This window comes from Pipistrellus kuhlii, unplaced genomic scaffold, assembly GCF_014108245.1.
Source record: "Pipistrellus kuhlii isolate mPipKuh1 unplaced genomic scaffold, mPipKuh1.p scaffold_m20_p_4, whole genome shotgun sequence".
NCBI lineage: Eukaryota > Metazoa > Chordata > Mammalia > Chiroptera > Vespertilionidae > Pipistrellus > Pipistrellus kuhlii.
Window position 1 is genome coordinate 7744327 of NW_023425540.1, and position 71837 is coordinate 7816163.

The window sequence follows — 71837 nt, forward strand, 5'->3', positions numbered from 1 at the left end:
GGGAGGAGAATTCCGAGGAGGAGGAACTATCCCCGAACGACCTTCTCCCGCTCGGGTCTGCATCCCATCCGGGGCCAGGGTCCCCTCCCATCCATCCACCCCCCCCCCAGCGCCCCGGGCGGGCTCCACCCCCACCCGGGCGGGCTCCACCCACCCCCGGGCGGGCTACACCCCCCCCTCGGGCGGGCTCCACCCCCCCCGGCGGGCTCCACCCCCCCCTCCCCGGGCGGGCTCCACCCCCCCCCCCCCCCGGGCGGGCTCCACCCACCCCCGGGCGGGCTCCACCCACCCCCGGGCGGGCTCCACCCCCCCCCCGGGCGGGCTCCACCCACCCCCGGGAGGGCTCCACCCACCCCTCCCCGGGCGGGCTCCACCCACCCCTCCCCGGGCGGGCTCCACCACCCCCTCCCCGGGCGGGCTCCAGCCCCCCCCCCCCCCCCCCTGGGCGGGCTCCACCACCCCCTCCCCGGGCGGGCTCCAGCCCCCCCCCCCCCCCCCCGGGCGGACTCCACCCACCCCCGGGCGGGCTCCACCCACCCCCCGGGCGGGCTCCACCCCCCCCTCGGGCGGGCTCCACACCCCCCCCCCCCCCCGGCGGGCTCCACCCACCCCCGGGCGGGCTCCACACCCCCCCCCCGGCGGGCTCCACCCACCCCCCGGGCGGGCTCCGCCCCCGCGCCGCGCCGGCGCCGGGGTCACGTGACCGCTGCCGGCGCAGTCACGTGCCGGGCGCGCCCGCCTGTGGTGGCCATGGCGGCCGCGGGCTCCGGTGTGGCCAGGCGGGTGGAGGAGTTGGGGGACCTCGCTCAGGCCCACATCCAGCAGCTCAGCGAGGCCGCCGGCGAGGACGGTGAGGGGCGGCGGAGGGGAGGCGGGCGGGTGGGCAGCGCAGAGCGGGCTGCGGCCGTGGGCGCGGGGGCTGCGGCCTGCGGGCGGCGGGCGGCGGGCGCGGGCAGCGTCCGTCCCGCGGGCAGCGTCCGTCCCGCAGGACGCGCCTCGCCGTGGGCTAAGGCGTTGGCGTCGGGGCTGCGTGTTTGCATCCCGGTCAGATCGGGGCTGCTGGCCTGGCATTGGCTCGGGGCCCGGGGACCTGGGCAGGGTCCGAGCACGGTGCCCAGGACGGTGTACCTGCCCAGGCCGGTGTCAGCACCCAGGCCCTGCGGTGCGCGCCGGAGGGAGCGAGGCCAGTGTCACCGACGCTTTTATTGCCTCGTTTTCAGTGTCTGTCTCCTTTGGGATTCCAAGCTCAGCCGTTAACAATCTCCACGGAAGGGCATTGCATTGGTACCGTTCACACGACTCTTTCACAAGCATCACCTCTGTTCCCACCAGCGCCCTGTCAAGATTGGAACACTTATTTGTTAAGGGAAATTATGCTCCCAATTTGTTTTTTATTTTTATTTTTTTAAAATATATTTTATTGACTTTTTACAGAGGAAGGGAGAGGGATAGAAACTCAGAAACATCGATGAGAGAGAAACATCAATCAGCTGCCTTCCGCACATTCCCCACTGGGGATGTGCCCGCAACCAAGGTACACGCCCTTGATCGGAATCGAACCCGGGACCCTTCAGTTCACAGGCCGATGCTCTATGCACTGAGTTAAGCTGGTTTGGGCAGGATTAGAACACTTTAAACAACAGCTATTTCCTTAAGAAAAAAAGAAAAAGAGAATTGCCTCGACTTCTCATAGTAAGTCTAGTTCTTTTTCATGGCTTCTCAGCTGAGTCCTGAGCCTTTATTACAATACAGACTGCTTTTAAATTCCTGTGGACTCACTGTCGTCGCACTCAGGAAATAGTGGGACATTGACCCCAGTGATTGAATAACTAGTTGGTAAATCTGTTGACTAGGGTCTATGATGAGATAGCTCTAGTTCTAGTGAGTGGAATTATTTTTTTTCTTAGCGGTGTGTTCTTCAAAATCCATAGAATACCCAGAAGCCAACTTCTTAGAATTTCGGTGTGGTAAGTCAATTCCAGGATGCACATGAGTAGTTAGTTGATGGACAGTAGTGGCTTTTAACCTGCAACTATACCTAAGTTACTTCTAAATAAGCTATTTAGGAAGTTTTCAGTCTAGCTTTCCAGAATAAATTTCCATGATAAATTAGTTTATTTAGGATTAGGTATTATGTTATATTTGTTTTACATAAAATATTATTGCTATCATGCTCTTCTCCAAATGCCAAACATAATTTTATTTAATCATTTAAGATCCATAATTTTTTTTTTGTTTAATAAGTAATCAACATGTTTTTATCTCTTACAGATCACTTTTTAATTCGGGCCTCTGCAGCTCTAGAAAAATTGAAACTCTTGTGTGGAGAAGAAAAAAAATGTTCAAATCCATCAAATCTATTAGAACTATACACACAGGTACTAAGACATGTGGTTTCTGACATGTTATGGGGCAAATTGCTTAATTAGAGGATCAATTCCAATGTTCTAATAAAATCAGAATTCTCTATTTCAAGTGTTTGATTTTGTTCAAAAGCTGTATGTACAAAGAATACAGACTTGAAACTTTGAGGCAATATGCAATGAAGTAAAGATTTGGTAGATGTGTATTGATAAGAAAAGTAAGGAATAAAGTCTTGCAGGTAACAGAATTGCTTCCCTTTATAGGTAAGTAAGCAAAACAGGACCTTGTCCAGTTTCAAAGGTTTTAAAGGTTATTCAGAAGAAATGGAGGATTCTAAAGAGCCCTAGTTATTTTCCCCCCCTGAATTCTCCTTTCCTTGGGATTCTGAACATGACTCCCCCCTTTGTTATCATGCAAGTCTGTAAGATTGTTCTGTTGCCCCCTTTCCCTTTTTTTCTTTTGCTTTACTTTCAAATTCAGGCATCTGTATGGAGATAAGATCTGTTTTCTTGGTTTTCTCAAACACTGCTGAGGAAAGTTGATATTAAACATTATTTCATTGCTAGAGGCCTGAAGCACGAAATTCCTGCAAGAATAGGCCTTCCTTCCCCCGGCTGCTGGCACTGGCTTCCCTCTAGAGTCTAGCACATGGGAGTTGGGCTTTCCTCACAGCCCCGGCTTTGTCTGGAAGGACGTCCGGTCTAATTAGCACAGTACGCTTTTATTATTATAGATAGTAACTAACATTACTGCAACATCTTATAGCTTATAATAGAGTGATTCATATGCCCTTATTTGATCCTCAGGGATAATAGCGGTGAGTGTTTATAGAAAGTAAAGTAATTGGTGGCTATAAAAATAGTGGCGGGGAAGTAAGTATAGCATGGGAAATATAGTCAACAATATTGTGATGACCATGTATGGTGCCGGTTGGGGCACTGGAAATATGTAAAGTTTATGGTTAATAACTAAGCTGTACACCCCAAACCCTTGGTCTGCAAACTGCGGCTCTTTGGCCCCTTGAGTGTGGCTCTTCCACCAAATACCACGGCCTGGGCGAGTCTATTTTGAAGAAGTGGCATTAGAAGAAGTTTAAGTTTAAAAAATTTGGCTCTCAAAAGAAATTTCAATCATTGTACTGTTAATATTTGGCTCTGTGAACTAATGAGTTTGCCATCACTGCTCTAACAAACTGAGCTATCTGGCCAGGGCCTCAAATTTAAATAGTGCTCTCGGAAAATAAATGTCTAATAAAACATCTGTACTTATGTAAAGTTAAACTGTAAGAGTTATTCAGGTTGAAATCATTTACAGCTGTTATTTTCTCTTGTACATCATCAGGCTATTTTGGACATGACATATTTTGAGGAGAACAAGCTAGTAGATGAAGATTTCCCGGAAGACTCTTCACAGAAAGTAAAAGAGTTGATCACTTTTCTTTCAGAACCAGAAATTTTAGTTAAAGAAAATAATACGTACCCCAACGTAAGTTTTACACTTGTGAATGATGGTGAAGCTGCTAATTCTCACTGTATGGACTGCTGTTTAGAGTCTGTATTTTTTTTTAATATGTCTGTGTTTTAAATTAAGATTGAAGGAGGGATTATGAGAATTTAACTCTTCAGACCAATGTCACACCTAAAGTACTGTATTTTACTAAATATGTTTCAGAATATTTTCCTGATGTACTTGTAATTACAAGTACCTGATCATTTTCTAAGCAGATATTTGCTATTTCTGCTCCCTTTACTTTCACAGATACTGCATTTTCTTGAGGGTCCCGTAATTACATTACCACATCCCATGTCCTTTTACCGTCTTGTTCTTCTCCAACCTCTCCCCTTCCTCCCATCCTGGATACAGGCACCTAAGGATACCGCCTTAATCCCCTGACAGTCTCTATTCTTGCTTTACAGCCTGTTGTGTGCTTGTTACAGCATCTCTATTTAGGTGATTCCAAGATTTTTATCTTCAGCCATGGCTACTTTTTCAAGGAAATAATTTCTTATCTTTAACTGCTTGCTGCTTATCTCCCCTTAGATATCTTTCATGCTGTATGTGTTTATGAGGGGATGCTATTATAGAAACAAATACTCCCAAATTTTAAATGACACAACACAGTAAAGGTTAGATTGAAATTGCTTTTGTGTATATCTTTCTATTATTTTACTCTAGCAATGATAGAAATAGGTAACGACTTGCTTTAAGAAACATGTAGTTCTAAAAGCTATCTTTTATCAGATTATTGAATATTTATATTTTATATACATTTGAATTTGCTACTAAAATATTTAAATCATTTTCTAAAAATGTAAGTAGAGTACTTACTTTAATTTTCATGAAGCATTAAATATTTGTATTTCTGATTGATTTAAAGTAAGGCATTCCTGGGTAAATAACTTAATGAAGAGCAAGTATTGTGAAATGAGTGTTTTTAATTTCTCAGTATTTTGAAATTTAACTTTGATTTTTTGCAGACATCAAATTTCTCTTCTTAGCTATCTCTGTTGTGTTTCAGCACTGCGATTTACTTGGGGACGAACTCTTGGAATGTCTCTCTTGGCGACGAGGAGCCCTGCTTTATATGTATTGTCATTCTCTGACCAAAAGGAGAGAGTGGCTCACGAGAAAATCTGCTTTGCTTAAAGAGGTAAAAAGGCATTCCTCCTTTCTGATTGTTGACATTTATAGTTTCCTAAAAGCTGTCTTTGATGTGGTGTAAAGACTATTGGAATCGAGTGGTCTTCATTCCACGTCTTTTGCTTACTAGCTGTGTTATTGTAAACAAGTTGGACTTACTGTGGAGATTAAATAAGATAACACGTGAAAGCTCTTTGCTTACTGGAAAGTTCTATAAGTTCATGATTTGTTGTTGTTTTTTAAATATAAGGTAGTTAACATATATTAAATTTTAAGCATAGTTTTTGGCCTGAAGAAAACAAATGTGGTTATGAGCTGCTCTGTCAGCAGGTTGCTCTTGGAGAACCCACGTGATCCTGCTGCTAGAAAACTGACTGATTTGGTTTGACTCTCAGACCAAATCAATAAATCTCAAGACGGTCTTAGTATTGTGTCACTAGGGAGTCCAACTGGGATTGATTGTACATATGGTTCCTGGCAGCCTGGAAATGAGAGGTCACCCTTTTAGGTGTAAAAGTTTGAGCACTCCATTTCTAAATTATAGTAAGTTCATACATATTTTTAATAAATTGTTGAATACACCATTTTTAAAAAATATATTTATTTTTATTTCAAAGAGGAAGGGGGAAGAGAGAGAGAGAAACGTCAATGATGAGTAGGAATCCATTGGCTGCCTCCTGCATGCTCCCTACTAGGGATTGAGCCCCGCAGGCTGGGCATGTGCCCATGACTGGAATTGAACCTTAGATCCTTCAGTCCGCAGGCCAACGCTTTATCCACTGAGCCAAACCAGTTAGGTCTGTTGAACACATCTTTATCCTTTTCTTCCTCTGAGAACATTTTTGACAAGTATGTTACTGAATGGTGTGTTCTTGGTTAATGATTTTTTTTTTCTTCCATACTCATCACTGGAGCATTTTGAGGTGACACTTTAGAATATATATTATAAAAGTTTGAGGTAATGGATCCTTAGACTATTGAAATGTATTAGCAATAAGACCTAGCTATTATTAGCCCATTTCTCTTGAGTAAAGAAGGGAAAAAATTAACATTTGAAGTTTCTATAGCTATGTATATAATACTTTCAATTCTTTGGCTTTGACTTTCATTTAGTACCTTGTTGATGGAATCAGTTACTTGCTACAGATGCTAAATTATCGGTGTCCTACCCAATTAGATGAAGGAGTTTCTTTCCAAGACCTAGACACAGCTAAGTTACTGAGTGAAGGTAATGTGATCTCTTTTTGAAGTTTTTGTCTTTAAAGGTTTTTAAAAATTTAAGTTTATCATATTTTACTCTGATTTAAGTAAATTTCAAGTTACATCATAGACAAAAATAATAAAATGGCTTCTAAAAATTCAGAGATCTTCTCATGTAGTATAGAAAAATATTGCTAACCTCTCTGTTTTGTCATTTTGGGAGCGTTATAAATCATGTTACATTTTACATCCCGCCATAGCCCTGATCAACAACTAGGTTTCACCACTTGTAACAGAAATTGGAAGTAACTTTGAAACAAGATAGAACTGGACTGCTCTTGCACATAAAAAAGACCCAGAGCTGGTTATGTTGGCTTCCTGGTGTCATCAGGTTCCTGCGTTTTTCCTTCATCATCTTGAAAATCAGAGTTCTTCAGCTTCAGAGAGAGGCACTGTATATAGAATACAGTGTGGGCGGGACTTCCCAGTGCCGTGCAGCATGCGTCCCTGTGAGGATACTGCTGGCGTCCTGTGTGTCCCAGCATGCTCCTTGAGTGCCTCCATCTCACCTGTTTCAGTCTACAGGGGTGGCAAAAGGTGTTTCTTTCACCCAGGTCCACTCCTTTGGAGCATCACTTTTCCCTGCATTTCACTGGCCAGAGTTGAATCACACGGATTCATGTAACTACAAGGGATCCTACAAAGTATAGTCCTTTTCTGGTCTATTGCCATCCCAAATAAAATTAAGTCTCTTTACTAAGAAAGAAAGAAAGAATGAATGAATGAATATTGGGTGGCAACTATTAGTTTCTGCCACGAGCATTTATGCACCAAAAAATGTGAAGAATTGGATATAGAGGATCATCTCGGTTTTAGACTGAGGTCCAGGAGGAAGAAGCACTTATTTTTACCATCTCTTTACAAATGGAGGAACTGTAGCCCTGATAAACCAGATAGTATACCTGCTCATAGTCATGTAGCTGGCAAGTGATGTTGTATAAGTCACATGGCTGGCAAGTGTAAATGTTCTTTTATACTTGATCTGAAATTTTGATGGGGAAAAGGAAACTTCTTAGAGAATATTCTATATTTTCATTATATATATATATATATATATATATATATATATATATAATTTTAATTCTACTTTGATAGTTGCTGTAGGCTTTTTCTATTAAAAAAATTGCATAGAAAAAACATGATATAAGTGTCATTAATAATATAATGGGCTTGTGGTATCCAAAAACTTTTAATTTCAGTTAATTCAGGCAAATAACCTGTCCTGGAGAAGCTTTATTATGAATACAAAGTGCTCCTTCAGTAGACATTTTGACAGACATGGGGTGTTTTGATTTACTTATGGAAAGTACTTATTCCAGATAACTAGTGAACCGATTAGCTGCACTCAAAATGGCTTTTTTAAAATCTCTTTATGGTCCATTCGCATGGATTAATTTAAAAGAAAAGGTAGGGTTGGTCACTAAAGCCTATTTAGAACCAAAGAAAGTGGCACAAGCCATCTATTTCCCTGCTCCCATTTGTAGCCACAAGATAAAATACTCTCGTGGCCTGAAACTTTCTCTTCAAAGCGCATCTGATACTGGTGTCTGCTCTTATTTTTAAAAACTTAATTTATAGGGGACACTGGTTAAGATTATATGGGTTTCAGGTGCATAATTGTACAACACATCATCTGTAACCCTGTGTGTGTGTTCATCACCTCAAGTCAAGTTCTGGTGTCTTCTCTTAGATCAGTGGTTCTCAACCTTTCTAATGCAGCTCCTTTAATACAGCTCCTCATGTTGTGGTGGCCCCCAACCATAAAATTATTTTCATTGCTACTTCATCACTGTAATTTTGCCAATCTGCCACCTTTTTAATGTGACCGCCTCCTTTTGCCCTCACTCACTCACTCACTCACTCACTCTCCCTCTCTCCCTCTCCGCTCTGTATTCCCGCTATCACGTATGCATCCTAGACTGTGCCGGCAAGTGAAGTAGTTTATCTAGAAACAATAGACTGATTACAAAGCACTGGATTCCTTGGGGCAGTAGAGAGGTAGAACGTGCCAAAATTCACATTGTTCCATCCTTCTCATGCAGGGTATTTTAATGCAGCAGTTTAGCATAGTCCACGGCATCAGCATCATCCTAGACCAGTGTTTTTCAACCTTTTTTGGGCAAAGGCACACTTGTTTCATGAAAAAAAATCACGAGGCACACCACCATTAGAAAATGTTAAAAAATTTAACTGTGCCTATATTGACTATATATAAAGTAATTCTCTTGAATAGGAATCAAATAAACACAAAGAAAGTATTTTATAATTACTTTATTATGAAATATTAAGTAAACAAAATAGTGAAAAATTATAAAATTCTTGTCTTGTCTGCACCTACGGCACACCAGGCAACATCTCGCGGCACACTAGTGTGCCACGGAACAGCCGTTGAAAAACACTGCCCTAGATCCTAGGCTTTGTTAAAAATGCAAATTCATAGTCCCAGCTCCCTCCCTGAATCTGATATTCTGGAAGTGGAGGCCCAGTAGTCAGCATTTTAGCACATCTCAGGAATTCTAAAGCAGGCTAAAGTTTAAGGACCTCTCTTTGTTTTATAGCCATTCATTTGGTCCCTGGTAAAATCTTCCAGTAGGATATCTGTGTCCCATATTCAGCAGTCACTCCTTGTTAATATAAAGAATGAGGTTCCGCCGAGACCGGTTTGGCTCAATGGATAGAGCATCGGCTTGGGGACTGAGAGGACCCGGGTTCGATTCCGGTCAAGGGCATGTACCTTGGTTACGGGCATATCCCCAGTAGGGGGTGTGCAAGAGGCAGCTGATCAATGACTCTCTCTCAGCGATGTTTCTGGCTCTCTATCTCTCTCCCTTCCTCTCTGTACAAAATCAGTAAAATATATTAAAAAAAAGAAAAAAAAGAAAAAGAAGAATGAGGTTCCCTTGGAGTTGGGCACAAATGGGATCCCAGTTCTCACCCTATCCAAGTGGCTTCACTTCCTGGGATATACTTCAGCTCCTACTCCCCAACCTGCAGCCTGCTTTATGTTCAGCCTTCCCTCCATTTCGATTTCTACCTCCTTTCTCTCCTCCACCAATTTTTTTAAAGCCTTTTTTATACCACTGAGGACCAACCCATTAATTTTAGGAATAATTAAGTAAAGTGTAGGATTACAGAAATAAAAAGGCTATGCATTCAGTGAAATGCTGAATCTAATACAAAATATAATTCTGAATAACATCTAATGCTGCTGCAGCTTTTTCTCTGAGGTTTATGGTATTTTTAGCATGAAGGAATAAAGTGAAAAGAAATGATTATATGTAATATGTATTGTACTTATTAAGTGAATATTGGTTTATACACAAAGTGTAACATAGTGTTGTCTATCATATTTTCATGAATGCAAGCCTCAGATTCTGCTCTTAAATGATCATTTCTTTTATTGATAATAACAGTTTAATGAGTCAGATCTTCAGCTCAATCGTTCCTTCTCTTGCTACTGTTTATAAGCAGGATTTGAGGGGAAGTGAAAAGAATAGTTGTAGGGACAAATTCTCAGACTATGAAAGCTTGCAATGGAGTCAAGATGATAGGAACTGTAACAGTTTGGAAAGTTGAATTTTTCTTCTATTTTTTGTGTCTTTAGTACCATCATAATCCTTTCTGATGAGTTATATTAATTAGGTGAACAACTGAGATTATGATCCTCATTTATTTGAAGTAGACTTTTCTCACACAAGTACCTGTACATTAGAATAAAATGTATTTTTAGTGCCTTTAAGAAGTTAATTAGTCATAGTTTATACTGTAGTCAGTTATTTATTCATATTTTTTATTCCAAGTGTATTCCTCTTTCTACCAGATTAATATACTTTGTGTGCCACAAATATTTAATTGTATAATTGCCTTATTTCATAATAAGATTGCTTTAATTTTTGATGGAAATCCTGCATGTATTTCCTTTTCCTGAGGACATAAAACATCTTAGATATAATTTAGCATCTTTGATAATTTAGAATCAAATGGCCTCTCGGGCTCATGTTTCTTCAAAATACATTTTTTTATTTCTATATTTTTATTGATTTCAGAGAGGAAGGGAGAAGGAGAGAGAGATTGAAACATCAATGATGCGAGAGAATCACTTATCAGCTCTCTTCTGCATGTTCCCTATTGGGGATCAAACCTACAACCTGGGTATGTGCCCTTGACCAGAATTGAACCTGGGACCCTTCAGTCTGCAGGCTGACGCTCTATCCACTGAGCCAAACCAGCTAGGGCTAAATACATTTTTATTGATTTCAGAGAGGAAGGGAGAGGGATAGAAAGATAGAAACATCGATGAGAGAAAATCATTGATTAGCTGCCTCCTGCATGCCCCCCACTAGGGATGGAGCCCGCAATCCAGACATGTACCCCAACCAGGAATCAAATCGTGACCTCATGGTTCATAGCTTGACGCTCAACCACTGAGCCATGATGGCTGGGCTCAGGGTCATGTTTATGCATGGTAACTTCTATAGACCTGTAGAAATGTAGGAGTTGTAGTGTACTTGACTGGAACTGTAATATTGATTCTAGAGTACATTCTAGTTGTTTTCATGGTGGCCTTCAGGGAGACTCTGAATACTCTGCAGTTGTGTGTAGAATTTTGGGCATATGTTCTAGGAGAGGTTCCATTGATTAGATTCTCAAAAAGGTCTTAAAGAGGATTCCAAAAAGGTTAAGAACACACTGACCTAAGTGATCTGTTTTTAAAAATTTTCTGACAGTACTCTTACCCCCTCCCCCGTGGGGGTGGGGGATGGGTTTTCCTATTTATAGATAAAATTAAAATAGAGTGCCATTTAAATGAAGATCGCATTAGTGATATTTGGCTTTTCTAAATGAGAAGGAAAAATGATGATATAAAAGGAATTTATTATAGTTTTATTAATCAGTTTCTTTTTTGAAGTTTTAAATTCTAATCTCTCAACCTGAATGACTTTTCTAGGAATATTCAGTGACATTCACTTGCTGGCTATGATGTACAGTGGAGAAATGTGTTACTGGGGATTGAAGCATTGTGCAGATCAGCCAGAAAACCAGGGTGTGGACACTGGTGTTACTGGAGCAAGCTACACTACACACAGAGAGCCCTTGGATTTCCGAGAAGTAGGAGAAAAAATTTTGAATAAGTATGTATTTGTGTGCGAAGGACCCCTGAAAGAGCAAGAATGGAACACAGCAAATGCAAAGCAAATTTTAAACTTCTTCCAGCATCGCGCTAATTCATAAGTTTAGTCCTTTTCAAACAGAAAAGCAGAAAGACCCATGAAATGGAAACGTTCCAAAAAAGAAGACATTGACACTAAGAATGTCACACTACATAAAGATGCCCAGCGTGGTTCCCTTTTTAAAATGCCATCACCATAGTCCATTATATATTCTTAACTCTGTGAAGGAACAGTTCTCTCATTTCTAAAATGGCATGTATGTTAACCTAACTCAGCCTGAACTACAGATATCCTGTAACTAATATTAAGGAAGAATCTAATTTCGCTGTACAAAGATTTTTTTCTGTTACTTCAGATTATTATTATTTATTATTATTACTTTATATATAGAGAGAAATGTCAATAATGAGAGAAAAGCTATTGGTTGCCCCCAACCGGAGAGCAAGCCTGAACCTGGCTGGGTATATGCCCTGGCTGGGAATTGAACTCTCCACCTTTTGGTGTACAGGATGACATGCCAACCGAGCTTCAGATTCCTTTTTTTATTGAGGTAAATTGTAACATAAAATTGACCATTTTAACTATATTTAGGTCTTTATCTTAAAATTTGCTGTGCTTCAAAAGTTGAAGTCAAGTCAACTTTTTAAAAAATATATATTTTATTGATTTTTTTACAGAGAGGAACGGAGAGAGATAGAGAGTTAGAAACATGGATAAGAGAGAATCATCGATCAGCTGCCTCTTGCACACCCCCCACTGGGATGTGCCCGCAACCAAGGTACATGCCCTTGACCAGAATCGAACCCAGGACCCTTCAGTCCTCAGGCTGACGCTCTATCAACTGAGCCAAACCGGTTTTGGCTCATCTCATTATTTTGGATGTATGTATGCTATGCATATAGAAATTGGCAAAATTACGATGAATATTCAGATTCCATTGCCAGAATAAGATAAATAATGAAAGACTTCACAAAAGAACTGTTGTTTAATTATTTTACCGTGTACTACAAATAGCACTTAACTGTTTTATCCCTCCCATTAGACATTTTGTAAAAGGTTAAGATGATTTTCTTTTCTTGTTTAAAGATTATGCAAGATTTACCAGACGAGTGATAAGGATGAAAACCAAGTTAGGTTACTGTTAGCTCACATGCCTTTAGGACACATCTTTTCCTATGGATTGGCATTTCTGTCCGTTTTTTGTCTTTAATAGTGATAAAGGGTGAGTGATAAAGGCAGAGAGCCTATCTGCCGTCTTGCTAAGTCTGTCTACCTCTACACCAGGACTTCATCACATTCCCCAGCTTACTCCATGGCCACACCTGAATGTCACCATCCCGAGTTTCTCTTTCTGAAATCTTAAATGTTAGTAATTGATGATAATTCTCATCTGCCTAGCTTTTCCACCTCTTAGTTTATTGACTTTTTTCTCCTTTACTTACTTCACAGCCTCCCCCTCTTGACTGCCTTTTCTCCTAAACTATCAGCCCCTTTCAGATGTTCTCCCTTCCTTATCCAGCCTGCCTTGGGGGAACCGAATGATGTGCTCACTACAGTCCCTTCACATCCGTGTTCCCCTTGGCCTTTAGCCTCATCTTTCTGTAAGCCCTCAACATTGAATCCTGTCGTTCACCTTTTCTGGGTGCTGAGTTCCATGCAAAGTACATGCAGCCCTTCAAACTGGAACTACTTTAAGTGTCTCAGCCTCGGCTTCAGAGGAGCCCTCAGTGTGAGCCTTGTGTCTGTGACCAGTGTGGCCCTCTCCCTGTCCCACTGAGGCTGGTCCAAACCACCACGTTTCCTCTGTCCCCTCCCCTAACACATGGCTAGGTCCTGTCTTACAGAAAAAAGACTATTAACCAGCGTTGCCCGACTCATTTCCACCCCTCCTTTTAGAGGAAAAGAGGAGACCAATCTCCACCTGCCTGCCATCTTCCCTGTTTCCCCTGCCGCTCCTCTCTGGGCCTATTCTTGCAGTGTTGGTCTTCACTAGAGCTCAGCATCTTTCTCTTCCCCCTTCTCTCCCCTTTCCTTTCTGTCTTCCTCCTCCTCTTACTGATTCTCCACACTCTTCTTACGTGATGCCCTTCAGAGCCTGGCTTTTGTTGCTCCTGGAATCTCGCCGTCCCATGTGATCACAGGAATCCACTGCTTAACTGTTGCTTTCCTTCTGATGGATGAACTTTGTGTTTTAAGCATTTATCTTTATACCTAATACTTAACACATCTTAGGCCATTGGTAAAGTGCTTTGAATTAATAAGAGGCGTGTGTCTAAGGGCCGAGCTCTGCACAAAAGGGTGGCTGCTAGGATTCCACACTGCCATGCCTGCCACCTACACCAGTGGTGACAAGGCAAATCGCTCCTCAGAGGAGTCAAGTGTTACAGAGTTAGAGCCCGAGAAAACCAGAGAACTTTCTCCTTAAAAGCTGGGAGCTTCCATTTTGCCTTCATAACCTTGTGGACCACGTTATGCTTTTGCAGTTATGAGGTGCTCTAGGGTGCTTTTTACTGAGTCTACCCCACACGCAATTGGAGGATAATTTTCCATTCCCCACACAACTGGAGTTAATAACAGTTAATAACACTTTTTACTCTAGTGTATTACAAAAAATCGCATTTTTGTATGTTAAAGCCTGCTGAGTAAATTCTGTTTCATTTAGAATGAAGTCACTTCAAGATACCAAATATTCCACATTAGGAAAGTATGTAATTTACTCATCAACAGTTTTTATGTGCCTTCCACATGCCATGTTTTGTCTGGCACTGAGGAGATAGAGCTTCGTAAAACACTCTCTTTCAAAGTTTGTATTCCTGTGAAGGAAGTTGACACTTCTTAAGAAATACATGGGTAGCATGTTAGGTGATGAGTGCTGTGAAGAGGAAAGCAGGGTCAGGGGCTGGTGTGACTCGGAGAGGAGTGCTGTTTGTAGGGGGTTGGGAGGGTACCACCAAGCACCTATTTAGCATTTGTGTCTTCAATTTCCACACCTTTGGTTAAATGCCTCGTACATTCAGGACATTTATCAAGCTTTTCTTTCTGACGGAAGTTCTGATACTGCAATAAGAAGGAGGTCACTGCGTGAGACCTTGTCATTTTATTACATCTAGAAGCCCGTTGCACGAAGATACGTGCAATAGGCCTGCCTTCCCCTGGCTGCTGGCCCTGGTTTTCCTCTGGCACCTGGGACCCAGGCCTTCGCCAGCAGAGAAACCAAGCCTCTTCAGTCATCACTCTTCACCTACATGTACAAATTAACCTGCCATATTTGTTGGGTTAATTTGCATACTCACTGCTGATTGGCTGGTGGATATCGCAGAGGTATGGCCAATTTGCATATTTCTCTTTTATTAGTGTAGATAGGTTGCTTTCCAGTGTGGGCTTGACTGATGGGTGAGGGATAACGTGAAGGCCTGGTGCATTTTTTACACTTAGGGTTTTTCCTTTGGGTTTTCTGAGATTTACTAAACTCTGAATAGATTTTTCATAATCCTTATATTTCTGTAGTTCTTTCCCTATATGAATTTTCATATGTCAACTAGGCTTTGAAATTTAAAGGCCTGTCCACCTTGCTGCATTTATAGGGTTTCTGGCTACTGTGAACTGTTCCATGCTGATTAAGGTGCAAATCATGACTAAAGACTTTCCCTTATTCCTTTGTATACCATAGAGTGAGGTGGGAGCCATGGCTAAAACCCGACAATAACATTCCTTATTTTACAATCCACTGTGAATCCTGTGGTGTTTCTTAAAGTGGGAGATGTGTCTGAAGCATCCTCAGATTAATTTTAATGGCATTTTAAAAATGCATAGCTGGTTGACATGTGAGTTTTAGTTTGCTTATCACTTCTCTCTCTACCTTTCAGGGTTCCTTTTTCTGGCTCACATAAGGATACCCCATCTGCCACAGAATCCAGGATTCTGTAGTTCTCTAGTATCACTTGTACTATTACTTTTTGAAGATCTAATTGGCTTTATTAACAGATACATGAACTGGGGAATATTCCATCTAGGAACTATTATAGAAGGGTGCTCCCTTTTTTTGGTATTATTTTTTTTAGCATAATATAAGATATATTATAAAAGTATTACATTAGAATAATTTTAATGTATCTACAATTAAAGTAAGTGTTGTATATTCATGCTGGTGTTCTTTGTTGTTATTGTTTGTTTCCTACTTCTAGTTAAAACTTCCAAGTAAAATGTTTTAGAGCATATGAATTTTTAAGAAAAAATTAAACCATGTTCCCCCATTTGTATCTTGTTCTTTGTTTTCTTCTATATCTGGGTGTTGTATGAAAATGAAACTTGTACCATCTCAGTTTACTATTGAGGTCTGAATATTATTTTTTCAGGTCCTAATAACATTCAAACAGGGATATAAGTTCTGGTGCCAGAGGCCTGAGGTTGAGTCCCAGCCCTGCCATTTCTTAGCTGTGTGACTACATAAATTAGTTGGCCTTTCTATGCCTTAATATCTTATTTAACACCAGAATAATAATAGAACCCCACAGGTTACTGAAGATTAATGCTCAGTGTCTAGCACATGGCAAGGGACAACGGTTAGTTATTACTATTACTGTTTTCCGTCATGTCTAGGTCAGTGTATCAGCATACTCTTCATTGTGCTGAAAACAATGGTGCTCGTCAGCCCAAATAATTGAGTGACAAACACTCTGGCCAGGGAGCAGTCCCTCATAGCCATGTTCCCAGTTTGAATGGTACTAGCCATTCCAAATGGGATGTTGTAAGCAATTACTGGTTGACAGGGAGTTGGCACCAGATTATGTAGAGCTCTATAACTATTACGTCCATTCCTAATGGAATCTGAAAACTATTGCACTATTGCCCAGCTGCTGTGGCTCTGATTGAGCATTGACTTATGAACCAGGTCACGGTTTTATTCCTGTTCAGGACACTTGCCCAGGTTGTGGGCTTGATCCCCAGTGTGAGGTATGCAGGAGTCAGCCAATCGATATTTCTCCCACTCCTCAAATCAATAAAAATGAAAAAATTAATAAAATAAAATAATGGGCTATTTTTGGGAGGAGGCATACTTTTCTTTTTGGATGGTATAAAAGATAATGCCATCTTGCTCTTTTTTGAATAATCCTAAAGATTTGAAATTATATGTTAATGATAACATTAGATTGACATGTTCCTTTAAGAACTTTTGAGCAGTGAATTGGAACAGATTAAGTGATGTAATCTATCTGAAATAGACTGATACATAGTACTGAGTAGTTGTGCCCTTCTTAACATAGAAACTGTATCCAGTTCAGTATAATTATCTTGTAATGTGAGCAATGGTAACTATAAAGCTTTGTTTAAGGTTGCACAAAGGGAGTAAGATGGACACATTTTGAGAGAAGAAAACTAGTGGTATTCCAACCATACCCTATCTGGTTTATTCTAGCCGCATTTTGCTGCCCTTTAATGAGGTACATGCAGCAATTTTTAAAATACACTTATAATTCTATGTTGTTATTGAATCACCTGGTCTCCTCATTTTGGCATATGGCCCTTGGTGATTGGGCTTCTGACCGCCTCTCTAGCATCAATTCATGTTAATCCCTCCAAAAAGCAAATGATAAATTGGGGACTGAAACACAACCAGCCCCAAACCCCACTAGGTCCTAAGAAGGAAGCAATCGGTTAGGAACCCCTAGAGAGTGGACGCGGGCCATCTCTGGAACAAGGAGTCGTCTCACCCCGGGGTAAAGTGGAAGCAGGTTACATCCTGACAGGTAACCCCATTATGGAGGGGGCGAGAGGTTCTGTGGCCAGGGGAGAGGTTAGCAGAGTGCTCTTTGGGACGGTTGAGCGATGTGATCTGTTTGAAACAGACTTACACATAGCGCTGAACAAGTGCTTGTGTCCAGGCTGAGGCTGAGGCTGAGGCCTGGAGTGGGGGGCGGTGACTCTGCAGGAGTTTCCAGCTCCTCTCCACTCGCTTTCCTTCTGGTCCATGCAGGTGAGCAGGCTCCAGGCTGCGGGGTGGGAGAGGGCGTGGCCAGGGCGGGGCTTGATGGACCGGGGCGGGGCTTGATGGATCGGGGGCGGGGCTTGGTGGGCGGGGCGTCGCGTGACCCCGAGTCTCACCCCGAGCGGCGCGGCGGCCATGGCGGGAAGGGAGCCCCGCGGGTGCGGCTCCCCGCCGCCGCCCCACAGCGACTGGGGCCGCCTGGAGGCGGCCATCCTCAGCGGCTGGAGGAGCTTCTGGCAGTCGGTGGGCAAGGACCGCGCGGCGCCCCGCGCCTCCCGCGAGGAGGCAGAGGCGGGGCCCGGCACCCTGGCGCGGCTGCCGGTGAGCGAGGGGCGGCCGCGGGGACCTGGGCTGGGGCCCCCGGGCCGGGCCCCCGGGGCCGGGCCCCCGGGCTGGGACCCCGGGGCTGGGACCCCGGGGCTGGGACCCCGGGCCGGGACCCCGGGCTGGGACCCCGGGGCTGGGACCCCGGGCCGGGACCCCGGGCTGGGACTCCCGGGCTGGGGCCCTCGGGCCGGGACCCCGGGGCTGGGACCCCGGGCTGGGACTCCCGGGCTGGGGCCCCCGGGCCGGGACCCCGGGGCTGGGACCCCGGGCTGGGACTCCCGGGCTGGGGCCCCCGGGCTGGGACTCCCGGGCTGGGGCCCCCGGGCTGGGACTCCCGGGCCGGGACCCCGGGCTGGGACCCCGGGCCGGGACCCTGGGCTGGGGCCCCCGGGCTGGGATCCCCGGGCCGGGAGGGGCGCCCCGTCCGGGCCCCGGGAGGGAGCCGGGACTCCCCGCGGCCCGCTGTCTGCCGGGCCCTGCAGCCCCGGGAGCCTCCGGGGCCCGGCACGCCCCGGGGTGATCGGCTCCGCGGCGGGCGAAGGTCCCGGCCCCGCCCTGGGAGCGCGGTCCCCGCCCGGCGCCCGCGGTGGCCGCGGACAGACAGGCCCGGACCCGGGCGCCCCGGGCGGGGAAGGCGAGGCGGGCGCCGGCCTGGGAGCGCATCCCGCCGCGTCCTCCGCGTCCCGCCCGGTCCGCGCCCCGGACACGTGGGTCCCACGCCCCCTCGGGCAGGCCGCGGCCTCCGTACGCTCCCCGGGGAGGCCAGGCCCGCAGGCCGCAGCATCCCACCGGCGAGTGTGGTCCATTTGTGGGGAGATGGAGACTTTCTTCGGAATTATTAAAATCCCTTCTCCCGTGGGCTGTTGACACCTCCCGCCGAGGTCCATCAGGAATTGAGAATGGCGGGCTCAGAATGGCCCCCCCACCCCCACCCCCGCTACCAACCCCGACCCCCCTGGCGCAGGTCCTTTGAAACAACTTAACAGATTTTTACAGAGGCACTCAGATGACAGGTTGACCCTCGGATGTGACCCAGAGATAAAACCAGAAGTTTGCTTGGGAAAGGTTTATTTTGAAGAATAAATCATTTCCCTGAGTAATATATACCCAAATGGTGTGGCAGAATACCCATGGGAAGAAATGAAAGGAACTGTTATTTTGCTTGGAAGGTGGTTGGTTTCAGGGTATCAGAAATTAAGTGTTCAGTTAGGATTCTCTCCCCTCGGCAGGAAAAGAACTTCAGAATGCTGGCGTCAGGGGGAAATGGTGATGGTCAGTTGATCTGTGGTTATCTATCAATAGTATAACAAGTCTTTGTGGATTTGTAATTTATCCCGATAGATTTCATGAAGATGCTGTTCAGTTGACGTTAGGTTTCCTAGTATGTTGATGATCATTTTTCTCATTTATTATCAGAAAACAGTTCTCCCGAGGTAAGTGACTCCCCCTTTCACCTGCTTGCCGCTTCCCTCTGTTTCAGATTGACGTGCAGCTCTATATTTTGTCATTTCTCTCACCTCACGATCTGTGTCAGTTGGGAAGTACAAGTCACTACTGGAACGAGACTGTTCGAGACCCGATTCTGTGGAGGTATTTTCTGCTGCGGGACCTTCCTTCGTGGTCTTCCGTGGACTGGAAGTCTCTCCCCGACCTGGACATCTTAAAAAAGCCTGTATCTGAAGTCACAGGTGGTGCATTTTTTGACTACATGGCAGTGTAAGTATCTAGTTTTATGAATTAAAGAGAAGATATTACATTTGACTCTATTATAAGTCAATAGTCCCACCACTAATTATTTTCATAGATTATGGGTCTTAGTGTTCTTTTGTGAAAATGGGGGTCAAGTTAAATGACTTCCTTCATTTTGTTATTTCCCTGTGATGCCTGACCAGAGTATTTGGGTAAATATACATAGTTCATCTTTAAATTTCCGTTATCTTTAGAACATTTGTCATTTTGTTCAATAGTAAATACTTTCCCTATCCAGATAGGAGGAATGGCCAGAGATCAGAGCAGTTCTTTGGCAAGGAGAAAATCATTCTCCTTTTGGGCAAAACAATTTTCTTACTAACCCAAAGCATTGACATTTTGGAATATAATGTAGATGAGAGAATTAATGTTATTGAGCAGCTGGTCCCACAGCCAACCTAGCATCAAGTGTATCTGATGTTGTAAGACCAAACCTTCCCTAGGGATAGTAATAATCATAGTAACTATCTTTTGTGAGCAAATAAAATGATTTCTGATTCTTACAACCCCAGGTTGATTGTTGTTGTTCAAGTACCGCAGTTGGAAAATTTGAAGTTCAGTCTATAAATGGTTTATATAACCAATTAAAGTAGTAAGGCTTGGCCTGACCTGGCTAGCTTCAAATTTGATTTTTTTTCCTTCTTGAATTATAGGTTCCTAAACAAACATGATGATCTTATTAGCTTAGTAATTGTCTCAATCAGCTTGATTTAGTTAAAGGGTTCTAGGTTTTATTTTGATTGGGTAACTTCATTTTCATTTTCAATAACATGTGGGATTGCTAGGATAGACATTTATAGCTATTAAAAGACACTGAGTTGTTTTTATTTTTATGTGATTCTTAGTTTGTTAGGTTATCTGTAAGGAATATTTGAGCCTCCCTTTATATTTAACACTTACTGAACTGTTACATTTGCCACTGTTAATAAGAGTACGTAAGAAACTTGGTTATATATATATATTCTTTTTTTGGGGGGGGTATATATTTTTTAATCTATAGGAACATTTATGCTGACTGTCTTCAGTGCAGTGTTTCTCAATCTTGGTACTGTTGACATTCTGGGAACTGTGGATATTTTGAGGCACTTCTGGCTTTCACCCACTAGATGTCAGTAGAACCACCTCACTAACCCCCTGCAGTGATAACAGAAATGTCTCCAGATGTTGCCAAATGTTCCTTGGAGCTGGGGGGATGCCGGGAGGAAGGGGGGAGGGAGTAGCAAAATCTCTCCCAGTTGATAATTTCTCTATGTGGTGAATTTTAACCATTGAAACAAGTGTTAGACCAAATGTTCCATGAGAGAATCTAAATGAAAATAAGTAATGATTCCTGCGGAAGATTTTCCGTTTTTGGACCACTAGTGCTCCCATAGGACCTCATGCTTTGTCCTGTCAGGGCACTTGGCATACATGTTATAATGGTATCTGTCCCCACTGCCTCCATGAGAATGGGAGCTATATAGTAGTCATTGTATCCTTGTATCTAGCCAATTCTCAATAAATTATACATTGTTGGGTGAATAACTGGCTATGTTTTTTGTGTTTTTTTTTTCTGTATTAATTTTCTAATCCTGACAATTTCATACAGCTACAAAATGTGCTGTCCGTATACAAGAAGATCCTCGAAAGCTTGCCGTCCTATGTATGGAGCAGTGACCTCATTTTTCCACTCATTGATTATTCAGAATGAACCCCGATTTGCTATGTTTGGACCAGGTTTGGAAGAACTGAATACATCTTTGGTGTTGAGCTTGATGTCTTCTGAGGAACTTTGCCCAACAGCTGGTTTGCCTCAGAGGCAAATTGATGGTAATCTTCCCGTTAATCTGCAGTACCTGATAAGTTAACGCTTTGAGTTTGACGCTAATGTGAATTAGAAAGAAAGTCACTTTTTTTTTTTTTTACTTATTTATTTTTATTTATTTTAATGCTGTTAACATTTTTATTTATTTTAGAGAGAGAGGAAAGGAGAGATGAGTTGTTCCACTCATTTATGCATTCACTGGTTGTTTCTTGTATGTGCCCTGACCCAGGATCAAACACACAACCTTGGTGTATCTGCGAGGTCTCAGCTGGGGGCTGGATAGGAGCTGGGGATCCACTCCCTGAAGCAGCTGTCACAGGATGATAACTGGCTCCTCTCCTCTCCTGTCACAGGATGATAACTGGCTTCTCCACAGGCTGCTTTAGCTTCTGAACAACATGGCAGCTGGATTCCACGAGACAGGAAGAAGCTACCAGTTTTTCTTCCTTCCTTTCTTTCTTTCTTTCTTTCTTTCTTTCTTTCTTATTTTAAAAAAAAAAATATATTTTATTGATTTTTTACAGAGAGGAAGAGAGAGGGATAAAGAGTTAGAAACATCGATGAGAATCATCGATCAGCTGCCTCTTGCACACCCTCTACTGGGGATGTGCCCGCAACCAAGGCACATCAGAAATTCACTTTTTAATTAACTATTTGATGTGATGAAATATAGCAGTGATTTTTATCTGGTGTGATGTGAGAGTCACACTGGTGTATCCCAAGAATTTTTAAAACATGCAATATCTGACTCTGTAGTCTGGGACTACACAGACCTCTTTTCCCTTAAAATGTTAAATAAAATAATGACAATAGCCAACATAATAATAGCCTCCTGGTGTGAATGAATCAAAATTATACCTATTTTTTGGTCAGATCAGCAAAAAATATATTTTTGGTTGCTACAGAATTTTAATAATTACTTTATATGTACCATGACATAAAAGAGGTTGAAAATCACTGAAATATAGTAATTTGGTTAAAGAAAGCCCCCCAGGTGCCAATAGACTGAAATAATGCACTTTTTAAAAGAGGTAAGCTTCCTCTTATTTCCTGAAGTTTATGCAATCCAGAATATAAGATTATGTGAAAGTAAATTAAGTAGCCAAGGTGTTATATTTATACAATATTTACTATATTTTAAAAGAATATTAACAGCAAAAACCATTTGGCTTCTATCTGCTATGTGCAAAATACCTTCACATACTGTATATTGAAATTTCAAAAATGCTTAATTTTAACCTTCTTGAAAAAGGAAACAAAAACAAATAGACTTAGTTGGTAAACAGAATATATAATAAATATCAATGACAATATAATCTAGCTTTACTTATTCATTTATTGAGAGCATCTATTAGATGCTAAAGATGCAGAGATTTAAAACCATATCAAAAATCTTTGTCCTGAAGATACTTGGTCTAGGACGGACAAAGACAAATGCACTGGTGATTTGAATATGATGCAATTAGTTCCTGGGTAGAAAATTTAGGGTCAAAGAAGGCACCGCATTGAATAAGAATGCCTCACATGGTCATTAAGATGAGTAGGAGTAGCAATCAAAAAAAGACAGGGTAAAAATATTCTAAGCAATTAGAACTACATTTCTAAAAGCACAACATCCTAGGTGTGTATGGCACATTTTAAGTAGCTCTGTGTGTGTACGTGTACAGGTGAGAAGCTACTTGTGTGCCATGCTTAAGCATTTGGAAGCTCTTGAAGAATTTTAAGCAGAGGAGTGAGATGGTCGAGATTGCATTTAGGAAGCTCAATCTGCCTCCTAAATGGAAAATTGATTAGGAGGGGTTATAAAGACATGGAGATGCATTAAGAAACCATTAATCCTATATAATAAAAGGCTAATATGTAAATTGTACCCTGGACCAGTTTAACTGGGAGTTCTACCAGGGGGTGAGGCCTGCTGACCAAATGCCCATGGCCCCTCCCCCTGGCCAGCCTGGCCCAATTGGCCCTGACCAGGTTGGGCTGGCCAGATCCCATCCATGTACAAATTTGTGCACTGGGCCTCGAGTATTGTGATAAAGGTATGAAGGATATATTGTAGAATTGACTGAATGTGTAGAGATAGATGCCTGCTATACCAGTAAGTAATCCATTTGTAGCTCCATTAGTGCAGGAATCTTGTCAGCTTTTTTTAGCTTGATCTGAGTTATCAGGCACGTAGCAGGCACTCAATATACGTTTGATGCATGAATGAACAAGTGACTTTGTGGATTACTTTATGTATCCAGATCTCAAGAGCAAATTCTGGGCTAGAAATCAAGATTTGACAATCATGGAGTCCATGTGGACTTTGAAGTTTCTGAGGATGGAGAGGAAGATTGTGAACCAGGTGCTGGCATCTTCAATGAATGTTTGGAGGAAGGGATTATCAAAAGGAAGTTTATAAATTACAAGGTCAAGGAAGGAGAGATGGGACTATAGCTGAATGCTGTATGTGTCTCAAAGAGATGGAGTTTTTCAAGAGGGTTGGTGAGTAATGGTTAAGACACAGCATTGGGGAGTAAAGAGAACATTGATCCTACCTCTTTACCCTGAGATGTGAGAGAATAAGCAACCTTGTTACATGAGAGTCCACAGGGAGAGAAGCGGCACCTAGGGGCAGGCTTATTTCAGGTAAAGCCATGAGGTAGCAGGGACAGCTCAAGAAGAGGTTGGGAATATGGGGAAATTTGTTGATTATGAAATGGCAATTTCATTCTCAAGGCAGTAGCTGGAGTGATTGTTTGAAAATTCCAATTTAATTATGCCTCAAACTTTGAAAGATCAGGGAAGACTAGAAGGAGGTGTTGTTGGCAAGGTGGTGCGTTCAGAACAGACTGGAGATCATATTGGGCTGAGGCTAGATGTATTGAGAGGGAAATCTCAAAGTTTCTGATGAACACGAAGATCATGGTGGCATTCACTTCTGTGATTTCTGAGGTGGGAGGTTGTGCACCAGGCCTAGTGGCATGAGGACTCGGGTCATTTGGCTTGGGATGCTTGCAGTGCCAGCACCAAGATCTCTGTATATATGGTGATATCAGAGGGTGTGGCAACGTTCAGCTTATTTGGACAACTATATTGGTTATAATACAGGGATAGTAGAGACCAGATTATATTGTTTTCTTTGTCTGAAGGGAGTGGCTTTGAAGGGAAGAGATATAATTATTTAGGCATTTTTTATTTTTTAGAGGGAAAAGAAGGGAGAAGGCGAAAGATAGAAACATTGATGATAGAGACACATTGATTAGCTGCCTCCTGCATGTCCCCTGCATGGGATAGAGCCCATAACCCCAATATGTCCCCTGACCAGGAATTAAACCCTGACCTCCTGGTTCATAGGTCAACACTCAACCACTGTGTCGTACTAGCTAGATACTAGGCATTTTTAAGTAATCTCTCCACATGCTGTTGGAAGATTAATAGTAGAGGGCAAAAGTGGATGTCAGACACTGTTTAGAAGTGATTGCAGAAGTCCAAGTGATAGTTGATGGCAACTTAATGCCTTTTTTAAGAAGCAAGAGGGGAAATGAGCCCCTGTGTGTAACGCCAAAAGAAGGAAGAGGTTTAGAAAGAAGGACAAATAAAGCTGGATGATTCAGACATAAAGTTGAAAGAAGCTAGTACTGTTTAGCACCTGTTACCACGGTAAGCGCCCAGTCAGTCACTGGTGACTGACACTATACTTTCCATCCAGAAGACAAAACAGGCTGGGCGCTTAATGTGCTATTTATCAGTCAATCTAATAGTTTTACATATGTAGTCTTGTTTAATGCTTACAATAATCCTAAAAGGTATCATTTCTATACTTCCATAACAAAACTGAGGCTCACAAAAACATGGCTATATATTAACAAAGTCAAGATTCTAAATCAAGTCTAATTCCAAGTGTTAGTGTCTGCCATATATTTTCAATTTTCTAAATTCCCATTGGTGACTCTTCATCAATTTAAAAACAGCTTTTTGTGGAGAGGGTGGAGCCATTTCATTGAATGTTCTAGTATACATGGAGTGTAAGACAAATGAGAAACATAAAAATGTGAAAATGAGTCTTAGTCTTGAGGATAAGTAGTAGTAGCTGTTATGATGCAACTGGTGCTGATATGATGATAAAGTTAATGAAGATAGTGATGATATGAAAAGGAATGCTATAAACCTAGCAGTTCACTTTAAAAAAATATATATTGATTTCAGAAAGGAAGGAAGAGGGAGAGAGAGATAGAAACATCAATGATGAGAGAGAATCATGGATTGGCTTGCCTCCTGCACACTCCCTACTGGGGATCAAAGCTGCAACCCAGGCCTGTGCCCTGACCAGGAACTGAACCGGGACCTCCTGGTTCATGGATTGACGCTCAACCACTGAGGCATGCCAGCCCAGCGAGCCTAGCAATTCTTTGTCTATGTTTTTATTCCTAAGTAAATGGAAATTGCAAGCAGCATCTTTTTCAACATGAACATTCCATTTTAATTCAAGGCTATATATAAGTTGTAGAATTTTTAAAATTCTGGATAATGTTTTTCAATTTGATCATTTGCTGTCTTTATTAATGACTTTTTTTTTTTTATAACTAATTTTTCCCTTTAGGTATTGGATCAGGGGTCAATTTTCAGTTGAGCAACCAACATAAGTTCAACATCCTGATATTATATTCAACTACCAGGTAAGGCTTCCTGCTTGGTGACTTAAGGACTGGAATATTTTAAGGGGATACAGCCTGTTTAGTGTCTGATTATATTTTATGTTTACATATTTTCTTACAGAAAGGAAAGAGATAGAGCAAGAGAAGAGCAAACAAGTGCAGTTAACAAGATGTTCAGTTTACAGAATGAAGGGGATGATCAACAAGGAAGCCGGTACAGTGTCATTCCACAAATTCAGAAGGTGTGTGAAGTTGTTGATGGGTTCATCTATGTTGCAAATGCTGAAGCTCAGAAAAGTAAGCATTATCGTATATTAAAAGCACTTGCTTTTCGAAGCAAATAAATGATATTTTTTAGGCTTTACTGTGGCTTCTTAAGAATATGATGGTTAATTTTATCTATGTGAGCCTATGACCATTATTTAACAGTGGGTTCTCAGACCTTGATGTGTATTAGGATCCCTTGGGGAGCGTGTTAAAAACAACTGCCTGGTTCCTACCATGGTAATTATGATTCATAGATTTGGATTGTGTCTTGGGATCTGTTTTTGTTGTTTGCTTGTTTTTAACAAGCACTTACAGAATTTTTATGCATACCAAAATTTAAAACTATAGTTATATGGTACTATTTATTGTATGCTTCTGCATTTTTTGTTACTGCTGTGTTTGTTTGTTTGTTTTTGGCCCTATTCAAATAATTTATGTAGATAACTGAAAGTTTTTGCTTTTGTTTTTAATTACCCAGATATAGAGATGTGTGATATGGAATGTTTACTTTAAGTAGATTAGTTGAGAACATTGTATATTCTGAATAATTGCCATTCATGATGATATATAGGTATGAAATAATAATATTTTTGGGCCAAAATCAGTGTTGCAATTTTCCCCTCAAACCCCTGTGAATAAGGAAGGATATAAGTAATATAATGTATTGTTTTCACTCAGAACACAGTATCAGCAGCCCATTTCTTAAAGAATTTAAAGTTTATGATGCACTAAAGTTAACAATAAAAATAAAAGCCAAGTCCATCTTAACTACTAACTAGTTGGACTTGACCTACTGCATTAATGACTTGCCAGAGGAATTATGTCTATTTCCAGGAGTAAATCCTCTTTATCACAGTCTCTGTAGTCTCTACTGGCTCTATATAAAACATCTAGCATTAAATTAAAATTTTATAAGTCACACACAAAAAATAAAAATCAAATGACCCGTTATCAAGAAATAAAGTAATCAGTGGAACCAGACTCACAGATTGCCTGGATGTTGTCACTCTCAGAAAGGGACATGATTAATATGTTAAAGGATTTAGTGGAAAAGGTAAACAATATATGTGAACAGACAGGGATTTTCAGCAGAGAATAAGAAGTCAAATGACCCGTTATCAAGAAATAAAGTAATCAGTGGAACCAGACTCACAGATTGCCTGGATGTTGTCACTCTCAGAAAGGGACATGATTAATATGTTAAAGTAGGGGTGTCGAACTCAATCAGAGAAGGGGCCAAAATCTAAAATCCAGCCTAAATCGCGGGCCGAATGGTTTACTGAACAGTCATAAACTGTCATTGTGATGGAAACGCAGCGGAGTGCAGTGATGACAGCGCGGTGCGGGCCACATTGCAAGGCCTGGCGGGACGGATTTGGCCCGCGGGCCTTGTGTTTGACACATGTGTGTTAAAGGATTTAGTGGAAAAGGTAAACAATATATGTGAACAGACAGGGATTTTCAGCAGAGAATAAGAAGCTATTAAATGAGTAAAATGGGAATGCTAAATATAGAAACCATGATAACAGGTAAATAGTTTCTTCAGCTGACTTTTCTGGCAAACGAAACCTTCAGAAAACTGAAAGATAGCTCAGTTGAAATTATTGAAATTAAAACACAAAGAGGAAAAAGAGAAGGAGTGGGGAACAGAGCATCCAAGAACTGGGGGAACCTATCAAAGGAGAGTTAACTTTTCTGTCCTAAAAAGCCAGATAAAAATATTCTAGTTACATGAGCCATATGGTCTCTCATAGTTACTCAACACTACTGTTACAGTGCAAAGGTAGCCATAGACAATTTGTAAATTAATGTACGTGGCTGTTTTCCAAAATAATTGTATTTATAAAGACAGATCCACAGGAATGTAATATGCCAATCCCTGGTCTAACATATATGTGTGTAATTGGAGTACGAAAACATGAAGGGAGTAAGGACAGGAACAAAGAAGATTTTGAACAGATAATGGCCTATATTTCAACATTACTGAAAGACTACAAGCCACAGATCCAAGATTCCCAGAGAACTGTAAACCTAATAAATGAAAAATACATCTAGAGATATCATAGCTAAATTGATAAAAACCAGAATATCTTGAAGGCAGCCAGAGCAGAAGGAAAGATACTTACAAAGGGCAAAGACTCCCTGACAGAATTGCTGCAAGCTAGAATCTGTACAGCAAGCATGTCAAACTCGTGGCCCAGGGCCGCATGCCTCATTTATTTAGCCTGTGTTAGCCTTTGAGTTTGACATGCTTGCTATAGAATATTGCAAAGGGGAGGAAACCTTATGTCCATCAAAGAAATGTTTTAAAAATGAAGGCAAGATCAAGGCTTTTCAGACAAATAAAATCTGTGAAAATTTATTATTAACAAGATTTGCATTAGAAGAACTATTAAAGAACTCTCTTTAGGCAAAAGAATATACCAGATAGAAAATTGCATCTACAAAAAGAAATAAAAAACCCTAGGATGAAAACAATAAAACTATATATAAATTTTTTTTTTCTAATTTTAAATTCCTAATAATTATGTAAAGGAAAATAGTAACAATGTATTGTGGGTATATGATATTTTTAAGTAAAATATATACTAACAGTACAACAGCATTAAAGGGAGGAAACGGAAATATACTATTGTAATATTCTTCTATAAGTGAAATTGTATAATACTATTTAAAGGTAGACAGTTATAAGTTAAGAATTACATTATAGCTGGGACCGGTTTGGCTCAGTGGATAGAGTGTTGGCCTGCGGACTGAAAGGTCCCGGGTTCGATTCCGGTCAAGGGCATGTACCTTGGTTGCAGGCACATCCCCAGTAGGGGGTGTGCAAGAGGCAGCTGATCGATGATTCTCTCTCATCGATGTTTCTAACTCTCTGTCCCTCTCAATTCCTCTCTGTGTAAAATCAATAAAATATATATATAAAAAAAAAGAATTACATTGTAAATCTTTGAGCAACCTTTAAAAAAAGTGTAACGGAGGTATCCTATCTAATAAAGAGGGCCTATGCTAATTGACTGCCCCACCCTCAAAGATGGTGGAACCCACAGCCAATAAGGAGGGAATATGCTAATTGACTACCATGCCCTCAAAGATGGTGGCACCCACAGCCACAAGATGGCAGCCTCTCAGTCCCATGAGCTCTGGCCCCCCCTTCTCGCGCTCCTGCTTCCGGAGTCCCTCAGTCCCCTCAGCCCCTCAGTCGCCCAGGGCCAGCCCAACGTGCAGGCAAGCCTCAGATGGCAGCTACCAAGCTGCCCAGAGCCCGCCTGAGGCTCAGGTAACCAAGGCTGGCCGAGGCTTGTGCTGCTGGCAGTGGCTGCAGCAGCAGTGGTATGATGGGGCGTCACCTTTCCCTGATCTCGGGTCGCCTCCTACCCCTGAGAGCTCCCAGACTGTGAGAGGGGGCAGGCCGAGCTGAGGGACCTCCTTCCTCCAGTGCATGAATTTTCATGCACCGGGCCTCTAGTAATTAGATAAGCCAGTAGTGAAGATAAAATGGAATCATTAAAAAAATTCAATTCAAAAGAAAGAACAAGAAAGACAAAGGAACAAAGAACAGGTGGAACAAGTCAAAATCCAAGAAGTATATGATAGATTTAAATGCCCATGTTCATAAATTCATTACATGTTTGTTTTCTATAGGGAATATATCAAATCACCTTCAACCTAGTGGTTTAAAAGAACACCTGTTTACAGCTCATGGTTAGAAGAATCTCATCTCTTTTAAGTACTCACCTGCTTAGATCAGGCTCACTGAGGACAGTGTCCCTAATAGAACAGTACAGCCCAATAATGACAGTGACATCCCATTATATTTGCAGGTTCCTCCCACTCAAAGGGGGAGAATTTATACACGGATGCAAGTCATTGCGGATCGCTTTAGAATTCTGCCTACCACCAAATGTCAGTGACTTATTGACTCCAGTGAAAGGCAGAGACTGTTAGTTTGCATAAAAAAGCTAGACCCAATTATATGTTTAAATTTCTGAAATTAAAGACTTTGAAAGAAAGGGTAGTGATAGTTATAGAATTTGTGAGAGGAAAATATCTATAGCAAGGTATTTTTCTTTTAAACTATAGAGACTTTTGAATAGTACTATGATGCCCCTCCCTTCTGATTTCACCTAAATGCGTATCCTTGAAAGGCTACCTAATGTAACTTTATGACATATTAATAAATGAACAAAGCAATAGAGGGAGTTTGTTATGTTTGGGTTCTGGTAATTTTTTTTTTATTTCCTTGTTCTGTTAATTTTTAATCTAATTTAATTATTTTAGAAACTGTTGTAAATAATGCAAATTAAGAGTTTGACTTCATTCCTTAGGACATGAATGGCAAGATGAATTTTCTCGTATCATGGCAATGACAGACCCGGCCTTTGGATCTTCAGGAAGACCAATGCTGGTTTTATCTTGTATTTCTCAGGCAAATGTGAAAAGAATGCCCTGTTTTTATGTGGCGCATGAGCTGGGTCTGAATCATCTAAACCACCCATGGATGGTAAGGTCCTATCTTCTCTGGTGAGAAACATACTATTTTATTTTTCAGTTTTTTATTTGATTTTACTCTTTCCTATTCATTCTCTTTAATGAAATAGAACAGTATTCCAAAGTTAGTTTTAATAGCTTAACTGATGTGAGATTTTTTTGGTTGGTGTCAGTAGTCTCAGCTGATCATTTGTTCCTACTTGTCTCCTGTCATGGATACAATGAATAGTAATTGGGGATTTATTTATTTATTTATTTATTTATTTATTTATTTTAGATTCCACTATCTTGGTGTGTTTTTTTGTTTGTTTGTTTTCAGCATTATGCTTTAAGGACCATCAGAAGTATAGATGCCATCTTAGAGTTTCTAGCTCTCCAAAATTTATTTTAATCATGGAATCTTTTCATCAAATGAAACCTTACATGAAAGTCCCTAAGTCAAGCTGGACGCAAGTTTGACATGCTTGCCCTAAGTAAAATAAAGGAAAATTAATATTGGAAATGCTTTTGCTGAAGAATTTAGCAAAATTTCTCCCCCTGTCCCTTCCAAGGAGCTCTGGAAACTGGAACACAATTTAAAAGCTACTAACAAAGGTGTACTTTCTAAGTGGAGCTTTGACTTACTACTAGGAGCAGTGGCAGTCTTAAAGACATGTTTTTGCAACAAGACGTCACATTTGTCAGTTGACAAGCTGGGTTCATTCAAAAATGTTTTTGTTTACAAAGTGGGTCTTTTGGGAGAATTATTTTTCTAATACATACTAACAAGTCAAGGAAATGGTAGATCTTTCTATCCCCAATTTACCAATAAGCCTGATACTGGTAAATTAAAAGATATGAGATCATATTCTTATCTAACCTGTCTAGAAGACAATACTTAAATGATTCATCCAAAGTTTATTGGGATCTGTTTAGTCCTTTTTTTGGTGTCTATAAAAATGTCCGTCATCATCATAAGATGTTGGACTCAGTGTCTTTCTTTTTTTAAATATATTTTATTGATTTTCTACAGAGAGGAGGAGAGAGGGATAGAGAGCTAGAAACATCGACCAACTGCCCCTACCAGGGATGCGCCCGCAACCAATGTACATGCCCTTAACCGGAATCGAACCTGGGACCTTTCAGTCCGCAGACCGACGCTCTACCACTGAGCCAAACCGGTTTTGGCTGGACTCAGTTTCTTACTGATTATGGTCTCTCTTGTTTGCTCCTAGGTGCAGGACACAGAGGCTGAAACTCTGACGGGGTTTTTGAATGGCATTCATTGGATTCTTGAAGAAGTCGAATCTAAGCATGCGAGATGATCCTTGTTTTAGACCTTGGGAACTGAAACCATTTGAAACTTGTTGCTGAGGTCATGGTGTGAATATTTGCTCTGTCAGCTCATTTTGTCCTGCCTTTGTGCAGATGGGCTTTATATTGGACAGCTGAAGCTGTCGTATTTTTAATATAATTTTTGCTTTTTACCTTAAATCAATTATAAGAAAAAGTTAATTATAAGTGCAAGCATTTAGCCCCAAAATAAACCTTGTAAAAATTTTTTTTTGATAATTTTTATACTTTCTGTCTTCTTAAAAATATTAAATTCTGGAAAAAAACAAGTTTGTGCATTTCTCATTCCTTGTGGATTCTGGTCTTTTCGGTTTCCCTAGTGCGGAAAAACGTATTTGGTAAGCTTTCTATAAGCTTTGTGTAGATCCTTTTCAAAGGTTCTTAATGGATTATCAAAAAGTGAGCTTTTGTCTATTTTTAATGAATATACTGCCTAAAGACTGGACTACTCTAGAATTGCATTTAATATTATAGCTATACAACTTGCATTTTCTGAAACAGTGGAAATTAACTCTATATCATGTTTAATATTAATTTAGTGAAAATAACTTTTCCTGAAAGTTCTTGTTATTTTCAAATAACTGAAAGCTCAGTTCATCTCTAGATGTAATGCCAGAAGGGCTCCGAAACATAAGTGCTGGACAAATCAATGAGACATTTTTCTGCTTTTCAGGTCTGTCCTGTCTTTTACCAAAATTCCTCTGGGGAAGAATTTTATTTCACATCTGGAGTTCTATTTACAATCCATTATACCAGTTATATTGTCATTAAAAGCTTCCAAGTATTTTTCTCATCCCACCAAAATCTGTCTTCCTATGCCAGGCCTGTTCTTCTACCCACAGATTCCCAGGATAGGTGATTGGTCTCATAAAAACAATATAGTTCTTAAATAGTTTCTCATTGGAATTTGGTTTAGTTAGACTTTGTATCTACTGGTCTTTGATGGCCTAAAGCAAGCATGTCAAACTCAAAGGCTGAGGCCAAAAAAATGAGGCATGCGGCCCACGGACCGCGAGTTTGACATGCTTGGCCTAGAGTATAACCATTGTATCTTGTGTTTTCCTGTTACAGTAAATGGCCAGTAAGGCCCAGTGGCCCAGCCTTTCTGATCACCTGTGCTGGGTGCTTCAGGTGCACCCGCAAGGTGGATTGTGTGCACCCTCTTGTAATGGATCCTCCATTGCTGTCAATGGAAGGGAATAATTTTTTTTATAACTTTCTATCATATGTTCTATCTGAGAGTAAAACAGTAGTTTTTACAGTGTCTTTAACACAGAATATCCTAGATCACAAGGTTTATTAAAACATTTGCAGCCCTAACCGGTTTGGCTCAGTGGCTAGAGCATCAGCCTGCAGACTCAAGGGTCCCAGGTTCAATTCCAGTCAAGGGCATGTACCTTGGTTACAGGCACATACCCAGTAGGGGGTGTGCAGGAGGCGGCTGATCGATATTTCTTTCTCATTGATGTTTCTGACTATCCTGCTCCCTTCCTCTCTGTAAAAAATCAATAAAATTAAAAAAAAACAAACACATTTGCAGCATTATGTCTATACACAGTAGTTGACTCATTTATTTATTGATCACTATATATTGATTTCCCCCCATGATTTTCATTATTATTTCATTCTTACTATATATTGTGATGACTTTATACTGCATTTTTTAAAATATAGATTATGTGTGCCTTCATATTCTTTGACCCTTGTAAAAAGTCCTAAAAAATTTGTGTAACATATCCTTGCTACAGTCTCAACAGATTCAATTTTCTATAGTTCAGATCTTCTGTGGTTTTCTTTCCTGAACTTCTGTATAAGAAATTCATAGCTGAGACATTAAGTGCATGGACCCTAAAACCAGATTGGTCTGGGTTCAAATCCTAACTTTGAACTGTGTGATCTTGGGCATTTTTATGGTTCCTATTTTATTTATTTTTTTTATTAAAGTTCTCACTGAGTTCATTGAGCATCCTTATAACCAGTGTTTTGAACTCTGCATCTGGTAATTGTCTCCATTTTGTGTTTTTTCTTTTTCTGGAGTTTTGTTCTGTTCTTTTATTTGGGACATGTTTCTTTTTCTCCTCGTTTCCGCGACCTCCTTGTGTTTGTTTCTGTGAATCAGGTAGGGCTGCTGCGTCTCCCAGTCTTGGTACAGTGGCTTTATGTACAATAGTAAATGGCCAGTAAGGCCCAGTGGCCCAGCCTCCCTGATCACCTGAGCTGGGTGCTTCAGGTGCACCCACAAGGTGGTTTGTGTGCACCCTCTTGTAGTGGAGCCTCCATTGCTGTCAGTGGAAGGGAATTTGCCCCCAGGCCAATTGGCTGTGAGGATGGGCAGTGATTATAGCAGAGGATCAGCTGTGCAGGGGCCAACACCACACACTTGCACTAAGATGGTGCTTCAGTGCAGTCTGAAACTGTCCACCAGGTATGCTGGCTCTGGGACCTCCCAGGGGATGCAAGCCAAGGTCAGCTGCCACCTGTCCCCTGCCAGGGGTCCCCCAAATTTGAGCTACAGTGATCTGCAGATGGCTATACTTTTGCTGGGTTTGGAGGTGTCCACAAGAGACCAAGCTGTGAATCAAAGCTGGGCCTGGGGCCACTTAGCAAGAGGTATGGGGCATGCCAAGGCCAGAGGCTGCTGCTCTGTGGTTTGTGAACTTTGAGAGATTTTAGGAAGGTCTGTAGCAAGAGTCAAGACAGGCTGTTTGTATGGAAAAGCCACAGGTAATGGCTTGGGTGGGGCCAGGTGATTTTTAATCACCACGTGTGTGGGGCCAGTTGGTTCTGAGTTTCCGTTCCTCTGACCAATCTCTGTGGCTTCTTTAATTTCCTGGTTCTAGGACTTCTCTTCAGCTAGAATTCAGGTGGTTCTGAATGATGGTTGTTTTGTAGCTTAGTTGTAATTTTGATGTGGTTGTGGGAGGAGGCCGAATATTGCATTTACCTACACTGCCATCTTGACAGGGACCCTTTTTATTCTATTTTGTTTAGGTTTATTGTGCCTTTTCTAATTTCCTTTGTTGGGAATTTAATTGTTGTTGTTCTTCCATTTTATTAAAAATGAAAGTATTTCAGCTGTGAATTTTCTTCTGACCACTGCTTTTATTGTATTCCACAGATTCTTTAATATAGTGTGTTTATTAGCATATTTCTTTAGACATTCTAAAGTTTTCATTCTTTTCCAAAGGATTGTTTCAAAGAAAGTTTTACATTAAAAAAAAAATATATATATATATTATTGATATTTTACAGAAAGGAAGGTAGAGGGACAGAGAGCTAGAAACATCAAGAGAGAAACATTGATCAGCTGCCTCCTGCACACTCTCACTGGGGATGTACCCGCAATCAAGGTCCACAGGCCAACACTGTATCCACTGAGCCAAATCGGTTAGGGCTACATCTTCCTGTTTTATGTTCATTTTTATTTTAAACTTTGAATTTATTCTTTGAGATTTTTTTTCACACCTGCAAATGCTTGTTTAAGCATATTTAATTTAGATTGGCATATTTTGTTACAGTTTTTCTCTGCTTTGTGGTAGTTTGGGGGGGAATAATTTTCATCTGAAATATTTTGTTTTTCACTTTCTGGTTTTTGCTATAATACCTTTAGTATGAATGTTGTATTTTGTTTTCTGTTAATTGTGGAATATATTTTCCTAGGCCAGCAATAACAGCTATATACAATATGTAGAAAAAGATTGATAGCATATTAGCTTTCTTGGCTCCTGAGTGCCCTCTTCTGTTGGAATAGTAAAGTGCAGGTTTTTCAACCAGTGTTTACATTCTTTGGGGTCACACACAGGAGGATAACAATGTCTTATTGAGGTTTCAATGTAGAACCTCCTACCACTTATTTTCTTCTTTCCCCTCACCCCCCAAATCCATGGCAACCCTTCCTCAAAGTCATTCCCTTCCAAGTCTTTCCCATTCTTCCAGAGCAGGGGTACACCCCCAAACGATCGCCTGCACTTTCAGGGCTCCCCCTGTCAGTTCCCCACAGGCAGCACTCTGAATATCCAGATAGGAGATTTATTCTCAACATCTCTGCCCTTAGGTGGGACTCCATCTTTGGGAAAATGACCCTATTTGTATTCCACATCTCAAGTGTCCGCTGGCTGTTCTATGGGGCCTCCAGAGGGGGCTCTGCTGGTTTCTGAGTGTTACTTTCCCAGTTACATGGAAACAGAAGCATTATCCTGTGTTAGTCATGTTGTACTAAACTTTGGTGGTGGCTATTGGGGGAAAATAACCATATATGCAAGCAGGGATTATTAGTGGTTTTATTTCAGTTTCGCTGATCTGTTTAGAATTCAGAAGACATGGAGATTCTAATTTAGGTGGCCCCATTATTCTGTGGGAGTCCAAAATCAGATATTTTATTATTTATTTACTTATAAATATATTTTTATTAATTTCAGAGAGGAAGGGGGAGGGAGAGAGAAACATCCATGATAAGAAAGAATCATTGATTGGCTGCCACCTGCATGGCCACCTACTGGGAATTGAGCCCACAACCCAGGTATGTGCCTTTGACCAGAATCAAACCCTGGACCTTTCTGTCTGCAGCTGACATTTTATCCATTGAGCCAAACCAGCTAGGGCAGATAATTTTATTTTGGAAAAAAAAGTAATTGTTAAAACAAATCTTTCTTTTTTGGAGCTGCATTTTCTTTTCCTTTTAATTTCTACATATCCATCCTATTTGTGCCTTCTGAGACAACAGGGAACAAATAAAATTTCTCATTTATGCTCTAACAAAAGTTGTTTCCCAGCACATAGAGCCTTCCTTTCTCTGGAGTAGCCATTTATCCACCCTTCATCCATTACTCAGGTGGTGGAGCTCCAAGTCACCCCTCCCTCCCTCTGATCCCTCTTTATTGAAGGTGCCAACTAAGCAGGGTCATAGTATTCTATACTGGAGTGATTTTGTTACCATTGGCAGAAACCAGCAATAGCAATTCCAAAGTTTACAAAGATTACTTTCCTGTCTCCAAATGCAATGACTTATGTAAACAAATGAAAGAAAATTGAAAATGGGAACAGAACATGTTTTTGTATTTTGCTTTCAACAAAGAAATCATCAGTTGGCTTATTCACAAACATAGCAAGTATTGTTCTGACTGGAACAGTCACAACAATAATGCACCTAAATGTCTCTAACCAAGTTTCTAGCAAATAAAAAGTAGAATGGCCTGAATAAATATGCTTACTTATGAATCTCTTTAAAAAAAAAGTATATATATATATATATATATATATATATATATATTATCGATTTTTTACAGAGAGGAAGGGAGAGAGATAGCTAGAAATGTCGATGAGAGAGAGAAACATCGGCCAGCTGCCTCTTGCACACCCCCCACCGGGGATATGCCCACAACCAAGGTACATGCCCTTGACCGGAATCGAACCCGGGACTTTTCAGTCCACAGACTGATGCTCTACCACTGAGCCAAACGGGTTTCAGCACTTATGAGTCTCTTAATTAGGAGTCTAGCGCTGCAAAGTGGCTGCTAGTGGATTAAGAATGCTTTGCCCTCCATCTTTCTCTCTTCCTCTCTGAAATCAATGAAAAACAATTTTTTTAAAGTACTGCTTTGTTCTCATTTATGAGGTGCTGCCAGGGTTACGCCTTTTTATATAATGACACAAGTAAACCCTAGTGTTGCTAGAAAATTTCAATATGGAGCATGATGTACCTAGAGGATTCAAAGAGGGCGATGGTAGAAGAGGTGGGGAAACTCAATGGGAGGTGGGAGGTGGAAAAGTAGGGTGAGCATAGGATTGGGAAGGATTTTCTTACCAACTTTGCTGGTGGCTATTGGGGAAAAATAAACATATATTTAAAAAGATTATTTCCGCTGAATCCGGTTTGGCTCAATGGATAGAGCATCGGACTGCAGACTGAAAGGTCCCGGGTTCGATTCCGATCAAGGGCATGTACCTTGGTTGCGGGCACATCCCCAGTAGGGGGTGTGCAGGAGGCAGTGATCGATGATTCTCTCTCATCAACGTTTCTAACTCTCTACCCCTCTCTCTTCCTCTCTATAAGAAATCAATAAAATATATTAAAAAAAAAATAAAAAGATTATTTCCTGGGAGATAAAAGAAGGAAATGAGAGATATCTGAAATACTTCAATAATAAAAATATATTTAAAAAGTTATTTCCTCCTAGATGATGATTTACTTTAAAATAAATTTGATAAGATTAAAATTCAATCCCATAGTAAAGTTGCTTTGTTTCACTCGCCTCACGATATACCCTTAAAGGAGAGAGAAGTGGGATTACAGAGGGCAAGTGTAGCTGATGTAATTGCCTCGTGGTATGCTTGGGGGCATCCTCCTTCCCATGTCAAAGCTGAACAAGAGCAGAAAACCTCTGAACTAGAAACTAGCCTTCCTTTGACTTTCCTTCTGGGGCTTGAGGGAAAGGGGAAGAGGGACCCACAACACAATTTCCTCCCAAGCCCAAGTTTATCTGTCTGAACACCTTCCTTCTTCCCACTCTCTCAGCCCCACCCCCTCCTTTAATCCTCACCTAAGGGTACACTTTTATTGATTTTAGAGATTGACCAGTTACCTCCTACACATGCCCCAATAGGGATTGAACCTGCAACCTTGTAATCAAACCTGAGACCCTTTGGAGCAAAGGACGAAACTCCTACCAACTAAGCCACAGCAGCCAGGACTCTCTCAGCCCTTTTTATATCTCTAATGTGGCACAGGAATTCAAAAATTATATAACTAACTTTCAGCTAAATCCCTACAACATTTTGCATTTGGACTCCCATCTCCTTTAAAATGCAGCAACGATGCCGAAACCGGCTTGGCTCAGTGGTAGCCTCAGCCAGCAGACCAAGCCGTCCTCCCAGAGGCAGAGGTTGGTCACAGAGCATGTCTTTATTTTGACTTTATTTCTAAAGGTTATTTTTACTGGATATAGAATTCTAGATTAATAGTTTTTTCTTTAAGTTCATTAAAGATGCCATCCAATCAGATATCCTTTTCATTTTTTTTCTGATAAGAAGCCAATCATCATTCTCATCATTGTACATTGTATATAATATTTCTTTTTTTCTTTGATAATTCTAAAACTTGGATCATGTTTGGATCAAACTGTTTCCTCTCCTGAGAGTAAGTCATGCTTTTTTCTTTTATTCAATGCCTCAAATTTTTGATTGGTGGTTTGATACTGATAATAGAACAGTAGGAACAGAGGCAAATAATATTTTCACCCAGAAACAGGCCCATCCCTTTCCAGGCCACTAATGTGAAGAGATGAGTCCATCTCGTTCACAGCTGAGTGGGATCTGGACAGTTGTTTCTTGGGTTAGATGAATTTCACCACAGGCTTCAAATAGTTTGTGCAAGGGATCAGAACTCTCTTTTTAGCCAGATGTGTGTCCCTGGAGTATTGGTTTTCTTTCTTTTTCTTTTAATATTTTTATCAATTTTTTTTTTTTTTTTGAGAGAGATAAAGAGAGAGAGAAAGATAAAGAGAGAGGAAGGAAGGAAGGAAGGGAAAAAGAAACAAAGAAAAGGAAAGGAAAATAACAGAAAAGAAAAGAAGGAAGAAAGAAAGAAAGAGAAAGAAAGAAGAAAGAAAAAAATAAAAAGATAAAGATAAATGTGCGAGAGAGACATGGATTGGCTGCTTCCTGCATCCCCTTCCCCCCCCCCCCCATCTCCCCCCTGGGGATCGAGCCCACAACCCAGGCTTGTACCCTGACTGGAATCAAACCAGCAACCTTTTGGTGCAGGGATGATGCCCAATCAACTGAGCCACACTGGCCCGGGCTGGAGTATTGGTTTTCATTCCTCTGTTTTGCCATCTGCCTTCCTCAGATCTGCTTCAGAGGGATCTCTCTCAGCTCTCTTGTCTCTGCCCCAGCCAAATCAGCCATTGCTTTTTAACCCACTACGGGCCCAGTGACTGAAGAATTCAGTTTAGTTTCGTGCTGCCTTCAGACTGCAAGAAGCCCCGTGCTTAAACTCAGGGAAGAGTCTCTCTCCACACCCTGCCCCTCTCCCAGTCAGGCTATCACTGCTCATATCGCATCTGGCCTGGAGAGCCTACGGAGCTGGTCTCAGTTTTCCCTTCCTACCCCTATAGTTCATAAGGTCCTGCACACCGTCCCTCAGTGGGGCAGGATTCCCTCAGCATCCTGCCCCTCTTCTGTGAAGGTAGGCGCCTGCTGCTTTGTAAAAGTGTCTCTCAGCCTTCTGACCTGGCCCCACTTCTCAGGACCACCCTGGAGGGCCTGCGGGAAAGTGCTGGCAGGTGGCACTCCCTGTTCAAGGGTTTAAACCGTCATGCCAGAACATCTCCCAAAAATCATATCTGGCTTTGAAATAAGAATGGCATTTAATGTTAAGTTTGTAAATAATGCCGATGATGCACTTTGGTAATGTTTTTAGCAAAAAATCCTATCTAATAAAAGGGAAATATGCAAATAGTTGTCACTCCATCACAAAAATATGGCAGTGCCCAGTCCTCGCAGCACTGCTGGAGTCCCTTAGTCCTGGGGATGTGGCTGCTGGCAGCGGGCAGTGTGAGCGGCCTGGTGGAATGCTTGCTTTGTTGCCGTGGCCGGCTGCGGATGGGCCTTTGGGCTGCGGAGAGCCTCTGGGCAGCAGGCATGGAGCGGCCAAGCCCCGCAGAGAGCTACCGGCACATGGATTCGTGGGCAGGGGTACTACCGTGTTTCCCCGAAAATAAGACATCCTCCGAAAATAAACCCTAGCGCATGGAAAGATAAGACATCCCCTGAAAATAAGACCTAGTGCAACTTTGGGAGAAAAAATTAATATAAGACACTATCTTATTTTCAGGAAAACAAGGTAGTATGATTATAAAATAACTAGACTGCTTTTTTTTATGCTTCTTTTAAACATCTTTCAAAGGCTATTTTCACAAACAGTTCAAAACTGGTTTCAAGTGATGTCAGCATCATTAAAATAAGGAAAGTATTACTTATTATGGCTGCTCAGCTATATAATATTTACACCAAATATGTAGGATTTTTAAATCCATTTTCATTACTTACCTATTTAGCCTTGAACACCTGGTTTAAAATTACTTGAAAACATTTCAGGTTTTAGTACTTATAGCTAATGTAATACAATTGCTAATATGTACTCTATCACTTTATGGTGGTTGCTGTTTCTTTTGTAAATGTAGAAGTAGGTTGAATCTTTTTTCTTGACATACTTGAAAACATATCATAGCCATTTCCATCTTGTTTGTAACAGACAGTAATTTCAAGGAAAAGGTTTTAGGGAAAAGACAGATACATTTTGTTCATGAAAATGAAAGTGGAAATTTTTGCAAAGATGGAGTTCCACAGAAAAGTGGAATTTATGGAATGGGGTGTGGCGCAGCTCCCCCAGCAGAGGGCAGCACGCCGAGGGAAATCAGAAGTCAGACACTTCTGAACTTCTGCCTCCTGTGCCGGAGCCTGGCTCAAGGTTGGAGAAACATTTATTTTTCACTGAATTTTAAACAGTTGTGAAATGATGGAATACTTTCTTTTGAGGCTGAGTATTTTGACAAAGTGTTTGATTTTTTCCTGTCACCTACCAAAATGACTGCAAATGTTCTGCCTTCTGTGTAAGATACAATGAATTGTTGAAAATGACTTCTTTTGAATGTCTTCAAAGTATTCTCATGTTTTGAAAATTTCAGGATTTGTTGCAGGATCCATGGTTCAGTATGCTTACATCTTATGCTTTTAGGAATACCTATTATGCCGCCATTGAGGTGTTCAGTTTTTAACCTTTCTAGACTGTTTTTTAAGCTTTTTACTCTTCCACCAAATTCCAATCCAACAGATGTGTTATTTTTGAGCATTTTCTATGTGAAGTCTCCTTTGCAAAAGTGCCTGTCTCTGGCTTAGACCACCTTTCTAATGCCACGATCCTTTAATACACTTCCTCATGTTGTGGTGACCCCCAACCATAAAATTATTTTCGTTGCTACTTCACAACTGTAATTTTGCTAATGTTCATGAATCGTAATGTAAATATCTGTGTTTTTCCAATGATCTTGGGCTCTACAGCAGCAGTCGCCTAAAACCATTGGAAAGCACAGATATTTACATTACGATTCATGAACAGTAGCAAAATTACAGTTGTGAAGTAGCAACGAAAATAATTTTATGGTTGGGGGTCACCACAACATGAGGAGCTGCATTAAAGGATCGTGGCATTAGGAAGGTTGAGAATCACTGGTTTAGTTGTCCTTCCTTTATCTTCCGCAGTTCAATTCTGTAAGTGTCATCACCTGGGCAGGTCCAGAAAGCGAGGGTGGTGCCTGTCAGCAGCATCCTGTCATCAGATCTATTATATTAATGCCTCACCTTTTCTGTCCATTTCTCTTTCTTTTCTTATTATGAAATACACTAGAGGCCCGATGCATGAAAATTTGTGCAAGAGTAGGCCTTCTTTCCCCTGCCTGATGGCACTGGCTTCCCTCTGGCGCTGGGACCTGGGCTTCCCTCCTCCAGCTGTAGGCAGGCACCCAGGACTCAGGCTAGCTTTGCCCATGCCACCCACAGGTACCTGGGACCCGGGCTGGCTTCCCCTGGCCCCAGCTTTGTCAGGAAAGATGTCTGGAATGACGTCTTGAAGGCCCCTGGTCTAATTAGCATATTACCCTTTTATTATTATTTATAGATTCTTACAGAAGAGTTCATAAAATCTGTCTGTATTGTTTAATGAATAATTTTAAAACAAACCCTTGTCTAACACAGTTTAAAAAATATAACTTTGGCAGCATCGAAGACATGCGCCGAGTTCGTGGCTTCCCCCCCAATGGCTGTCCTTCACAGTTGCTATTCCTTCACTTTTAGGTGCCTGCTAGTCTAGCTTTGTGATAATTTTGAGCATTTTCTAAGTGCAAGCTCCTTTACAAATGCTTTTGTCAAAACGATAAGCATACCGTTCTTTTTCTTTATGCTTTTGTAACCTGTCTATGCAGCCCCGAACAGTGCTCTGGTCTGCCTGCTTGGAATTTAATCTGAATGGAACTGTACTGTTGGAATTATTTCTATCCACCTTCTTTTGGTCAATGTTGTGCTTGCAATGTCATCTCTACGCTGTTGCATTTGGCTGCACTGTATCATTTTAGTAGTGATATACTATTCATTGTATAAATATTTCACAGCCCAGTCACACTCCTGTCAGTAGACATTTGGGCTGTTTGCAGTTTTGGTTGCTATAAATAATGCTGCTGCAGATATTCTTACCCATAGAAGCTGGTGCATATGTTCTTTTTTTATTGTTTAAGGTATTACAAATAGTAGAACATATGTCTCCTCTTTTTTTTTTCTCCATTGACTTTTCTCCCTACCTCCTCTACCTCTCGCCGCTCCCCCCCCCCCCCCCAATGTCTTGCATCTATTGGTTGTGCTTATATGCATGCATACAAGTCCTTCGGTTGGTCTCTTACCATCCAACCCTCCTCTGCCTTCCCCCTGTTGTAGTTTGCCAGTCTGTTCAATGCTTCTTTGCCTCTTTCTATTTTTGTTCAACAGTTTATAATGTTCTTTATATTCCACAAATGAGTGAGATCATGTGGTATTTATCTTTCACTGACTGGCTTATTTCACCTAGCATAATGCTCTCCAGTTCCATCCATGCTATTGCAAATGATAAGAATTCCTTCTTTTTCTACAGCAGCATAGTATTCCATTGTGTAGTTGTATGGTTTTTCTAATCCATTCATCTGCTGATGGGCACTTAGGCTGTTTCCAAATCTTAACTATGGTAAATTGTGCTGCTATGAATATAGGGCTTCATATATTCTTTCTGGTCAGTGTTTCTGTTTTCTTGGGATATATTCTTAGAAGTGGGATTACTGGGTCAAATGGCAGTTCCATTTTTAATTTTTTGAGGAAACACCATACTGTTTTCCACAGTGGCTGCACCAGTCTGTATTCCTACCAGCAGTGCACGAGGGTTCCTTTTCCTCCACATCTTCTCCAGCACTTGTTGTTTGTTGATTTGTTGATTATAGCCATTCTGACAGGTGTGAGATGGTACCTCATTGTCGTTTTGATTTGCATCTCTCAGATAATTAGTGACTTTGAGCATGTTTTCATATGTCTCTTGGCTTTCTGAATGTCCTCTTTCGAAAAGTATCTGTTTAGGTCCTTTACTCATTTTTTGATTGGATTGTTTATCTACCTTTTGTTAAGTTTGTATGAGTTCCCAATATATGTTGGAGATTAAATCCTTATCAGAGATAACATTGGCAAATATGTTATCCCATGCAGTGGGCTTTCTTATTGTTTTGTTGATGGTTTCTTTTGCTGTGCAAAAGCTTTTTAGTTTGATGTAGTCCCATTTGTTTATTTTCTCTTTAGTTTCAATTGCCCTAGGAGCAGTATTGATAAAGATATTGCTATGACAGATGTCTGCTATTTTGCTATGTATGGCTTCTTTTAAGATTTTTATGGTTTCCCATCTTACATTTAAGTCCTTAATCTAGTTTGAGTTTATTTTTGTGTATGGTATAAATTGGTGGTCTAGTTTCATTTTTTTTGCAAGTATCTGTCCAGTATTCTCAATACCATTTATTGAAGAGACTGTTTTGTCTACATTGTATGCTTTTGCCTTCTTTGTCAAATATTAATTGAGCATAATAGCTTGTGTCGATTTATGAGTTCTCTGTTCTGTTCCACTGGTCTATATGTCTGTTCTTGTGCCAATACCAGGCAGTTTTGAGAACAATGGCTTTGTAGTATAACTTGATATGTGGTATTGTGTTCTCTCTAACATTGTTCTTTCTCAAGAATGCTGCACTATTCGGGGTCTTTTTTTATTCCAGATGAATTTTTTGAGAATTTGTTCTTGTTCTTTGAAGTATGCCATTGGTATTTTAATGGGGATTATATTGAATTTATAAATTCTTTTGGATAGTATGGACATTTTAATGATGTTGATTCTACCAATCAATGAACATGGTATATTCTTCCCCTGGGCTGCCCATTTGTTCTTGTTTTCCTCTATTGGTGCACATGTTCTTACACATGGAAGCTGGTGCATATGTTTACATGTTTTAGGGTAATCACTGGCATACTTTGACATTTCCTTAAACACCTCCTGAATTTTGACATCCAAACTTTAGAATGTAGGTGTCCTTGGAATGCACTTATCAGCTGATGTTTTATATAAAAAATTGTACTTAGTTCCCCAACCTCAATACTAGATTTTAAACTAAACAGTATATATGGGGAGCAGGCAGAGGGGAAGTCTTGAATTATATTCCAATTAGAATTTTTAAATGCTAATGTTTTAAGCGGTGCAGCTGTAATTAACAAGGGGCATGTGTGATGGTTAATAGTATGTATCAACTTGACTGAGGGGGTGTCCAAATATTTGGTTAAACGTTATTCTGGGTATGTTTGTGAGGCTGGTTCTGCGTGAGATGAACGTGAATAGATAGACTGAGTTAACAGATCGCCATCTCCAATGTGTGTGAGCCCCATCCAGTTCACCAAAGGCCTGCACAGTGCACAAGGCCGGGTGAAGGAGAATTGGCTCTCTGCCTTTCTTCTGCCTAGACCCTGGACTTCTCCAACTCTGGACTTGGAATTGGACTGGATTGTACTGTGGCTTCCCTGGGTCCTCCGCAGATTCCTGGGACTTGACTGCATATCTTCAGACTTTTCAGTCTCCATAATCACGTGAGTCAATTCCATATAATAAAGCCTGTGTGTTATAGGGTCTAATATAATCCTTGGGTATTTCCTACACTTCATATATCTACTTGGTTCTGATTCTCTGGAGAAGCCAGACTAATACAGCATGTTTCTGCATACAAAGCAACTGTTTGAAATCATTAATCATTTAATGAACATGTTCATTTCACATCTTTAATACACAGCCTGTTACTTGTATATGCAGGCATTTACTGTGAATTATGTTTCAGGAAGGTGATAAGGTTTTGAGTTATATACTTTTCCTTTAAGATATTAAGAAATATACTAAGTTAACATTTATTTAAAAAAATGTTTAATTTCAAAAATAGATTTCTGTTTTTAAGTGCAAAATACCTAAAGTGGAAAATGCTATCCCTAAAATAGAAAGGCAGGGTCATAGATTGTGTGAATCTTAAGTAATTTAATTAGATAATGCCAAGTTATTTAACATAGGTGTGCTGCAAATCTTCCCAGCAGGGGCCTACGGGAATTCTGTTGCTAACATCCTCAGTGGCAGGTTAACCAAATATCTCAATTATTGAGGAAAAGTGTTTTGTTTTGTTTTAACAGAAAAGTGCCAGTTATAAAACACAAAAGGATTATAAGAGAGATTGTAGAATTAGAAAGAAATAATTTCACAGACCCAAGTGGTATTAATAGATTAAGGGAAGGATTATTAATTGGTGTCAAAATTATTAAGTAAATGGCTGATGGGAAACTGCCCATTGGTTAATTGCTAAAAGGGAACCTCACTCATTATGTTTTAATCACAAGGGGAAAAACTTATCTGTAAACTTGAGAGGAAAAAAAAATAACTTAGTACGAGAACCCATCAATTGTAGCATCATTAATGGCTGATAATCATATATTGTGTGCCTTTTGATGTTTAATGCAGCATGAATCACACACCATTGCTCATGAATTATTCTAGGCAAAAGTATTTAAATTAGATTTATTAAGGCTACACAATAATATGCAAGTTATATGAAATGCAGGATATAAACTAAGAAGTTCAATGAAAGCATGGCAAAGAAACCAGCCAAGTCCAGACTTATTCTGCAGGTGATAAATGGTCTGGGGTTTTTTGTTTGTTTGTTTAAATCATTATTGTAAGAAAAGAGGTTGAGATTTATTACAAGAAACGGAGGAACATAAAGTCCAGATGTAAGTTTGATTCAATATTTGTTATTTGAATAGACAAACCAGCTGTGATACCTTTTGGATTAAGTGGGAGTTTTGAATATCGTCTTAGTGTTTAAATCTGGGAATACATGCATTGGTGTTCTAGTCATGGTGGCCCTGGTGGCAAAGGATTTATTTAATTATGTGCTTCTAATTTCAATGCACATGTGTTGGTTTTGTAATCTCTTAAAGATCACACACTAGATAAAAAGTTAATCTAATGGATCCATTTTTGATTAATTTTGAATGGAGTATATTTCTTGTTAAAAATTAAGATATAAAAGACAATCATTTTATGCTAAATAATAATTCTATGCACTACTAGCATCTTCTATGCTAGATAATCTTCCTGCAAATAATGATTACTTTTATTATTATTAAAAAGACCATTTTATATGTAGGATCACAGTTCATATAAAGTCTTCTTCCCTCTTGATTATGTGCATTTTAACATGGATCATAAAATAGGTAGAAAATGTTTTTCTCTATTCCTGAAGCATTTTATAGTTTTGTTCCTATAGTTTTTATTTCTGTTATACTATATTCAGTTTATTAAGGCATAATTAAATTGATTAAAAAAATTATAAAGAGTTTATGTGTAGATGGCAGTCTATAATTATGAATAGTTTTATGCTCCATTTACTTCATTTTATAGAACTGTCTTTTTTAAAAACATGCACCTCTTCTTTCTCATATTGTATCTGGAAAGCCTGGATTAAAACATTCAGTTTTATTGCATGTTTGCATTAGAAGTTATTTTGTTGATTGTTTTAATCATAAAACAGGGATTAGACAATTTTGGTACATGAGTCAACGACAGTAGCACTGTTGACAGTTTTGACCTAGTAGCTCTGTGTTTACAGGGCTGGCTTTTGCATTGTAGAGCACTTAGCAGTATCCTTGGCCTCTACCTGCTTAAGATACCAATAGCACACACATGACAGTCGTGATAATCAAAGAAGTCTCCGGGCATTGCCAACTGTCCTCCCAGGGGCACCACTGAATTAATGCTATTAATCATGCTGACTGTTCTTGGTCTGTGTACTGTTCATTAGTCTTTCTACACCATTCAGTAGTGGTGCTGTTGAGAAACATTACACTAATCACCAAATGCTTTGGGTTTACTTAAGAGGGGTGTCTAACCAGGGAAGGTGAGTAGGGGCGGGGAGTTATGGAATGCTTGCATGGAACCAGGAGCTGAAATCTGAAGGACAAGTGGACACTTAGCAGGAGGAGGACATCGGATGTGACAGGTATGTACAGCGTGCTATGGGAACACGGAGGAAGGGAGTGTACCTTGGGGGCATAATGAGGAGCTGGCAGACTTGCCCAGGAAAACTTCTCAGGGAAGTCTGAGCTGTGTCGAAATGATGGGTAGAAGGTTGTTGTGTGAGCAAAGGTACGTGAGGTTTGATGCTGGGAAGTTTCTTGAATTTTATTTTCAAATTGAGTTCAGTAACTCTCCCAAGAGCCATTGTTAGAAGTGGTATAATTAGTCCTACAAAGTAATAACAACAACAAAAAAGACTGCATATGGCAATAATTATTTCTTTGTACTGCAGGAGGGTCATCATATTTTTAATTACATATTTAAGAAAACTATAGAATTCAGTTGAAATGATGAATATATGAGAATATTCATTACAGCTATAATTTCTGTATTTGGGGAATTTTCCTGATATATTTCTTTTATTGACTTCTAGTTTAATTTTACTCTGGTCAGAAGGAATCCTTTGTATAGTGCCTATTCTTTCAAACTTGACAGTTTGTTCTATGGCCCAGAGTATAGTCTACCTTATTGAATGTTCATTTCCACTTGAAAGAAATGCTTATTCATATGTTGGATGGAGTGTTCCCTAAATGCCAATACTATGACGTTCTATAGACAGGTTGGTTGATAGTGTGGCTTCTGACTTTTATATCTTGACTGATTTCCTGTCCACTTATTCCAGCAGTTAGTGGGAAAGTGTCAAGCTATCATTGTGGGTTTATCTCCTTCTTTCAGGACTATCAATTTCTCTTTTATTATGAGAGGTTGTATGGTTAGGGGTGTGCACATTTAGAATTGTTAGGTCTTCTTGGAAAATTGACCCATTTATTATTATCTAATTTCCTCATCGATACTTATTCTTGTTCTGAAGTAACTCCGTGTAATATTATTATAGCTACTTCAACTTTTCTTGATGTTTGCATGGTAATATCTTTTCTCATCATTTTACTTTTAACCTATCTATGCTTTTATATTAAGGGGGTTTATTATAAGTAGCAGATACTTTAAAAAAAGTTCAATCTGACAATTGCTGTTTTTAATTGGTATGTTTGGATCATCACATTTGAAAAAATATATATATATATCTTATTGATTTTTTACAGAGAGGAAGAAAGAGGGTTAGAGAGTTAGAAACATCAATGAGAGAGACATCGATCAGCTGCCTCCTGCACACCTCCCACTGGGGATGTGCCCGCAACCAAAGTACATGCCCTTGACCTGAATCAAACCCGGGACCCTTCAGACTGCAGGCCGATGCTCTATCCACTGAGCCAAACCAGTTTTGGCATGGATCATCACATTTTGCCATGATTGATATGGTTGGACAAGCATCTTGCTATTAGCCCCATCTGTTCATTTCTTTTATCCTACTTTTCTGTCTTCTCTTTGGTTACTTGATCATTTTTTTTTTTTTACATTTTATCCTTACTATTGACTTATTATTTATATTAAACATTTTTAATAGTGCTCTAGGTTTTACAATATATATCTTCAATTAATCAAAGTTTGCCTCCAAATAATACCCTGCTTCATGTGTGGTATTTGTCTTGTCATTGTACAGCACTGACTTTAAAAGAGTGAACAATCATACCTACCACTAGTTATGTTACTATTGATAAAATTCTGAGCCCTCTACACCTTAGACTGTGTCTAGCAAAAAAAAAAAAAAAAAAAAAAAAAAAAAAAAAAAAAAAAAAAAAAAAAAAAAAAAAAAAAAAAGCCCTGGTTTTTAGCGTTTGATGGTTTCAGTGGTTTAACCACTCCAACCATGGCCAATTTTAGGCTCCCCTGGTGCCACCACTGAATGGCAGTGAGGAAGAAATGAGCACAGTCACGTCATGGAGCCAGTGCAGGCAGATTCCAGCACACACTGCTTAGCCCAGAATGTCGCCTGCTGTTGCTAAGGCATGGCTTTGGTTCTTGGTTACTATTTATATTTCTAGGACCTACAACTTTACATGCTCAGGCTTTCAATATCCAAAGAGTCTGCAACTACAACATATTTCCCCCTTTGGTAAGTTTAAATTCTCTTACTGATAATGACTTCAAGGTCATTAAAAATGATCACATCCCTTTCATAGGATTTCTTTCTACCTTTAAGAATACTGCCCTAGACAGTTTGTCTCAATGGATAGAGAGTTGGCCTGTGGGTTGAAGGGTGATTTGGTCAAGGGCACATGCCCAGGTTGTCGGCTCTATCCCCAGTAGGGGGCGTTGTAGGAGGCAGCCAATCAATAATTCCCATCATTGATATCTCTCTCTCTCTCTCTCTCTCTCTCTCTCTTCTCTCTCTCTCTCTCTCTCCTTTTTTCTCTGAAATCAATAAAACAAAGCAAAACAAAAACAGAGTATCAATAGAGCCTCCCATATACTAGTTTGTAGTAACTGAATCAATCTAAAGACAAAAGAAAACAAGGAATTGCATCAGCCATTCAGCAATTAGAAGTTTTTGGTGACAGCTAGCCAGGAGTCGGCTGTCCTACCTTGGGTTTAGAGCAGATTTAGTTTGGGGAAAGAATGTGGGGGGATTAGAGAGCGGCTTTTGCGTGTTTTCTTTCCATGAGAATGTGAATCATTGGATTGCTTTAGGTTAGCCAGAGGTCTGTGCTTTAAGAATCTAAAAATAGCTGCCCTGGTGCTCACTTCTAACTAGTCACCAACTCTTAGCTGTGGCCTAATGAGATGAGATCATAAGTTGTTATTTACAACAGGATTGGGAAACGGAACAAATACTGAACACTTGGTGCCTTCTGGAAGAATCTGTTTGGAGACAGTCTTAAGAGTCTTTTGATTCCAATGTCTCTCCATAGAATGGAGATTCCAAATCACTCATGGTAACTTCTCTGTAACTTCAAAAGAAGCTTTCTGTGGGGATGTGCTGAATAGAAACATTACAGGAGCCAATGCTCCATACTTTTGACTGAGGACTCAAATGCTAAGAGACAAAAGGGTCATAATGAGGGTCTCAGTCTATATTCCGGATAACATTTGAATAATGGGCCACTTTACTGAGCAGACACGTGGGTAAGTACTTCTTTGTGTTATGTTTTATCCACATTCCAGGATAAAAACAGTAAAAAGGAAGTGGAAAGATCTTAAAGCTAATTTCTCATTCCTTCATCCCTTTTCTTTAATGTCCACACAGCACAGCATCATCAATTTGTCAGCTTTCTTCTAGAGGGAGAACTTAGAGCAAAAACACATCTTTATGATAAATAAAAGCATATAGGCAGGGATTATATAAGTCATTTAAATTTCCTTAAGGGTAGTGATTCCAAGACATTCCTTAGTGAACTACTGTTGCTATTCATCACCTTAATAACTAAGAAATTCAGATCTTTATTTTTCTGAGTTAAAGAATACTTAAAGAATACTTACTTAGATTTATAACAAGAGAACCACTTTAAGTTACACTATAGTTACTTTTTATTTTTTGTTTTTTTTAAACCATGTATTTTTTCAGGGATAAAATACTCATTTTAAAAATTAGAAAAATATATCGATAGTTAAGACATAAATGAAACAGAAAAATTCACCATAACCCCAACACTCAAAGAGAAATACTGTTAACATTCAAAATATTTTATCTGCATCTTTTTATGCACATAATATTTTTAAAAATTGGGGTTATATTGCATATACAGTTTCAGATACTAACATTCCCACCATAAAATATAAAAGAGTCTTTTCTTGTCCTATAAAACATTTTGACTCTCTAATTATTATTTGCTGAGTCATATCCTAACATGGATGCTTCAAGTATTTCATCAATACAGTTCCCTTTTTGATAACTCCAAAATTGCTTATCTATAATCTTTTATAGATAAAAGACTATATCTCCTACAACTTCAAAATCCAGACAGCTGTAAAAAGAAACGTGTTTGGAAACTCATTTGAGGGCACCTGAGCCGGCCTTACCTAATTTGGTGGAAAGACTCACCCAGACTGATAGGAGGCTCTTTACCAGCTATGCTTATCCCATGTCAAGTGATTCTGGCTTTTCTACTCATTTATTTGGGAGATTTACCTGACTTCTCTGAGATTTGGTTTTTTTGGCCAAATGAATAGCACTGGTATATTCCTTATAAGCTTGTTGAGAGAACTCATTAATTCACTCAAGTAAAGAGCTTGACATAAACCTAAGCATTCAATTAACTTAGCTGTTATTGTTACTATTATTAACCTTATTTATCCCAAAGTGAAAACAGCTCTTTGCTAACTTGATATCAAAGAACTAGATAATACAAGCTATCAACTGCTCCTAGTTTATGGGAAAAGTCCAACGTTTATTTATTTTACTTTAAAAAATATATATATATATATTTTATTGATTTTTTACAGAGAAGGAGAAGGATAGTTAGAAACATAGATGAGAGAGAAGCATCCATCAGCTGCCTCCTGCACACTCCCTACTGGGGATGTGCCCACAACCAAGGTACATGCCCTTGACCAGAATCGAACCTTTCAGTCCACAGGCCGATGCTCTATCCACTGAGCCAAACCGGTTTTGGCAAAAGTCCAACTTTTAAATACAAATAAGAAAAAATTATGTTGTGCCGAAACCGGTTTGGCTCAGTGGTAGAGTGTCGGTCTGCGGACTGAAAGGTCCCAGGTACGATTCCGGTCAGGGGCATGTACCTTGGTTGCGGGCACATCCCCGGTGGGGGGTGTGCAAAAGGCAGCTGGTCGATGTTTCTCTCTCATTGACGTTTCTAGCTCTCTGTCTCTCTCCCTTCCTCTCTGTAGAAAGTCAATAAAAAATATATTTTTTTTAAAAAAGAAAAAATTATGTTGCTACCTGACTCTTAGTTTAAAAGGTAGAACTATCCATATTCCCTCCACCTCACACTCCAGTATTTCAAATATTATATTTAAAATTTATTTTTAATTAATATTTTCATTTTTAAATAATTTATCTTTATTGTTGAAAGTATTACAGATACTTCCTCCCCCTCCCACCGCTCCCACTGACTACCTCCTGCCCCTTCCCCAGGACTTCCCTGCACTATTGTCTGTCCATGGGCTATGCATACATGCATCAGAGTAAATGGCTACAGCCCTAGCTGGTTTGGCTCAGTGAGTAGAGCATTAGCCTGTAGACTGAAAGGTTCCAGGTTTGATTCCGGTCAAGGACACATGCCTGGATAAAGGCTGACTCCCCAGTGTGGGGCATTCAGGAGGCAGCCAATCAATGATTCTCTCTCATCATTGCTGTTTCTATCTCTCTCCCTCTTTCTTCCTCTCTGAAATCAATGAAAATATATTTTTAAAAAAGAGTAAAAGGCTACACATTTGACTCATAGCATACATTCCAAACTCAGCATTCGGTTATAATAGTAATAAACTGTGAGTCTATAACCTTTTTTTGTAAATGTAGAAAGCATTGCCTGACGTTGGATGAGAGCAGTCCCCTGTCCTTGAGATGTTCAGAGCATGCACAGGTTAAGCCGTACTATCAAAGCCCTTGTGCAACTTGAATGCTTTTCTTGTCCTACTTCATATTTCTCTTACCTCTTGGCTTATTGTTTGGCATATCAATCCAAAGCCAGGTTTACTCTGATTTTGTCTAAGAGCAAAAACATGCTATTGACTGTAACATTGCTCTCATTTAAGGGAATGTGGGTGGTACGGGGGCGAGTGGAAGGAAGATATAAAAACAAGGAAGGACTGAGTCCTTTTACAGAGAATTGACTTGAGTTATCTGAGGACAGATGCAGCCTACTATATTTTGGACTTTGAAGAGCTTAGATCCAGGGAACAAATTGTGATGCTACCGTTTATCTTTGTGTCTTAATCTGGTAGGGTGCTGCCATGGAATAAATAATCCCCTTCTCAGAACTGGGACTTTGGGTGGATGGTTGTAGGAACTTTTGAACTTTGCTCTTTTATTCAAGTGTTAACCTTAGGCAAGCTAGCCCGCAGACCCCAAAGTATCATGTTATTATTAGCTTCCGGAAAGCACAGGCCACAAAAATGCAAACATGTTCTAAGTAGGCGGAAGAAGTTTGTGGATTTTGTTGTTGATGATACAGCCTTTGAGTAGACAAAATAATAAAATTCTAATATTTATATAAATTGTTGGGACTTGTTTTGTATTCTTACTGCTCCCTGCCTTAATATGGAGGGGCTACAGTCTTCCCGCTGTGTACAGAGAACAGAATGTCTCTCCCCTCCCCCCTCCCCCCTGCCCAGTCCAACTCCACTTCAGTGCTAGGCTTCAGTTTTATGCAAGTAGACCTACATTCTCGCTGACTAGAAAGAAATGAAACAAGTAACCTTCTGGAGTTTGTGTACGAACACACAGTAAGCTAAGAATGAGCGGAGTTTTTACAGAAAAACCCGAACTCTATATTGCATTCTAAATGGGAGGCAATTAGACTTGATTTTCTTAGATACTAGTACATCATGTTCATTTAGAAAGCTTTTTTAAAATAAAAAAATGTAAATAATAAATATTAGCTCCATTTTAAAATAAAAGCAGCCATTGCTGCTGTCCGCCTCACTGCCCTGTGTGTCCTGCAGCACAGGTGGATTCAATTACCAATGCTGACCCGCCCTCTCCTCACCTGGGGCGTGGAATCACTTTCCCAAAGGATTTTATAACGTAACTGTCTATGCACGCTTACAGTCAGGGCTGGACAAAAGGACGTTTGCAGTTGTGCGTCTGTGAAACAGCTTATTCTTGTATTATTACTCACTCTGTTTTCCATACAAACAACTGTAAACCTACTTTGCCTACCCCTGTACATTCATTTATTTGTTGTTGTTGTTGTTGTTGGAGGGGCCTCAAATTTCTGAGTTTTGTGTTGATCTTATAATACTATGGAAATGCAAAACTAGACAGGGTGTGAATTAGCTCCTTCTGAGCGTCAGTACTGTAGAGAAATGGCATGGAGTCTTTCTGACATTTACAAACCTGAGTGACATTTCATTATAATGCATGTGTGGATTGAAAGTTTGGTATATGCTAAGGCTATGCAATGTTCACATAAGGTAATGAAATATTTGCTACATGAGATTTTACCGTCTCCATGTGATAAAATGGATCACGTTTTTGTCAGGATTTTCATGAGTCTTTGTTCAATGGCGTCTCACCTCTCCTGGTCTGATAGAAGTCCAGCCCTTTCATAGGCTGCATCATGGGAAAACACAGCAAGGAGGGGAGAAGGGAGATGAAGGAACTTTCTGTGTGTTGGATTATCACATAATACAGCTAATTACAATCTCTGCATGTTCATTGGGCACCAAGTCCTTCAGGGTGTGGGGAGAGGGGGCAGAGGAAGAGACTGTGGTCACAGAGGTGCAGGAGGATGGAAGTCACATGAGGTAAATCTTTTTTCTTTCTTCTCCATTGCTTCATTAGCACATATCCTTCCCATTGCTCGGGCCAAAAATCTTGGAGACAACCTTGAATACTCCCTTTCCACACTCTTTTACTGATTTCTTAGAAATCAGTTGGCTCTAGTTTTAACAAAATATTTATCCAGCAGGCAAAAAAGATATAGAAGATCTGAACAATGGCATTAACAACTTGACATAACCAAGCTGAGGAGAGTCACCAATGACAGAATTTATCCTTCTTCTAAGGCACAGGAGTATTTAACCAAATAGACCCTAGGATGGGTCATAAAGTAAGTTGAACAAATTTCAAAGAATTGAAATCTCTTGGTGTGTACTCTTTAACCACAGTGGAATTAATTTAATGACTTACAAGAAAAAAAAATGAAGTTGCTTATGATGCCAACATTGAGCATGATGCCAGTAAACCTGATGAATTTCATTCATGCTAAGGAAGTCTCAGTTTTCATTAGCAGGGCTCCTTGTAACTTAATTAGATGTTTTCATTGACTATACTTAGTAAGAAATGCTCATGAGGAAGCAGATTCAAATGTCAGCAGTCAAGAAATAGATCAAGAGACCGACTGATTTCTGTGTAAATAAACACATTATATATGATTAATATAATTAAATTTGAAGTGGCATTTTAAAGCCAAAATAACTATCAACTCAGCTGTCAAAATTCCCTTAAGATCTTAGCAAGTTGTTGTAGAGATAAGTGAAAAGATATTAGGTCGCTAAGTGATTACTGTAATTTAGATAATTTTCTTTAAAGCAACCTTTGCATACATAAAAATATATTTACCTTGGGATACTATTACAAGCTGACCCAATTAAACAATTTGAGGATAAGAGTGCACAACCAATTCAAACAGCAGCAGGAATCAGTTGCTCTATGTGCCCCGTGTTATTTCTTTATTGTATTTGTTCAATTGCTTGACGCAGAGATGATGATTTAATCCAAGAAGCCTATCTCCAAAGTACCTCCCCACTGCCTCCTGCATCAGCACCTGCTCTCCATTCACCCTAGTTTTAACATTCCACCTTCCATTCAGACTGAAGATTACTATTCAAATGCTCCTCACCAGAAACCTATCTGTTAGCTATCTGACTCCTTGATCTTGGCAATCTAGGCTTGAGCACCAATTTCTCCAAGACTTGGGAGGGGAAATATGGCAAGGACAGAATGTATCTGCCTGGCAGGTACATGCTGGCTGCAGAGGGAAGCAGCATCCCACCGAGACCCAGCTTTCATTCTCTTGTCTGTATTTTCCAAGCTTTTCAGCCGCCCCCTCTAAGGGCCCCCCTGGGCCTTGTCTGGCGGCACAGTACTAGTCCTGTGTTTTGAAAGATGCCTTTTGAATTCTCTGATGTTTTCCTCATAATAGACTGGGATTGAGGGAAGAGCACCACTGGTGTGGAGCATGCTCATTGCACAGTCAGGGCACGTGGTACCGACATGATTTTTCCATGAATCCCTGCTAATGTTGGACTTGGTCAGAATCCTGGGATGTCTGCCAGGGTCTTCACTGTACACCTGCTGAGGTTTCCATCCCACATTGGGAGAGAGACAGGCACATAGTGCCTCCTGGTAATGGGAGGAAAGAAGAGGGGGTGGAAAGTGCTTTGGGATGACACAATTGCCCCCTGTCTTTGAGGTTAGCTTAGACATGAGCTGTGAGGAGGAGGCAGGACCAGTCAAAAGGGCTGGGCCTAAAGGATGTGGGTTGTTCAGAGAGATCTCTATTTCTGTAATTAATTTGTGCCCTGCCTTGTGGAGCTACTTCCAACCTCACCCAATGGCTGCTTAGGGGTGGGACCCACTTTGAACCTCACCCAATGGGAGTTGAGGGGTGTGACCCACTTCCTACCTCACCCAATTGTTGTTGAGGGGTGGGACTTACTTTGAACCTCACCCAATGGTTGTTGAGGTGTGGGTCCCACTTCCCACATCAACCAATGATTGTTGAGGAGCGGGACCCACTGCCAATCTCACCCAATGGTTTTTGAGGGGCGAGACCCACTTCTGACCTCGGCCAATTGGGTTCGAGGGTGGGACCCACTACCATCCTCACCCAATGGTTGTTGAGAGGCAGGACCCACACCCAACCACAAGCAATGATTGTTGAGGGGCGGGACCAACTTCCAACCTCACTCAATGGTTGTAGAGAGGTGTGACACATTTGGAACCTCACCCAATGGTTGTTGAGGGGCCGGTCCCACTTCTAACCTCACCCAATGGTAGTTGATGGGTGGGACCAACTTCCAAAATCACCCAATGGTTGTTGAGGGGTGGAACCCACAAACCAGTCCTTGGGCTGATGCTCTTACCAATGAGCATAATTGGCCAGAGCGGTTAATTACATTTAAATATATATATATATATATATATATATATATATATATATATATATTTTTTTTTTTTTTTTTTTTTTTTTTTGAATGATTCTAGATTTACCCCACAATTGCATAGTGAGTATAGGGTTCCTGTGTACAGGTCTGCATAGCTAGTCTCTCCTGTGGTTCACAGCTTCCGTAACCTCGGTGCCGACACAGCTAACAAGTGAACGCTGGCGCCCTGCTTGAACTGGACTGTAGACGTGTGTTTCCCTAGTCTTCCATGAGTAGTCTTTTTCTGTTGGAGAATCTACCCAGAACCCTGCACTGCTTTTAGCCCCATCTGTGCAGTGTCTCCCAATCGTCTTTGTTTTTAATGACCTTGACGAGCTGGAGGGTGCTGAGTGGAGAGGGGCTACAGCATTTGGAAAGGTTCAAGACTGAGACTCATGCTTGTCATGATTGTTTCAGGAAACTATGTTCTTTAGAAATGTAATTATGAGATCTAAACAGTAGATGTTTGTTAGTTATTTTTTTACATTGATTATCTATTTCTCTCTAAAAGAGCCAGGCCTTCCCAAAATCTCACCACTGGTTATCATCTCTTAAACTTACTATTTTTATTAATCCGTTAAGCAGGCACCCTTTCTTTCTTAGCTCCTTGCAGATGAAGGACTGTTAGGTTGTACCCTATATTTTTAGTTAATGAGCTTACATATCACAACATCATAGTGGTGAACCCAACCATAACCTTTGCTGAAAGCGCTAACTGCTGAAAAAAAAATTTTTCTCAGTGTGTCAAATCAGATAATATTTGTTTACATGTCACCAGAAACTGATACGAGGCCTGGTATGTAATAGCCAAGAAGTAAACACTGAATTTAGTTCTTTCACGTTTTCCTTCTTATTAAATACTAGAGGCACAGTGCATGGATTTGTGCACTGTTGGGATCCCTCAGCATGGCCCCGCTGCTCACACCCAGTCAGCTCCCAACAGGAGAGGCTCATGCAGCCACAGAGGCACTTGCCAGCCACGAGTCCTGCGTCTGGCACCTGTCAGTCAGCTGAGCAGCACTCCCACTGTGGGAGTGCACTGACCACCAGGGGGCAGCCCCTGCATTGCCCTCTGGTGGTCATGTGTATCATAGTGACTGGTTGTTCGATCATCTGGTAGTTCGGTTGCTTAGGCTTTTATATATAGAGATGAGTTCTGTTTTAAATGGAAGAAAATCTCAGCATTTATCTAGTTTCATGCTTTGTTTGATTTACTGAAGAATGATTTATGAATAGAGCTTGATATTGCAGTTCATTACCATGGTAACAGTCACAAACACCATACTTTCAAAATGACAATAAGTGGCAAAGTGTTGAAAAGTTTTTCATTTCTACAGTGACATCTTGATGGTTAGCAGTGATAGAAGAAGAAATAATTGAGGGTTTTCAGATAAAAACATGTCATTTTGACTACTTTTTGAGCCACGGAAGCATTTATGAAGTTACTGGATTTCAGAGATGGATATGTTTGGCTTACCTACAACCTATAAAACTTTGTACAACAAAAATAATGGGCAGATTTTGAGAGTATTATGCTAAGTGAAACAGGTCAGGTGGAAAAGGACAAAAACCATATGATTTCACTCATATTTGGAATATGAAACAGAAAGTAACAAAATAGCTAAAAAGACAAACAAACAAACAAAAAAAAAACCTCATAGATATAGACAACAGAATGGTGGTTATCTGAGAGGAAACAGAGGTGGTTACCAGGGGGGAGGGGTGCAAAGTGGGTCAAGGGGGTCAAGTATATGGTGACGGAAGGAAACTAGACTCTGGTGGGGAGCACACAATGGGGCGCACAGGATCAAATTATAATATTGTACACCTGAAAATGATACAATGTTACAAACTGATATTTCCCCAATAAATTTAATTTAAAATAAAGGATTTGTAGGTGTTAGAATCCAGAGAACTGAATCCTAGGTTCCCCTCTGCAATGAAATAAATGCCACAATTTAATATTTTTGAGTTTTAGTTTTCCAGTTTGTGAAATATAAACAGTTATTCAACTGATTGCAGTACAGATTTACGTCAGACGTAACAAATGAAGTCTTACATGCGAAAGCATATTACAAATATGAAATGTTACTGTCCTTAGGTTCATTTACTGTGATTTTCTATGAGCTAAGCATGATGGACTTTGGTTAGTTGGTTTGCAATATGGGGTATCTTTGGGAGGGCATGAAAATGTCCTAAAACTGTTTGTAGGGATCATCATACAACTCTGAATATAATCAAAGCCACTGAGTTGCCACTTGAAATGGCTGAACTTAATGATAATAAATGAAATCTCAGTAAAGCTGTGTGTGCGTGTGTGTGTGTGTGTGTGTGTGTGTGTGTTATTTATTTTTTCCCCAAAAACCCATCAGTCATGCCTGCCACTAAAGGTTTTTAACTGCACTTCTTTTCATGTGGAGCTATATTAATGGCTTCTATTCTTCCCCTTCCCCTCTGCTGTCACTCAAAGAGTCAGACTCTCTGATTTGAGAAAAAGGATGAGTGGAGAGCAGTGGTCAGCAAACTCATTAGTCAACAGAGCCAAATATCAACAGTACGACTATTGAAATTTCTTTTGAGAGCCAAATTTTTTAAACTTAAACTTCTTCTAATGCCACTTCTTCAAAATAGACTTGTCCAGGTCGTGGTATTTTTGTGGAAGAGCTGCACTCAAGGGGCCAAAGAGCTATATATGGCTCACGAGCAGCAGTTTGCTGACCATGGGGTTAGAGGAAGAGGGGGCGCCACAGAGGAGAAATGACAGAGCAGGAAACACGAGGGACGTTGAAAGGGCTGACGTGATATAACACAGAAGCTCTTTTCAAGGAACTGGAACAGCCTCACCTGCTCCCCTTGTTCAAGATCTGTAGGACAACTTAATTTGCTTCGTAACTGTACTTTCTGATGGCTCTAGATAAATGGCTCTTTGGCGATATTCTGAGCTACACTCTCACACAGTGCTACCAATTTGGTATGTCTTGAGAGCCTATTGGAGTGAAAGGATATAAATACATTTCAAACTATTTTCAGACCTTTCGAGGTGTTGAAAATGAAGATTTATGTGTTTCCTTTCTCCACAAGTTGCTGAATCCCTGAGCTGATGTTCCCTAACCACTGGAGAAGGCATCTGCTCTCTTGTTCTCAGCCCTCCATCTGAACTTGTACTGAATATTGGCTACTCTCCAGAGAATAATGCTCCCAACTCTTAAAAACATTTGCTTTAGGAGATTTTGGTTATTATTTCATCCTAAAGAAGAGTATTTCCTTCATGGAGGAATTGGTCAAATATGATTTCTCACTGTCATCTCCCCCTCACCAGTAGGGGGCGGCTGAGGATTTTACCCAAGCATTTTCATCCATTTCTAATCCAAAGAAGCCACATTCGCCAAGTTGTAACTAGTTCTAGCCCTTCTCTTCTACTCAAGCAAGCTTCTGGATTCCTCATGAAAAAGATACCAATAAATAACAATTATAGGTTAATATGACCCTCTATTGCCTGTCATTAAATTCTCAACCCCTTAGCCTACAACCCAAGACCCTCTGTGATCTCACATTTCCCTGGGGAAGCCATGCTTTTGTATCTTTCTTGGCATACCAGTGCTAGCAGGTAACTAGCAGTATTCCCAATGTTTTGCACTTGTGTATTTCTCTGTTTCAGTGTCTTTTACCTTAGCCTGAAGCATTGCCCTGTTTTTCATAAAATCCAATTCATGAAATCATAGCTCAATTGCTACCTTTCCATCTATAATCTCTCCACTGAGAAATACTGGCATCAATCATTAATGTCAGCAAACAATTTATAAAATTCAGAAGCTCTATATTAAAATGCTAATTAGGAATTCATTTCCCATTACATTAAAGGGGAAAAATTATAACATGTGCTATATCATGCCAAACACCCCTGCTCAAGTTTCTAAAATGTTGCTATAAGTGCCTGTGCATAAGTAAGAAACTATATTAAGGTGTGAGCACTTAAACCAAATAGCAGTTAATTTATAAGATATAATAAGTGTGACATACTATGATCTAAACAACTTTACAATGTGGGGCGGCAGAGAACACACAGCATTCAGTATACTTCTTATAAAAACAGAGCCCAAGCTTACATACAACAGTCTACTTCCTGTGGGAATGAACAGTGACCAATGATGTATAAATGTAGAGTCTGAAGGAAAAGGAGAATCAGGGTTGCATCAGCTCTTGTTTGACCATGGATGTGAGGGTTACTGCTGACACTGGGTAATGATGGGAAATTTCCAGTCACCATCAGCCTCAGAGAAAATGGATTCCCTCTTACTGTAGTTTTGCTGAAAATACAGGAAGGAATGCTTTGGTCGATCTTCATAGGAATTGGTCAATACTTTATGGTAGAACATTTATAAAATGGAGCTTTGGGTACATTCCTGCAGCTCACATTGATAATTAATTTTTTGAACGTTCCTTGTTATGGGTTGAATTATTTATCCCTCCCAATCCACCTGTTGAAATCTAACCCCTCAGCACACCCTCTCACAATGTGAGATAGCATCTTTACAGAAGGACTCAAGGTGAAGGGAGGTCCTTAGGATGGGTCCTAATCTAACATGATGATGTCCTTATGAAAGGGACATTTGCACACATAGGGACATATGCCTAAAGGCAAGAGGTGTGCAGAGACAGCCCTGTACAAGCGGGGGAGACAGGCCTGTAGCAGATCCTCCCTCACAGCCTCTGATGGAAAAACCGTGCCATTGCCTGACTCTGGACTTCTGGCCTCCATTACTGTATGACAATACATTTCTGTTGGTTAAGCCACTCAGCTTATAGTACATCATCACTGCAGCCCTGGCAAACTAACCCGGTGCTTCAAAGGTTTAAGTCCAGTTTAAAATGCAAAGCTTCTTGTCATCTTGCCGCAGCAAGCAAGACCCTATTGGCGTCTCTGGGGGACCCCATGTAAATGCCACGCTGATGCCCTAGTATCCTATTTGAATGTAATTTGAGATTCGTTCTGTATATATTTCCCGTAAAATGGTGCATTGGCTTTTGAGGATGTACATAAGAATGTTCTCCTATATAAACATTTTTATTTTTTTTAGAATAGAAGTTGGCAAACTTGTTCCATGAAGGACTAGAAAATAACTATTTTAGACTTTGTGGCCATATGGTCTTCATTGCAGCCGCTCAGTTCTGCCAATCCAGTGTGAGAGCAGCCACAGACAACACGGAAATCAATGCGTTCCAATAAATCTTTACTTATGGACTCTGAGATTTGAATTTCATGTAATTTTCATCTCTTCTGAACCCTCCCCTCCTCCCCCACTCCGCTTTCATTTAAAAATGTGAAAGCCATGTCTCCCTTGTGAGTCATACAAAAACAGATGACAGGCTGAATTTGGCCGTGGGCTCTCCTTTGACTACCTGTCTCATAAAAACCTCCTGTGAAGCCTGGTGTGCTGGTCAATCACATGTGTCAGCTCGGCAAGGCCTCAGAACCCAGATAGTTGGACAAATATTATTTGAGCTGTTCTGGTGGAAGTATTTTCTAGATGGCATTGGCATTTAAATCATTGGACTGTGAATGAAGCAAACTGTCTTCTAGAACGTGGGTGGGCCGCATCCAATGAGAGGAAGGCCCGAGTAGAAAGAAGATTGACCTCTCCTGAGGAAGAGGGATTCTGCCAGCAGACTGCCTTTGGACTTGAACTCTTAACTCTACCTTGGGTCTCAACTTGCTGGCTTACCCTGCAGATGTTATTGGTTATGTTTCTCTGGAGAATCCTGGCTGTTAAATTTGGTATTTAAAAATGAACAGGTAGTCTACCAGCAAAATGTAATCTACAGAGATAACTTGAGGGGTAAGTCTGCTTTCCTCTGAATTATATAGATTGTACCTATTTATGACACAAATTTTCTAAGACTATTGTTACATCATTTAACTTATACAAATCAAACAATGGGCATAATTTAATAGTAAAATTTTTTACAGGAAATTGATGTAAAAGGGCATTTTTCATGGTTGCTCATTATATTCATGTATATTAATATGTACATTATACATTTAAAAACACTATAATTTACACTATGTGTATTGTACTTAATAGATCCTGTAAGGGATTTTTAAGGTATATTTTGACTACACTTTATTTATTTTTTACTACCTAGGAATTTACTTTAGATTCTAAACATCTGTGAGCTATAAAGGGCTATAACTGGCTTGTGTTGTTATTACTTAAAAAGGATTACCTACCCTCCAAGACTGTGAATTAGCAAACTCCTCAGGGACAGAAGTTTACTCTATGTCAGCGTTTTTCAACCGCTGTTCCGCGGCACATGTTGCCTGGTGTGCCGTAGGTGCAGACAAGACAAGAATTTTATAATTTTTCACTATTTTGTTTACTTAATATTTCATAATAAAGTAATTATAAGATACTTTCTTTGTGTTTATTTGATTCCTATTCAAGAGAATTACTTTATATATAGTCAATATAGGCACAGAGTTAAATTTTTTAACATTTTCTAATGGTGGTGTGCCTCGTGATTTTTTTCATGAAACAAGTGTGCCTTTGCCCAGAAAAGGTTGAAAAACACTGCTCTATGTTACTCTTTCTATTTTTTAGGTGTAGTACTTAAGAACTATTTACTAACTCAATATAATCCATGGATAAGTGTTACATATGAGAGAAAAGGTTTGTATTGTAAACACTCCTAGAGTGAGTCCCAGACACTTGCTCTATCTGTCAGGTGGGCAATGCAACTAATTTTAATGTAACATTCATTTCACCTAGAGCTACTGAGCATGATTTGTAGGTGGTCTCACTGATTAGGCATTAATAGTCTTACTTAGACTTAGCAGTCTTACTTAAACATTAGGGCAGAACTTTATAATATTAGATCTTTTTGCATTTAAAACAGCAAGTCCATTTCACTGGAGACTCATTTCAAATATTTCTAGAACAGGGTGGTAGTAGGGTGACTCTTTGGTTAGTGTTGTTCACACCTAAAACAAGATCCACACAAGACCATTTCCCATTGTTAGCCATTTGAGTATATTTGGTACCATAAGAAACCTAATAATTTGGAGTGAACCCTATTGAGAAGGAAAAGAACAGCCGGAGGAAAGGAAAAAAGTGAATCTGAACTTGGGAAGAATCACATGGCGATGGCTCCCAGTAGGAAACAATAAGGCATCGTAATGTCACTGCTAAATTATTGCTAAGAGATTCAAAATTCTAAGAATCTGGACTCTACTGGGTAATGTGTGAATAAGAAAGAAACTGGTCATGTATTGGCTCTGGGGTAATTTTAGTGAATAATGCTACCACCTCAATAGGTCCCCGGGGGTTCCATTGCCTTAGTTCTGCTCGCTGACCTCTTAGTGGACAAAGTGTTAATATGGACCTCTCAAGGATGCATGCTTGACCCTCGTTTGGAGTTTTTAGGGATTAGACTTGCCAGCTTGATTTATTTCTGTTTTTCCTTCTGATCCCAGAAGAGGCAAACGTGTAACCAGAGTTACTAAGATAAATTTGGGTAGATGATTGAAAATCTTCTTAGGGCAAATGTTTTGATATGCAATTTGGTCAGGGCTGGATCCCTTTCCAGACTTCCGGGTCCCAGTAACTTGTCCTGATTTCTCTCAAGGCCCCAGGGTTCTGACAGTGACCCCTTTTCCCCTGCGACCAGGGGTTTTGTGTTTTACACCCAAAGACATGACTAACTGAGTCCACATCTGATAGGAACCATGGATATGGTCCCGGTGATATTGCTTCATTGTGTGGGTCTCTTTTAGTCCTCCTGTACAGAAGGGCCATAGAATGGATTTCATTATGTAAACATTAGTGTTGCTATGTTTTTCCTAAAATATTCTCTTCAGAATTTTTACTCCAATTCCTAATGTGTGATGCAGACATTTTGCTTTTAGCACTTCAGATTTCTGATTGGGTTATTAGAAAGGCTTTAGAACTATGTTGACCTCTGTTCCAACCCTCCTGATTGATAGGAGGTCTTGAGCTGCTTACACCGGTCACGTCCTAGGTCACACAGTGGCTTACTTTCTTCCTTATCATTACCAGGTGCCCTGTCATATCACCACCAGAGCTCTGCCCTTCCTTCTGAGGTGACACAAGGGTACCCAGTGAGAGAGAGATTATTCAATGGAGGGTGAGTAGGATGGGGGTTGGGCAAGTTTTGAAAGCATGTAGGTTTCATTCCTGCAGGATTTCCAGTGGGCAACCTGCTGTCTACTATGGTTGAGAACCATGTCTAAGGCTTTAGGGAAGGTGCTATGCAGCTCACAGAGACACAGACTGAATAGTCTCCAAGCACCAACACCCGATCTGGTCACTGACCTTGCTCCCAGCTACTCCCTGTTTCTCCCTTGTCCATGTGACAATCTCTCCTCAAAGGATTGTCCAGGCCAATGGTTCAGTGCCTAGACATCAACATCTGTACTCCAGCCACTCACCTTCTCTCTGTTCTCCACCCAGAGGAATCTCTGCCTAGTTTGACCCTCTGAGTATTTGTGTTGGGGACAGGCCTTGAAGCTTCTAAATATTTTCCTGCCCCTCTTTTGTACTGTGGCTTTGGAGATTGAAAGCCAAGAATTTGCTACCTATGTTCTCTAATTTTGAACCGTTGGGGGCAGGGATAACAAGTGACTGAATCCCAGCAGGTTGGATGGAGCTTAGTGGTTAACATTTCAAAGTAGCAATGCCCGCCCCTTGTCTTCGGCTGGAATAAATGGACTTTGTGTGGGATGTGTTTAGCAGGCAGACTCTGCATGTGGGGATGCAACTCTGAGGTTGCTAATGGCTATCTTATGTAATTGATTGTTTATCAGTCTTTCTTCCACACTAGATTGTTTCATTTTTTTATAATTACATTTTTTTAAATTATGATAAAATATACATGAACAGAACATTCACTATTTTAACCACATTTAAGTGTACATTCAGAGTATATACACTTTATTGTGCAACCATCATCACCGTCCATCTCCAGAACTCTTTCATCATCCGCAACTGGACCTCCATCCCCATTAAACTCTCACTCCCATTCCTCTTTCCTCCCAGCACTGAAAGCTACCATTCTACCTTCCATCTCTGTGAACTAGGTTACTTTCAGGTACTTTATATAAGCGGGTCATACCCTCTTTACCCTTTAGTGACTGGCTTATTTCACTTAGCACTATGCCTCTAAGTCTCATCCATGCTGTCACATGTCAGAATTTCCTTCCTTCTACAATAGATGTATGTATGGACCACATTTTGTTTATCCATCAATGAACGTTGCTGTTGTGAACGATACTGCTCCAAGCATGGGTATGTGAAAACTGGTCAAGCCCCTGTTTCAATTAATTTAGGTTTATTTCCAGAAGTGGAATTCTTGGATTATATGGTAAGTCATTTTTAATTTTCTGAGGAACTAACATACTATTTTTTTTTTTTACAGTGGTTGCATTACTATGTATTTCCACCAGCAATGAGCAAGGGTTCCAATTTTTTCACATTCTTGCCAGCCATTTGTTATTTTCTTCTTATTTAAAAAAAAAAAATAGCCATGTTGTCTGGCTGGTGTTGCTCAATGGTTGATCATTGCCCATGAATCAGGAGGTCACAGTTTGATTCCTGGTCAGGGCACATTCCTGGGTTGAGGGCTTAATTCCTGGTGAGGGATGTGCAGGAGGCAGCCAATCAATGATTCTGTCTCATCATTGATGTTTCTCTCTCTCCCTCTCCCTTCCTCTCTCTCTCTGAAATCAATAAAAAATCTAAAAAAAATAATAATAATAACCATGGGTGTGATAGATTTTTTGATAGTTATAATGTCTTTATCTTCAAAATCCCATCTGGAACATGTGTCTGGCTCATGGAGGTACTTAATAAATATTTACTGAAATAGTATTAGATGTTCTAGCTGATATTCATTATGATAAGAAACTATGTTGTTCATGGATTTAGTTTGGCTTTAAGGAAGGATTTCCTGATAAATTGCTGGCATACTCTTACCTCTTAAGTTCCATTCCTAGCCTGGTTGTGTGCAGTAAAGAAATTTTTTATTTTATTTGTTAATTAAAGATATGACCATGCCAAACTTGCCAGTGGTTTCTTTCACTTTTGTTTTGGGTGGAATCACTGAATGGTTTCTTTTATGTATATGGATCTGAAACAAGTAGGCATTTTTTTGTTGTTGTTCTGGGGAACAGATATTATCCTTCCTCAAATTACTTAGCATGCTAAGCCCAAGAACATGAGGGGAAATCCAGGAAGGTAAATGCACGTAGGAGTCAAGGAGGCCTTGGAGAAAAGATGTAAATACACTAGATTGCTTTTTCCTAGGAGTTCAACACCATTAGCACTTCTGATGGGCCCAGGACCGTAACTAAGATCAATTGTGAAGAATTAGACAGCAGGGACCACCCCGGGAATTCATGGTGGTGTCTCTAACAGGTGGTCTGGGCACAGCTCCAGGGCCTAGGTTGTTCTGGGAAAGGATGAAAATCATGGGTATATAAATGCTCTTGAGTAAAATGCTGCTGTGTGGATGTTTATACGTGTGTGCATGTGTGAGTGTGAGTACATGTGTAAATGGGTATGCATATACATGTGCATGTATGTATATATGTGTGTATGTGTGTGTCTCTGTGTGTGCATATGTGTGTATTCATGTGAGTTTGTCTGTATGCCTGCATTATGAGTGTGTGCATACATATGTATGTGTGTCACTGTGTGTATTCGTGTGTGTATATGAGTATGTGTATTTGTGTGTGAGAGCATGTGTGTATGTGTGTCTGTATGTGAGTGAATCTGTGAGTGTGTGTGAGCATGCATGTGTGCATGTGAATGTGTGTAGGTGTATATGTGTGTGCATATGTGTATTTGTGAGTGAGTATGTCTGTGTAGGTGTATGCATATGTGTATGTGTATATGTGAGTGTGCTGGGATTCTTTAATGCCATGTTGGCAGGCAAGCAAGGAAGTCTTAGGTCACCACAGAGCCTCCAGCAGGAGGCAGATCCCATCAGGTTGCTGAGCTGCTTGCTCCCAGCAGCATCACCAGGCCGGAGCTGTGCACAGGACAGCAGCGTCAGGGTGCAGAGACGCGGAAGGATGGTTCTGTGTAACTCCTGGCTCTGGCTCTGATGTAGAGTGGGTGAGGTGATTGCTCATTCTCTTAGGTTTGGGTAAAGACTAAGCGCACCACCATGTGGGAAGGGCTTGCAGTGGTGCCGGATGCGAGGTGGGAGCAGGGAGCAGAAACCTAGGCAATTGACCACAGTTTCACGTTTCTCTGTTGAGTATCTGGATTCACACCTGAGACGAAGTGCTTCATTATGGGGCTCAAGCTGGTGAGGAAAGAGAGGACTTACGAGGAGTCATTTGATTCAAATATTAAAAGGAGGGTGACCTAATTTGGTGAAATGGAACATATTCCTTTTCATATTTCCACGCAGGTATTTTATCAGTTTATCTAAAGTGTTTCTCCTCAAATTGTCTTATTAGCTGGCATGACTCTCTAGTGATAACCATTCCCAAACCACACAGGCTAACAGGCCGGATCCTGCTGGAAACCCGGAGTCCCTTTGCTTCCTTGGCACCCACAGCCGCAGCCACCACACACTCAGACTTTCCTGCATGACGACTGATTCCTGGATCCGCCCTTCCCTCTCCGTTCTCACCTTTATTTGTCCAAGTAGTCCACACAGGTTGCCAGCAAGCTGCCCATGCTCAAGTGGCACAGGACAGAAATAGGTTTTACGAGCTTGTGTGGCGTTGGAAGCAAACAGGGCTGTACCTGGCAAAACTCGGAGGAGGTAACGTTTGGCTTTGGCACCGCGCTCTTGGCCAGCCTTTCCCCAGAGGTGAGAAGGGCTGGCGTGGCCCCTGGCCAGGCCTGCACATCACGGGGAAGTCTCTGTGAGTCTGGTGCCCGCTCAGCCGCAGAAAGAGGGCAAGAACGTCAGATCGGTCTCAAAGCTTCCCCATAAGCTTTCATGCACCCTAACCAGATTAAAGGGTAACCAGTTGGAATGAGAAGAAATGCCAAGACTGCCGGTGTCTTTAGAAAGACAGAGATTTGACTGGCTCAGCTGAGGCAAGTGTGGCTTCTCGCCCAAGAAAAAACATTCAGCAAAGATGCTTTCCCAAATCACCCTCCCTCTGCTTCTGCACCCTCACTTCTTCATGCCTGGGCCTGGACCTTTTGATTTAGTCATGGTGATTTTTAAAATTCCTGGGAATTACACTTCAGCCCCCCTCCAGCTCCCAACCCTACAAAGGTTGATAGCCCTCATACCTGACTTTGGATTAATAGTTGAGCATCGTTTTTAGCAACGTGTCCTACAAAATAAGTATACTTGTGAAATAGGAATATAAAATAATTTTATAACATTTAACACGCTTTTTAAAATTCCACGGTTTCACTCTGCATATTCTAACATGCATCACTAACTGAGAACAATTTCATTAATGCACATGGGCATGTGAGGTTCAGTATTTGTCTGCATGAGCCAGACAGGTCTGAATTCAATTCCAGCTTTGCTATTTTCCAACTCTAGAGTTCCTTCAGCACATGGCTTACCCTCTCTACATGTCAGTTTCCACCCCTACTTCACTAGGTTGTTTTTGTTTTTAAACAAATAACATATGTGAAATGCTTAACCCCATGCCTGGCCCATAGACTGTACCCAAAAAAAAGAAAGCACAATTTTTTATTTTTTTAGCGGAAAGAACCTTAGGTACCAGTTCACCCCAGCCTGCCCCTTTTCAGACCAGGAACATAGGATCTGGGACTAGAATCCAAGTCTCATGACTCTCCATAAGCTAGTTGGTATCCATTCGAGAACATCAGTTTCCAAAACGGATGTTCTGAGTTTAATTCTGGATTTTTCTGATTACCTCACAAACTTTGTTTACATTTTCTCAGCCTTAGTTTTCTCATCAATAAATCAGGGATAAGAATCTTTGACTTTAATATATGGCACTGAGATAACTTCTGATAGTGTGAACTATGGGAAGTCTTAGTTTTCCCCAGTGGCAGATCAAGGATGGGCAGTAGTCAGGTACAGGCATTGGGGGTTGGGGGGGGGGGGGAAGGAAGGCATTATCTGTGGAGAATTTAGAGAGTTTAGAAATAGGAATAAATGGAACTTAGAATGGTCTTATTTTTATTATCAACAAGCACAGCAACACTGCGTAATGTCCCAAAGTCAGCAATAAACAGTCCTTTCTGAAAAAATGTCTTGTTGGCCCAAGTGCTAACAATTGTTGAGAATACTATTGAGATTGTATGTGTGTGTGGACTTCAAACTGGCATATTTTTATTACTTTTTCCTTTTAAAAAAACTGTATTCTACATGGAAGTTAATTCAGAGACAAGTTGCCCCTCAGCACATAGAATTGTTCATTAAAAAATATTTTTTTATTGATTTTACGCTAAAACCAGCTTGGCTCAGTGGATAGAGCATTAGCCTGCGAACTGAAAGGTCCCAGGTTCAATTCTGGTCAAGGGCATGTACCTTGGTTTCAGGCACATCTCCAGAAGGGGGTGTGCAAGAGGCAGCTGATCAATGTTTCTCTCTCATCAATGTTTCTAACTCTCTATCCCTCTCTCTTCTTCTCTGTAAAAAAATCAACAAAATGTCTAAAAAAATAAAAATGTTTTTATTGATTTTAGAGAGAGAGGAAGGGGAAGAGATAGAGAGTTAGAAACATTGATCAGCTGCTTTCTGCACACACTGCACTGGGGATCAAGCCCAAACTCAGGTGCACTGACTAGGAATTGAACTAGTGAGTACTTGGTGCATGGGTCAGTGCTCAACCACTGAGCAACACTGGCTGGGCTAGACTTGTTCATTGTGAGAGGGATTTTTGTAATGGAGGGGCCTTTGCTTTCTTCCCCATACTCAGATCAACCCATTCCTACAGGCTGATGATGCTTCC

General features: G+C 40.6%; 2 protein-coding genes across 9 annotated transcripts; both read left to right on the plus strand.

Annotated features, from left to right (window-relative positions):
* The first annotated feature begins 694 nt into the window (after nt 1–694).
* On the plus strand, nt 695–14296 carry RIMOC1 (RAB7A interacting MON1-CCZ1 complex subunit 1). 3 transcript variants are annotated; one of them, XR_004982876.2, is made up of 8 exons: nt 695–850; nt 2272–2378; nt 3706–3849; nt 4883–5014; nt 6118–6232; nt 11213–11396; nt 12649–12763; nt 12885–14296. XR_004982876.2 is itself a non-coding variant. In XM_036409419.2 (7 exons), exons 1-7 carry the CDS (start codon nt 751–753, stop codon nt 12659–12661), a joined length of 795 nt encoding a protein of 264 aa, XP_036265312.1. In that variant the 5' UTR covers nt 695–750; the 3' UTR covers nt 12662–14296. The 3 variants fall into 3 exon arrangements, 2 of the variants coding, with proteins under 2 accessions (XP_036265312.1, XP_036265311.1); XM_036409419.2 differs by having other exon boundaries at nt 12649–14296; XM_036409418.2 differs by having other exon boundaries at nt 11213–14296.
* A 3222-nt stretch (nt 14297–17518) lies between these two features.
* FBXO4 (F-box protein 4) lies at nt 17519–32316 on the plus strand. 6 transcript variants are annotated; one of them, XR_004982875.2, is made up of 7 exons: nt 17519–17742; nt 19229–19464; nt 21086–21306; nt 25887–25962; nt 26063–26238; nt 30638–30732; nt 31914–32316. XR_004982875.2 is itself a non-coding variant. In XM_036409417.2 (7 exons), the coding sequence occupies exons 1-6, from the start codon at nt 17557–17559 to the stop codon at nt 30676–30678; spliced, it is 936 nt and encodes a 311-aa protein (XP_036265310.1). In that variant the 5' UTR covers nt 17519–17556; the 3' UTR covers nt 30679–30712; nt 31914–32316. The 6 variants fall into 6 exon arrangements, 5 of the variants coding, with proteins under 5 accessions (XP_036265310.1, XP_036265309.1, XP_036265307.1 ...); XM_036409417.2 differs by having other exon boundaries at nt 30638–30712; XM_036409416.2 differs by having other exon boundaries at nt 26063–26183.
* The last annotated feature ends 39521 nt before the right edge of the window (nt 32317–71837 follow it).

What these genes read in the sequence shown, in the direction of transcription:
- RIMOC1 (XM_036409418.2), top strand. Translation starts at nt 751, where the DNA reads ATGGCGGCCGCGGGCTCCGGTGTGGCCAGGCGGGTGGAGGAGTTGGGG. An exon ending in AAAATAATACGTACCCCAAC is followed by an intron (nt 3,850 to 4,882) that starts GTAAGTTTTACA and finishes GTTGTGTTTCAG; the next exon opens with CACTGCGATTTACTTGGGGA. An exon ending in AATCTGCTTTGCTTAAAGAG is followed by an intron (nt 5,015 to 6,117) that starts GTAAAAAGGCAT and finishes ACTTTCATTTAG; the next exon opens with TACCTTGTTGATGGAATCAG.
- FBXO4 (XM_036409412.2), top strand. Translation starts at nt 17,557, where the DNA reads ATGGCGGGAAGGGAGCCCCGCGGGTGCGGCTCCCCGCCGCCGCCCCAC. An exon ending in ATATTATATTCAACTACCAG is followed by an intron (nt 25,963 to 26,062) that starts GTAAGGCTTCCT and finishes ATTTTCTTACAG; the next exon opens with AAAGGAAAGAGATAGAGCAA. An exon ending in ATCTAAACCACCCATGGATG is followed by an intron (nt 30,713 to 31,913) that starts GTAAGGTCCTAT and finishes GTTTGCTCCTAG; the next exon opens with GTGCAGGACACAGAGGCTGA.